This window comes from Ictidomys tridecemlineatus, chromosome 3 (genome assembly GCF_052094955.1).
Source record: "Ictidomys tridecemlineatus isolate mIctTri1 chromosome 3, mIctTri1.hap1, whole genome shotgun sequence".
Lineage (NCBI taxonomy): Eukaryota > Metazoa > Chordata > Mammalia > Rodentia > Sciuridae > Ictidomys > Ictidomys tridecemlineatus.
The window spans coordinates 174041058-174113146 of NC_135479.1; positions in this window are offsets into that span (position 1 = coordinate 174041058).

The window sequence follows — 72089 nt, forward strand, 5'->3', positions numbered from 1 at the left end:
GCAGACACAACATCTTTGTTGGTATGTGGTGCTGCTGAGGATGGAACCCGAGCCGCACGCATGCTAGGCGAGCGCCCTACCGCTTGAGCCACATCCCAGCCCTCTTCCTCCTTTCTTTCAGAGTAAAACCACTGCCTGCCATTTCAGCCCGGGTCCATTTATAATTCGATTCGTGATCAGACTTTTCACACTGAAGTCTGAGCACTGTGAGGGGGACTTGGTCTCTTCTGGCCGCTGTGGACCCCCAGCACTGAAGACTGCTGGCCACAGGAACCCCAATCCCTCTGCGGGCTGGGTACCCCATGGCTGGCCTGCTGGCTCGTGGTATGATGGTGTCACCCACAGTGGCAGCGGCGCAGGCTGCTCTCAGCTGGTCTTCTCTCCCTGAGGAATATTGGCCTTCCTAGGGTGGCCGCCTCCCTTCTCTATCAGAACCCCAGTGGGCCTGGTGGGTACACCTGATACTTCCTGAGCTGTGATGAGATTTTAGGTCTCAGGGCCACCTTGTCCCAGGGCTAATGGCTTCCCTCAGCCATGTTGTATGGTTTTGCACTCTTTATTTTTTGTGCCTCTTCCTGAGTCACTAACGTGAGTGGGGTGCACTCCCCAAGTCTATGTGATGGCCTGTAAGACTATCAGCATGAATACAGCCAAAATATATTTTAATAGGTGGAAATGAGAGTTAACATAAAAATAATAGCAAATGTGAAATAACTTGGAAAAGAAGAACTTACATCCAACAGAGTTTTATGTAGTCACTCGGAGTATTTTTTTTCCCACTAACTGACTAATTCGACCAATATTTCTTGAGCACAGACACGCCTCCTCCTTGATGAGGGAGGCAGTAGTGATGGAGGCTTATGTTCTGGAACCCAGGGCCTCTGCTGCAGTGGGGTGGGTGGGGATCGGCAGGAGAGAGGACCTTACAGGGTGTCACAGAGACCACTGGGAACCTGCCAGTGAGCAGGAAGAGGAGACTGTGTTCCACAGGGTTTTGGGGCACGGCCCATCAGGAAGACATTTAGCCTGCATCCTAAAGGATCAGAAAGTCCAGCCAAGGACAGAGCAGGGAGAAAGAGTGTCAGGCCAAGAGAAAACAACAAAACCTGGAGACAAGGGACAGCTGGAGAGTTCAAGGGGTCACTGGGTGACCCTCGCAGCCTGTGATGATAGGAAGTCACTGGGAGAACATGAAGGGATGGAAAAGGCAGGCCGTTGTGCAAGGACCCAGTTCAAGATTGATTGATTGTTGTGGAAAAAATGTCCTAAACTCTTCCTATAGATTTAAGTCACTTGATGTTCCCACAACCTTATGAAGTAAGCTACCCTAGAGGCAGGGAAAAAGTGAGAAACACACCCTACCCGGCAGAGCCATCTCGGGAATATGTCTGCCTGCTAACCCTGTGTAAACAGCGCACCACCTAGGCATACATTCAATGGAATATCACTTACCCATCTAAAGGAATGAAGTCCTGATACCTGCTTCATTATAGATGGACCTTGAAAATACCATGTTGAGGAGAAGAAGCCAGACATAGTTATAAAGGTTATATTCTTATACTTAAATAAAATCCTCAAATACCCACATCTACAGAGACAGAGCACAGGTTAGTGGTGGCAGGGCTTGGGGAGCAGGGCAGGGGCGTGGCTGCTGATGGGCACAGGGTTTTGGGAGAGCTGTGAAAACCATCTGTCATGAGTACTGCTCATTGTACAACTCTGTGCCTGCTAAACACCACTGACATGTGCACCTTAAGAGGGAAGACTTAGTGAATGATATCTCCATGTAGTTGATGCTACAAAAAAAACGGAACATGCCTAAAGTCTCAGAGGCAGAGCCATAGCTCCTGGATGTGGAGCAGGTCGTCCGGCTCATCTGTGCTCTTTGTCACTTCACGGTGCACCATTCATCCTTTATTCTGTGAGTAAAGAGGCGTGGCCTTTGTTTGAAGATCAAAGCAGCTGATACATGGGGGTTTTCCAAGTTAGTTTAAACCAAGGAGCTGGTTGGAGACTGATGGAGGGAAGTCACTGAGCTGATTTTATAGTTTCTTGAACAAACAAACATGATAAAAATGAATTATAAGGATGGGTTAACAGGACCACATTTCAAAATGCATGTGTATGTGTATGTTTCATGTACCTGCCCATGTTACATGCTTCATGGCTGACAGTCTTTAAGGTACATGGCTTGCATTTGAGAGAGGATATGCAAATGTTTGGTGAGGATAAGTAGCCTAGATGCTGCTTATGATGAAGAAGAAGGGCAGTTGGATGGGAGGAGCCTGGAGTTGTTCTCTGCCTCTTCCTTTAGTGACTCTCTGATGCTGGACAAATCTACTCTCCACAGCCTCCTCTCAAAACTGGGATGCTAGCAGTTTCTAGTTACACCTAGTTGCTCAAAGTTTAGTGGCCAAGAATGACCCTATGCTCTCCATCTTGGTTCTTTGCTGCCTGGGCTCAGCTTCCCAGATTCTCAGATATTTCTCACGCAGCTGAAGTTGAATGGTGGCTGAGACTGCCACTGTCACAAGGCCTGACAGGGGGACATTCACTGTGTCTCCCAGACACGGCTAGTAATGGGGACCCAGGTACTACACATGCTTAGTTCCCTAGATCTAAAATCATACACTATTTGATTTGGAGAAAATTAACTTTTTGTAGCCTCATTTGGTGAAATGAGTAGTCAAAGTAATGGGTTAATCAGTAGTAAGGGTAATAAGAGCAGCGTTTCCTGGGGTTTTCTGGAGTGTAATTGGATGAGCGGTGTTCAGTTGATGGGGTCAGGCCCAACCACGCTGAACATGCCATACGGTTAGCTGTTTCTGTATATACTATGATGACAGATCACAGATGCACTCCTAGCTGTGCTCCACTTGGGAGCCGAGACAGAGGCTTTGATGTGTAGTATACAGGTGGCTCTGTGGAGGCCCAGCGTGGGACACATTACCTTTACTCCTCTGTTGTCATAAGGGCAGATTAAAAGAGAAGACCTAGCTGAGAAGCAACCACAGGCTGGAATTTTATTGACTATGCACCAATTCTGTGCATGTCCCTGAGTCCATCTATTCAAGGCAGAGTAAAAGGAGCAGCAGATTTCTCCTTATTTGCACATCTCTGACCTTGAGCAGTCTCTTTTGAAGGCTGCAGGTTCTTTGTCTTCTTGAAGCATTTAAATGTGTCTCCTTTATATCAATAATAAGTGCATTAATGGAGGTAGTCAGGGCAGACAGGGGCCAGGCTGAATGACAGGCATCCTGGCCTTCTCAAAGGGCTACCACTCTATAAAAATACAGTGTAATTTGTCAAATGTCAAGTAGATTAATATGTCAGACCTGGGAATATTTGCCTTGTAACATTGTCGCATTTAGATAATTGAATATTGCAATAGCTCAGCATCTTGCTTAAAATTAAAATATCAAGATTTACATCATTCTTAGCCACAGAACCATTTTTTCCCCCAACAGATTTAAAATCCTCACAATAAAGAGAAGGTCTCATCTGGCTCTTGTACACAGAATTTTTGAAGCATACCAGTTCCTGGTAACAGATGTATTTAGCCAGAATAATCTGCACATTACCTAGCAAAGATGAATAGTTATTTAATGGAGCTTGAAATTATTTCAATCCATAAAGCTCAGTGTGGATCACCAGTTTCACCTGCCTGTGGCCCCGTCAGTGCTGACACCTAAAACCTGGCTTCGGAGACGTCTCAGGAGTAAAGGGGCCCAGTCTGGGTGAGTCTTATGTCTTTAAAATGAAAAGGAAAATGCATTTTTGTGCACAATATCCTGATATTTTGAAGTTAATGATGCACCCTTTTTGATTTGGCCCTGAGCTGCTATTTTGCTGAGGACAAATAATAGCTTCATGTATATCTCCAAAATTGACATTGGGTTAAAAAGGGAGAGATCATTCCCTGGTCACCCATAGCACCTTCAGACCCTGGTGCAAGCTAAATTTATTAAACTAATAAATTTGACAAATTAAAAAGACAAATCAGTGACATTGTTAGTCAAGAAATATTTATTGGAGGCAAGAAATGAAAGGCACCATTTGTTTATAGCATGGGTCATTTACAGTCATTTGGAAGCTTTTGACTTCTTAGGAAATAAAAGGAGACAAGCATGTGTGATTTGCAGGTGGGATATCATAAAAAGAAGGACAGCACTGCTTTCAAAAATCACGCCACTGGAGAGAGCATCATTTCGAAGGGTGTTGTCAGTCTTTGAAATTTCAAGGTTAGAGAGAAGGGACCCAATGGGGCTTATTTTGGTTTCCATTAACTAAGATATTTACTAAGTTGATTTCAATAAACTCGTTTAGCTTATGCCCCAGGATGAGCACAGCATGGACTTAAATCTGCACAGAAATCATGTTGAAGGGACAACCAGAAAGTCAGACATCCTACATCCTCTGGAAGAGGAGGCAGCAGGTGGTGCAAGGTAGCAGGGACGCTCAGGTGTGGGATTCGAGTGTCCATCTGTCTGGGATGAGTTCCGGGAGGGGTTCCGGGGTTTGGCTGGCCTCTCTCTCTTGCCAGCCCCCTCCCCTCTGTCTTTCAGGAAAATCCATGTTCTGACATCTGACCACTTATTGCCAGCTGTCTGGTCTGGGGCTAGACCCCTCCCCAAGTGTCCATTATCTCAAGAACAGTGGGGGGGGTCACTGTACCACCCTGCACTGTGCTTGTGAGCTTGGAGACAGCAGGTGGGTCCTGCCCAGGTGGGAACCAGAGCCCTGGGTGATTGTTAGGTGCAATGCAGGGAAATGGGAGGTGCAGGTTGGTTCCTCATCTTCCCACCTGAGGAACATCATGATTTTTGATATATGCACACTGCCTTATAATACTGACCTATTTTTCTTTCTTTTTTTAAAAATGATATGTCGATAAAGATATTTTAAAAGGCAGCTTGTTATCATTACTGGAAAGGTAAAAAGATTATCAGTTTCCAAAAGAGAAAAAAATATAAATGTGATGGAAATTTCCAATGTTGTCAAACTTAAAACAGCAAAGTAGCCCTGCCATATGTGTTTAGAGAAATGCCCACCTGAAACCAAGCCCCTCCAGAGGAGCAGAGCGGTGGGCATCACTTGCTCATGGATGGAAGGAGGAGGAGTCCTGCTGGGTGAGGCTGGGCGTGGAGCGTCCTGTCTCCAGGACAGAGGCAGATCATCCCTGCTTGAGTTAGGGACAGTGGTGACAATGAGTAGAGGTGATAAAACTGTCCTGCCTTTTACCTTGTGTCATTCTTGGCTGTCTTGTGAGGTGGCAGAGACAGAAGCTGGGCAAAGACGAGGGTCCGAGTGGCTCCTTGGAGGAAGGAAACACAAGTGTTGTCTTCCCTGGCTGTGGCCACCCTGGAGCACAGACCAAGTGGGAAGGGAGCCTGTGGGGTCTCCCCACCCTCTCCTACCTGCCCCACCTGCAAGGAGACATCTTGGAGGAGTCTTCCTCATCTTCTCCCATGTCCAGCCCCTTCCTCTACCCTGGGAAACTGGGCACCTCTTTGTGCAACCCCAGAGTGGAGTCGGTAGCAGCAGGACTCCCCAAGAGGAGTCACCAGGCCCCAGGGAGAGGAGAAACTCTTTGGGGACTTGGCTGAGTTCCCTGTGGAGCCAGAAGGCGGCACGTCACCTACAGGCATGAAGACAGAGCAGAACGTGGAGGGGGGTCTGCACTGCTGGGCTCCTCCTACCAGCAAGACCCATCACTGGACAAGACAGGCTCCCCTGGTGCCCCAGGGGGTGATGCCAGTTAGGAGAGGAGGCCCCTCCTCTTCTCTGCACTTGGCCTAGCTTGGAATGGACTGGTCCACAGTCTCTGCTCCCACAAGGTCCTTGGGGAGAGGGAGAACAAAACAAAATTTGAATGGTGGTATATGGGGGTTGAAAAGAAAGTGACCACAACACTCAGAGCGACCAAGAGATCTTTATTGCAGCAGTGCAACAGAGGAGAAAAGAGAAGAAGAAAAAGAAGAAGGAGGAGGAGGAGGAGGAGGAGGAGGAGGAGGAAGAGGAGGAGGAGGAGGAGGAGGAGGAGGGAGAGAAGGAGGAGGAGGAGGAAAAGGAGGAGAAGGAGGAGGAGGAGGAGAAGAAGGAGGAAAAGAAAGAGAGAGGAAAGAAGAGAGAGGAGAGATGGAGAGGGAGAGAGCAAGAGAGAGAGAGAGCGAGAGAGCACACTCACAAGAGAGACAGAGAGAGAGAGAGAGAGAGAGAGAGAGAGAGAGAGAGAGAGAGAGAGAGAGAGAGGGCCCTACAGGAGGGAGTTTTTATAGCCCAAATCTAATGAGGTCTCTGGGTCTGCAAGCTGCTTGTTGGCACAAGGGGGGTAAAGAGTTCAGCCTTGAGCAGGAGGGTGAAGCACTCAGTCTTGAGCGGGAGCTTGGGCGTTTGGGCTTGCAGCAAACAGGTGATAAAGAACAAGACAGAGGGTTTGAGAAGCCAAGTCATGCTGAAGCATGTTTGGCATGTCCTGCAGACAACTTACTCAGCCTGTCCTGCACCTAACAGGGGTATGTTTATTTTAAGTGTCTTAAAATTATTTTCAATATATTAAAACTTTTTCTTTCATGGATTTCAGCTTAGGATGGAGTGAAATTTAAGATTCAATTAACTGAATAAAAAAAACATAAGCTACAGATGCAATTGGAAAGCAAGAGTCTCAATTCTCTCTGTTGAAAGAAGAGGAAGAGAACAGTCTCTGGTTTTCTTAAAGCATTTACTTTACAGGACTCCTAATTTTAGTTCTTTTTTTTAAATCTAATTCTTTGATTATATGCAAATGGTAAAAATCTAAATAGGGGTCTGGATAGCTTTGTGACTGAGAAATGTTCATTCAAGGATGCTGGGACCCTGTCCTTGACATGTTGTCATCTAAGATAAGTGGGCAGGGGACCTTCTGTAGGCTCCTCACTCTGAGTCGTGTCATAAGGTAGGAGAAGGTAGTTAGCTAACAGGTGACCCCCCATCGCCAGGTGCCTCTGGAGTGGACAATGCAGGCCCTCTGGGCCACCGAGGTCTTCGCTGGCCGACTGCTATTACTCATCTCAAGAATATTACATAATGGGTTTTATCTACTTGGGGGTGAGATTTCTCGAGGTTTCACAATCTCTTAGCAGATTGTCTACATTGTGTGTTACATTTTGGTTTAATCTTACTCAAGACTGAAATCAGTAATAAGGCTTTTTTCTTTCTCTACTTTCTTGGTGAGAGTTTGCAGGTTGGCAAGAGATCTTGTTTTTAATTCTATTTCCCCAAAGCTGGTAACACACGGCTCCCAGGGGGACCCTGGAGGTTAGTGGCAGGTGATCAGTGTTTAGAAAATATGGAGCTAGAGCAATTCATTGTATCCCAGTGGGACTCTGAACGCTGGGGCAGCTGGTGACTTACTACACAGCCTGTGGCACCTTGGTCAGGAGTTGGCAGTGGGAGGTGTCTTACCACGCATTCCCTCACCCCGCAGGTCCCGCCATCCTCTCCTCCCTAGGAGCTAAGGATGCTGCCGCGTGTCCACTGTCTTTTCATACCTTCTGGAACTCAAGGAGAAATCCAGGTGTCCATCAGAAGCCTACCCCTCACCAACCTCCCCTGCAGAATCGGTGGGACCAGTGATCAATTGTGCTGTGCCCTTTGCTTCCCAGACATGTTAAGGAATGACTTTGTCTCAGAACATTGAGGTCCCCTCACCCAAGGGCCCCTCAGCTCTGAGAAATGCACAGGCAGGGCTTCCTGTGCTCCAGGCAGCAGTGACCTTCACCTCCTCACTGTGTCCCCCGTAGGCCCCCAGAGAACCTGTGGAGGGTGCTCTCTTCACAGTGAGGCCCAATGGGCACAGACTCCTGGGTCAGGCACATACAGGCAGCTCTCTGTAATGGTCTCACCAGGGAACGAGAAACTCCTCTCCACAGAGCAATCACACCATTAGAGAAACAGCAGTGCAGAGTGGCCACTTGGAGGCCCCATCAGGAAGTGACAGGAAGCACCTCATCCTCACACGACATGTCCTAAATGTAGACCCAATTTTTCTATAAAAAATTCTAAAAAGGTATGGGATGGCTAAAGGTCGGGATCGATGGCAGGGCAGGATGGGAAAGCACTTAGGCATGCTGCTCCTGGGGACATTGATCTGTACCCAGCTCCAGCGAGTTTTTCTCAGCAGACATTTACATTTAGATTCTCTCAAGGATTGGTGCAAAACCCCTTCTGCTCCCAGACCCTCTGCTCCTTTTAACCCTACAGGAACCAACAGGTAAAATCTCAACCTCTAAGGCCGAGGCAAAACAGACACGAGGGCTTCTTAGCCATTTCAGTGTTTCATTGCAAAGTGACTTGGTCATCTGGAGGCTTCTCTTGAATTTGCCAAATGAGAGCTCTCCCATTAGACCCAACTGAACATTTCCTATTCTCTGCATTCACTTGGAAAGCAGGCAATATTGTCCATGCCCAGGAGATCAGTGTTTAAGGTCAGGGAAGGACCCATATTCTGAAAGCTCATATCCTTTTGTAAATGAACTTGCTCATATTTCATAAACAGTATTTCCTGACTTGGCCCTAATAATGTGGTTGTATTTACATCCGCTTAAGGGATGACAAAGAAAAGGTTAAAATAATTCTGGATTTGTTAATTCTAAATCAATATCATATAGAAAAAGGCAATTCTCAGAAGAAGAGTTAAAAATCAATAAGCACATGAAAAATCATTTATCATTGACCAGAAATCAATTAAACTAAATAGGAGAATAATGAAAAGATTTTTCTGTCCATCATGGCAGGTTAGTTAGCCTGGGATAAGTCTAGGTAATTTGTCCTCCCACTGAAGAAAAAAAGAATGAAGCAGGAAACAGACAGACGTGTTGATGAAGAATTCCAGAGGAATTAGCTGGAATGTTGGAGCAGGGGAGGTGCAGGGAGAAAGGAGTGGGGTTCAGCAAAGGTCTCAGGGGAGCTAGCCGGCCCCTCCCACTGCATTCTGGGTCTCCCAAGGTGGCGCCTTAGGAGTGGAGGTGACCTAGAGTGGATGGCTGTCCCAGAGACTGTGTCCTCCTTGGAAATCACCCGGCCAACACCTCCACAGGTGCCTGGCTGAGGTGCAAATGGGATTCCTTCATGGAAGAAGGTAATGTTCTTCTACCACTTTATTAACACTCAAGCAGAGACACAGCCCGCACAATAAAAAGATACGTAGCTCATGAGGAAACAAACCACTGTAGCTGAAAACCAACCCACACGGACTCGAGAGAAATAGCTACAGTCAGCGTGCCTCCCCCAATGGCATTTGGCCAGATACCAACTTTAACCCAACTAAGAGCTTATGTTCAGTGAGACAAAAGGAGGAATCGGGAGTTGGAGACATGGAAACTATGCAAAAGGAACAAATGGCAATTTCAGAATTAAAAACAAAAAGCACATTCCCAACTCGGTGGATTGGATTAAGGGCAGATAAATCATTGAAGACAAAATTAGTGGACTAGAAGATGCAAGAGGGAAAAAATACAGACTAAAGCCCCAAGAGACAGCAGCATTGCAAACACAGGAGGTGAAGTGGAAACCAGAAAGGAGACAGCCCAACGTTCGAGGGCTTGTATTTCAAGGTGTGGGGGAAAAATTAGTTGGGTCAGAAACAAGATTTAAAGAGAGAATAGCTGAGCATTTCCCCAAATTATTAAAACACATCAAGAAAATTAAATAAGTCATATGAATCTAAGAAATAATATGCTTAGAAACCCAAATGTCCCGCATGTGATAATGTCACTTCTGATCATCACCATGGCCATGGAGCAAAAATAAGGTGAAGGAGTTACTTTTGAAAAAAACATAAGAAAATATTAGTGTTTACAGCCTTCCTATAGAAACTTTTATTTCTACCTGTTTCCTCCTCAAAGTGAAGCTGAGATCTGACTATTGACAATCGTAATAATATTTGTAATAAATATTCCTGGGTATTTAGAACAATTTGAGGAAAATAGTGGAAGAAAGGAAGATAGGAAGTTCAGGAAGACAGGAAGTACAGGAAGACAGGAAGTACTGCCACAACTCACCACTCACTGCTCACTTTTGGTGTTATTGTAGGTATGTTTCTTTACACTGGCAGATACAGGTCTTCTCCTCCAGAACCCTGGATATCTCCTCCTGTCCTGTGGCCCCTGGGCAGGACTTGACTGTGTCATGTACCATCTCGCCTCCTCGGGACATTCTGAGCTTAGTGCCAGTGGATTTTTTCTATGACTGACAGGCCTGTAAGCATCTTGGTGCCAGTTAGGAGTCTCCATCCTGAAACACTTGTCTTTGGGTTTCATTTTCTTTTTTACTTTGTCCTAAAATTAGCAAGAGGAGTAATGTTTCAAAGGCTGCTTGATTTTATTATCCTCCCTGGAACAACCCAAAGCTCTGCTCTCCTGAGATGTGGAATTTAGAACTACTTCTACTACAGGCCAGGGAATCCAAAGAGGATTTTGTTCTTGGTCATTTCACATCAAACTGAGGTTGAGCTACTGGTCACTGGGGACGGCGTCTCTACGTGGGCATCAGCAAGTTCCCAGCAAAATTGACCACTGCAGTGGGTGAGTCCAGGGCCCGCCACTCAAGCCACATGGGAAAATAAAAGTGTCACTGAGAGGAAGCCAGAGTCTGAGCACAGATTTTGGAGTCGATCACAGGATCCTGCATTGATTCAAGTTGAAATGTATTTATACCTCGGTTTTTTTGTCTGTAAAACTGACTCTGTTCATAGTGCCAACCTCATGGGGCTCTGGGGTAAATGAGCTACAATGTGCAAAGGACCAGGACTTTCACTGCCCCAGGAAGCCCCATGGCCAGAGTGGCAGAAGGCTATTATTTCCTGCTGGTATTTTGTGTCTTTTACCCTCTGTTAGACTCCCAGGAATGCATGCAGACTGCAGGTAGCTTTTGTAAAGTGATTAACTGTGAGAAAAAACTTCCTGTCTTTACTCTAAAAGTGGGGAGTCCTTGGTGGTGTAGGGAAGTATTTCATTATTCCTGCTAATTTGGGAGGCTGTATCAGTCAGGATCTTGGAGAAAACAAATATCACATTCAAAGGGAGTCATTGAAATAAGTTAGTTTAAGAAGTATTTGCCTAGGTGTGGATGTGCAATGGGCCTCCAGTAGCTAAGCCTCACCAGAAGTCAGAGGGGATGGGATCCCAGGGTGGCAGTGCAGAGAGGTCACCTCCTGAGTATGGAGTAGGGGAGGCTGGGGAGGGTGGAGGTGGGGAGAGCAATGATCAGATCCAGGAGACATTCAGCTTCAAGTTCAGCTAATAGAACCACAATCAATACAAAGGAATAGAAAGAGCTTTGCCAAACAGTGGCGTATGGCTTTTCTAAAAACTGCTCAGTGGACAAATGCAACCTGTACCTTTGGTCCCCATTTTACAGGTGGCCAGATTCCTGGAGTGCACCTAAAATAGAACACAGCCACGATGCCATCAAGACCAACCTGAACAACAGCAGGACAGTCGTTATTAGCATTTCTTCAGTGCTTTATGACTTACAAATTGCTGTTGTATAGCGAATCACAACTGAACCTCATGCTAATAATTATTAATTTATACAAAATGGAAGCATGGGAATTTACTTGGCCAGGGTCAAGATGATTATGCAATTTTTTAAAAACATGAGGTGCAATTCCCATAACCTAAAATCAACCATTTTGAAGTAAAAAATCTAGTGGTATTAAGGACACCCCCCAACGTTGTGTAAACACCACTTCTAGCTAATCCTGAAATATTTTTATCCTCCAAAAGCAAGTGCTGTACCCATTTTGCAGTTGGTCCCCCTTCATCCCCAGCCCCCTCAAACCCCTTTGCTGTGTCTCTGTAGGTTCACCCAATCTGGTTGTCTCCTCTTTATGTGGTCATGTGGATGTGTCCTTTTGTGACTGGCTCCTTTCACTGAGCATTATGTTTTATGTATCAGCGTTTCATTTCCTTCTGTGGCTGAATGATATTCCAGGGTCTACCATACCACGTGTCCCTGATGCATTGGTCGGTGGAAGGTTAGGGTTGTTTCTCTCTGTGGGCCGTTGAGAATCGTGCTACCATGAATCCATCTTGCTGTTTTAACCTGTGGCCTATTTTGAAAATTCTGGAGACAATCAGACAACTTGGCCTTTGAGTACAAGAGGAAGATCTTACTCATTGTCTCCTCTCCTCCTCCTATGAGCAATGTGCCTGGAGGGCCAGGGTGGGGACAGCCCCTGTCCTAGACCCTGGAGACACAGCAGGAAAGAAACAAATCCCATCCCCCCTGCACTGTCCCTAGTCCGGTGGTGAATGGGGAAAACCCACAAGGGCACATCAGATGGGGTGGTGTTGGGCGGGCAGTGGACCGCCCCCATGGTGGAAAGGGTGGCCAGGAGGTACTGAGAAGGCACAGGAAAGAGGGTGTCTCTGCAGAGCTATGGAAGTGAGGGAGCCTTTCAAAGGAAGAGTGTTTCAGGCTGAGCCATACCCAGGCTCAAGACCCAGCACCACCAGCTTTGAGCCTCTCTGAGCTTCAGATTTTGTATATTGAGACCAAATATCATGTCTCTCACAGGGTTGTGTAAGGACCAAACATTAACTTTAACTGTCAAAGCAATAATCTTGGCATATCTTTACCTACTTAGCTAATGAGACTTTATTAATATTATGTTTGCTTAGTTTCTACAACTATTTGTCCCCTGCACATTCTTAAAGTACAGCGAGTGACCCCACGCTTAATGTCTGAAGGCTTGATACTCTGGGATAACATGAGATATTGCCTTAGGTCTCACCCTTCCAGACAGACCATTTGTTCTCAGAATATATAATGAGATGGAAATTTGTTAAGTAATCAACCAATTCTAATACCTGGTAGAAATAAAATCTCTGGCTGGAAAATTCTAGAAGTGTTTATGGGGTGGGGGGGGAAGCAAGCATAATTTAATCAATAATTTTCACAATCCCCAAGTGCATGTCTTCCTCACAATTGTCTTTAGTGTGGAATCAATCAAATCAAAGAGTGGTGAGAAGAAACCTCTTCTGCCCGTGAACCTCAATCAATCTCCTGTTTTCATGTGCTTCCTCTCCCCAAAAATAAGAACAAACAATCTTTCTCTGTGCCCATCTATCTTGTTGTATATTGGGTTTTGATACTACAAATCACTTCCAATTTTGAAAAAATGGTTCCACAGTTTGCTTATTACTTGCCATTCTAAAAATTGAAGACCCATTATTTTCTATTTAAGAGTTTCAGAATATATTAATGGCAGGGGACCATCATCTTTTAATAGAATATAATCATCACTTAAATACAGCCTTTGGTTTTCAGAATTGGAATGAAAATGATCTCATTCTTCATAACTTCTTCCTTTTATGAAATGCTGTAGATTGGTGGCAAAATTACATATTATCCTATAATTGTTATTCAGATAAGATAGATTGGAGGACTCATCAGCCAAAACAGAAACTGTGTGACTCATTTTCTGTTTCCAAATCCACAACCACTTTGGGATAAATTAACCAAAGTCCATAAGTTATGTAGTCAGTGATTTAGTTATTGACTAAGCCTCTGAATGAAAAAAAACACCAACCCTCCAACTTACTTAGCTTAAGTAACAGGATACATTTGAGATCCCTAAATGCTTGCTTGGACAAAAAGAGCTCAGGGGATTTAGCTTTAAGGGTAAATCCTTTTCTTTCTTCTGTACTAACATTGAGGATAATTTAAGATATTCTTAACAATGAATGGAGGACAAATGAAAATAAGAGCACAAATCGCAGAGATGCATGGCAGGAGAATAAGACGGGGTGGCCGAAGCCCTTGAACTCCAGATAGTTTTTATAGTCAGATGCACCATCTTTCAGTCCACTACCAATTAAGACTGAGCATTCTCACCAAAGACCCCATGCCTGAACACATCCGGCCACCAAGAAGCACTGACAAGAGGCGTGGATGGTGTTCCTTTCAGCAAATAGCTGTTGAATACCCACGTGGGCCAGGAACTATCGAGAACATTAAATTTGAGATGCGAAGATGAACTCTTCACAGAGAGTGCCCTCGGAAGCACAAAGTAAAAGTTAAGCCAAGAAAATCTGAGTTAGAGCTGAAGATGATGCCAGTTAAGCCAGGGACGGTAAAGTCCTTCTGAATCTGACAGACCTGCCCTTGAGTCTCACTCAGATCAGCTCCTCAGGGGCAGGGAGGCTCAGTTCCTTCCTCCACAGGGGGCCTGGGGCTCTCCCTCTGTGCAATTGTCCACCTCTCCTTCTGGTTCTCAGCTTGGCTTCATGTGTTTGGAAAGCAACATCCTCAGAGGCCCTCACACTTACACTTGACGACCCCCATCCTGTGTTCCTGCCTCCCTGGCTCCTTGAGAAGGCTCCCAACTTCTTTCTGCTTCTCGGCAGCATTCTGTTTCCAGGCGTTGGGCTTCACCCCTGTGCAGTTGAAGCACCTGGCAAGGCTTTGAGAACAAAATTGGAGTGTAGCATTCACTCTCTGCACCTCCTTTTCCTTCTGGATTGTGGTCCCCCGAGTCCTGGATTTTCTTGGCAGCTACAAATCCAATTTTTGCCTTTCCATCCATGTGAGATTGTTGAAAGCTCTGCTGGATGCTTAGGGTATTTAATTCAAAATACTCTTGAAACACATGCCTCAGAGAACCAAAGCCAATTTGGCAGATGCTTCTCCAGGCAGGGACACCAGGAGAATAAGTACCATCAAAGGATCACCAGTTTCAGGTAATCTGAAGTGGCATCAGCATTGGGTCAAGATCCTTGCACTTATTGAACTATTTTTGTCCACATGGCCGGCCACTGCTTTCTTTCAATCTTGAACCTTTTTGCCAGATTCTGCCTTAAAGGGAGAAGCTGGGATGTGGGTGTCTGGATCATGGGAAGCTGGCTTCCCACGTCGGGTAGACATTTATCTACCAGGTGGCTGGGAATTCTCCATTTGGTACCCTGAATGCTGAGATGAATGTGAACAAAGAAGCTTGGGAATATTCTCCCTGCAAAAAATTAGGGGGTGTGAATAAAAGATGAATTTAGGAAAGAATCTAGTCCAATTATCACCTATTGTGTGATGTTGAGTCATTCCAAATTACCCACGAGCTGCTCTCTGCTTCTGAATTATTATTTCCCGGGACACACATGCTTCTCTCTGCAACATAGGCAGCTTTCATCCAGTTTTCAGGGCAGCACTTGGCTTTGGTTGGTCTGACCACTTCCCAAGTGCCCATGCAGAATAGAAACCCTCAAGAGGGGCATTTGCACGACCAGGGCTACCTGCCATTGGGTTTCCTCCGCATCACTTTCTGTTCTGGGCTATTTGGTACAATATTTCTGGGTATAAGGATGTGATAATCAGGCACGAAACCTCACAGTTTGGAGAAAGGACCCAAGCAAGCTATCTCCAGCAGGAATGTCTTGCTTTACAAGCCACCATAACTCTGGGTCCCTCATCCCTCCACTTTTTTGGTTTGCAGAAGTCTGATGCTTACACCTAACTGCCACTTCAGTCTCCAATAGCTGGTCTTTTGCTGTCTAAAGTAGTTATGGAAGTTACTAGAATAGCTGGACATCGCAGAAGTGGCCAGCCATGGGCAAAGATGAGTGAGGGCGAAGGCTTGGAGGAGAAGTGGCCACTTATAGGTGAGCAGGTGGCTGAGTGATGACATCACCTGATGGTGATGACATTGTCTACATTCAGCTCTTGCCTGTCAGTGAGGAGGCAATGGGGGGCTGTGCACCACTCGCCCTGGGGTCTGTCCTTGAGACTCCAGATAGTGTGACCTCTACAGAATTACTGAGTTATTTAATGAGAGGATTTGCACATGCAAAGCTCAGGGTCAGCACACCCCATACTGGCCTTTCTCTTAGTGAGGTGCAAGCTAGGGGCACCCCTAGGTTTGCAATTCTTTCTCTCTCTGCTTGGAGAGCTCCTCCTTCAGGCCCCACATAGCTCTCTCCAGGGAGCAATAGCACTGTGGGCCTGCTGGCTTTGTTGACAGAATCTTTTGCTTGTCTTCTGTCCCTGGAATGCACCTGGTTGAGGTCAGGGTATCTGCAGTGCTGCTGCTTTAGGGGCTTCTCAAGGTACTTTGGGAATGAGTGAGCAAATGAAGGTGAGCTCATATTCATGGGCATGGGGAGCAGGTGGCAGGTGGTGAGGGTTCTAGGAAGCAGGAAGAGAAGAAAATGTATCCTAGACCTTTTTACAGAGCCAGCCTTTCTCCCCCATGCATCTCTGGGACAGACATGTTTCAGTCTGCACCTTTTATCTTTTTGATATTTGGGTTAGTATCCACCCCTAGCTCTAGTCCATGGGCCATTGTGACATCTGAGGGCTTTCGAAAAATTAATAAACCTTCCTGTCTACAGTAGTTTCAGGTTCACAGAGAAACTGAGGGGAAAGTACAGAGAGCCCACATGTGCCCCTGTGTGCACCTACACCACCTGAGCTATGACCAACACCCCCGCCAAAGGGGGTGTTTGCTTCCCTGGAAGAACCTGCATGAGGTGTCCTTGTCACCACATCCCACGGTCTTGTGGGGATAGTTAATCACTTGAATTCCCTCTGTGTGAAATCAGGGCCTGGGAGAAGCATCAGGAGAGGAGGCTTGGGATGAGACTCCTTGTTCATGTGTCTAGTTTAATGAAGATTTAGGGAAGGACTGACAGACACCAAATAGTGACGTCTGCATTCCCAATTCCAGACCTTGGAATTCAGATGCATTTCACGTAGAGAGTTAGTCGTGTGGAAGAGCCTCATTGATGCCCAGGGAAAGAAAAGAAAGTGCCAGAAACAGGAGGTGAGTCTCAAGGCTGAATGTGTCCTTGTCTTGCTTTTCAATTCCATATGCTCGAGCACCCTCAACTTCAAAAGCCCTGAGCACTTACAACTTTCTCCTTAAATGGATCTTAAGCTACTTGATCTCAACTGATAATGAACTCATTCATCAAAGCCAAAGCAGTTTTAGAATCATTTGTATTTACCCACATTGAGATTCATTCATCAGGCTATCAGAGCTTTAGGGAACCTGCCCGTCCGGAGCACAGGAAGCAGCTCGGGCTGGGGATGGCAGCAATTTCCAAACTGTCCACGTGGAAGAAATGAGAGCAAATGGGACCATTTTCTTTAAGTTTTCACAGCCAACCTGACTGGCACACCAGGAACACTCAGCACAGCAGTTAGTTGAATTGGTTAATTGCATTTTGTGGAATCATCTCCATAGTCTTTCAGGAGCAGAGACTACATTGAAATAATCCCTGTTTGCAAGAGTTTTTATTAATTAAAAAAGTCTGATAGGTCATCAGTTTTCCTTTCTCCCTCTCTCCCTCCCTCCCTTCCTTCCTTCCTCCTTTCCTCCCTTCTTCTTTTTTCTTTACTTGCAGTACCAGGCATTGATCTCAGGGCTTTGCACAGGCTAGAAAATCACTGTACCATGGAGATACACTCCTAGCCCTTCAATTTTTTGGGAAAAAATAATATCTCAAGAAACATGGAGCTTGCTGACATGACTTCGGCAGCTCCCTGTCATCCAGGAGAATCCAGAAATCCCATTCTCAGAGGCTCTGGTGGCCACATTCCCAGCAGCATGCGCAAGGAACAACTGCAGTCCTGTCTTCCCTGCTGTTGGGACACAAGGCCATTTCAAGAACTGCCACTCCTCCAGAAACTAATGACAGGGTCTCCTATGGCAGAAGGGATCTATGGCCACCAGCTGCAGGGGAGAACGAGACCATAAGCAACAAGACTTCCCACCACCTGAGCTGGGCCTATCGATGCTGCATAGAAAATTTGGTGTGTGAAGCTAATAGAGAATTAGGGGCAGCAGTGGAAGCCAGATAGAGTGTGATTGATGTCTGCAGTACTCTAAAGCTTTTGTGAAAGAAGAGGGAATTCACTTCCTCCGGGCACCATCACTGGGAAGGTGACCTGCAAAGCGGATTTCACGACTTTCTGTGTGAGTTGTGGGTGCAGACCTCATATTAGTTTCTGAATGCTGCTGTAACAAATCACCACTAATGTGGTGACTGAAACTTTATCACATGTAACTTTATCACTGAGGTCAGAAGTCTGGCATGGGTCTCTGGGCTAAAATCGAGGTGTCTACAGGGCTGTGTCCTTTTCTGGCCTTGTAGGAGAGCCTGCTCCTGCCTGCCTTCCTGGCCCCAGCCCCTTCCATCTTCAGAGCCAGCTCCAGCTCCAGCCTTCTCTGGGTCTCCCTCTTCTGTTTGCTTCTTGTCAGGACCCTTCCAGGAAAGCTGAGACCACTGGAATAATCCAGAATAACCCCGATAACCTCCCAGCTCCAGGTCAGCTGGTCAGCACCTTCAGCCATTCTCCAACCTGGGTGCCCTTTGCTGGATAAGGAGAAGGGAGCATGATCACAGTTTCTGGGACTAGGCGTGGACATCTTTGGGGACCTGGGTCACTGGGGTGCATGGAGAGAGAGAGGGGAAGAATGGTTTTCCCAGAATGTTGTCATGTACAATGAGATTGCTCTCAGCAGGACAAACATGGAACTAAATTCTGTGGCTGAAAGCTGTCGGGGTGCATGATGTGTGGAACTATTTTTGATGTGAGAAACCCAAACTCAACTAGATCAGTTCATTTATTTCCCAAAATACTAGCACTGGGGATGGATTCCCTGCTAGTAACCTGCTTTAGGAAAATTAAATTGACATTACAAATAAATCATGGGCAGTGATTTGCGTTACAAAGAGCTTCACCTGGGGACTTCAATGAATTCAGCTGATTTAATTGCATATAAATCAGCCCAGGGCCAATTGTTCCTTGGTCCTGGCTCTGTCCTGGGGACTAAGGACATAAGGATGTGCAGAACCTGACTTGGCTGCTTATTATTGTTTTATTACATTGCCACTGCCCCAAAATCATGAAGGAGAAAATAAACCATCTCATCTGTGTTAAGTACCACTGGGGAGGCATAGAATTCCCCGATGGTGTAGGATGCAAGAATGTGTCCCTGTCCCCAGATCAGGGATGCCTCTGTGGGCATGTGCCCACTGAAAAGTCCAGGGAAGAAGTAGTGGAAGTTAAGGAAGTGCAGAGAAAACAACAGTGTCCAGACAGAGGGCCCACATGTACAAAGGCCCTGTGGCTGAAAGACCACAGTGGATACCAAGAATGGAAAGAAGGTGTATGTAATTGGGGCCACAGAGCAAGCTGGGGCAGGGCAACTGAGGACCAGAAGTCCAGGCTCTGCATGGTAAACATTGTTGTCATTAAAAGAACAAATGTGAGACATTGAAGCTGCTCAGGTGTGTAGAGAATGTGATCTGATTTGCAGCTAAGAATCGTTTTAGTTTGATTATAGAAGCTGATTAGAAGGGGATTCCACGCAGTGGCCAGTGGAGTGCAGGCAGAGTCAGCCACGGGGCAAGAGAAGTCTGAGCAGCAGTTGGCAGCAGAAGGAGGCTGTGCTGAGCTATGGCCCCTGCGGCCATGCCCTGTGTGTTTCATTTATGTCTCAGAGAAGTACTGTGGAGTAGGTACTACTTCCCCAAAATCATGAAGGAGAAAATAAACCATCTCATTTGTGATAAGTACCACTGGGGAGCTATACAATTCCACTGTTGTGCCCATTTGGGAGATGAAACTGGAGCAGAGGAGGAATTACGCTTACCACCACTTAGCCAGGCTGAGCCCAAGCCTCCTGCCCTGGGCCAGGGCCCAGGTGCCAGGGTTAGTGATGTGCCTGTAATGTTTGTTTGATAGAATGCAGAGTCAATGATGGGCTAGGAAAATCAACGGGCTCCAGTCAGGCATGTAAGTCTGAAAACCAGGCACATGTAAAGCTTTGGAGTCAAAATGGGAAATGACCATGTCTTCCATGTCCAGACAGGGGAGGGGACTGTGGCCCAGTTTCACAGATCAAAGGAGAAGAAGGGCCTGCTTCCATTGCCACCCTGAAATCCTGTGATCCTTAAATTCTCAGATACTCTGAGTTTTTTTTTTTTTTTTTTTTTTTTGGCGGGGGGGATGCCAGAAATCTAGGATTTGGAGCTCTCCCTAGTTTTTCAGGTTGGCAACTCCTTAGACAGGGTTTAATAGCGTGTTCAGTTCACCTCAAGGCTGGATGAAGCAAAGGGCTCAGAACCAGACCTCAGGGACCAACAGAGTCTATAGATGGCAGGTGAAAGCCCCCAGACTTGCTTCACCTGGGACTTCAGGGAACTCCTGCAGAGGGGTCTGCCGGCTGCTCTTGGGCCTGGTGCGGGCAGTGGCTGTTGACATCTTCAGCAATCCTCCTCGGTCCAGCCACAGAAACCAGATCTTGCAGCTTCAGATGTGGCCTTCACATCTGAGCTGGAGGCATGGAAGAATGAACTTGGCTAATTGATCCTAAGCCGCAGCCGCCAAGCCTCCTGGTATATTAGTGGCTTTATCAGTCTAAGACAGATGACTGTCTTTCCGCCCTTCACTAATGTCTCTGCTTTGGGAGGAATTTAAACCTCAGCTTTGAGTCACAAATTTAGAAGGGAAACCAATGATGGGGAGAGTAAGTAGAAACCTTTCTCCTGAGAAAGGCTGCAGGCAGGAGCCATTAGTGATGGATAGGCCCAGCTCCCTTTAAGCTAATGGGAGTCAGAGATGTAAATAGAGCTCGAAGTCTGTGCTCAGAGGCAAGGCTAAGTGATTGGATCACTCTAAGGCTCCACGTATGTGCGGACTTGTGACTCTAAATAGACTCAGAAAGTCTGCTTGGCAATTTTAATGGAAAGAAAAATTAAGCTCCATGTACAGATACATGGTCTTTGGTAGGCAGGAAGAAAGGGTGTTTTCTTGACCTCCAGGTGAGATTCAGGTCTGCCAGCTGAACTCTCACCTGTTGGGAGAAACAGTGAGCCCAGTTCCACTGCAGGGGTTGGAGCCAGAGCACAGGGGCGGTTCAGTGGATCAAACCCTGGACCAATTTCTGCAAGAGGAGTGTCCATCACTGCAATGGACCTCACTGTTCCAAGTGGGCAACCTGCTTTATCCTCACAGGCAATGGAATTCTTGATTTGGAGGGGACACATTGGTGGCCATGCTGAGGACAAGCAGACAGATTTCCTCCCGTGAGTGTCACAGAGGCAGGTGTTTGCTCTGTGCATCAGGCACAGAAATAAGCACTTGGAGAAGCTCAAACATACTTTGTTGTTCTTTATCACAAGTGGAAAAACTTTTCCTACAGGGCCAGCTAGTGCGTATTGCATCTTTGGGGGCTTTTCCATCTCAGTTGTAATTCCTGAACTCTGCCATTAAGGATTAAAAATAGTGGATACAGGGGCATGTCCATGTTTCAATAAAACTTTATTTTCACAAGCAGGCAGCCAGTTGGATTTGGGTTGTAGGTAGCAGATTTCTGTCTCCTATTTTACATTATGAAATTTAGAGCAGTTTGTTCTGTAGCAGTAGAGAACATTATAGAATGAATTTTCAAAGAAATAAAGTATCTGCTATTTGGATGCAAACCCCACAAGGGCAGGTACTAGGTCTCACTTAAAAACAAATGTCTGTCCCTTTCGGGCCACCTGAATGGGGGTGGAACGCTCAGTATGTAGATTATTTTTGTACACATTCACGTAATTTGTATTAAGTCTCAAGACCGAGCACTTCTAAGTGTCTTGGTGTTTAGAAATCAATGAGAGGCAGCTTGGAGGTGGTGAACGTGGTCAGGAATGACTTCTGTTTCCAAGACACATGGAAACAAAACAGGTCTTCTGTTTCCATGTATCTTGGATGAATAGCACCCTCTGGGTGGGCCAGGGTCTCACAGTGGGACAGAGCTGGGAGAACCGCTTGTCTTTCCCAGAGCAGAGGACAGGGCACCCTGCAGCAGTTCAGGCTGATTACACACACACACACACACACACACACACACACACACACACCTTCAACCACACATCACATCTCTACTGTCCTTCAGGCCTTTTGATCACATTGAAGAGAGAGTCTGTTTGGTGCTAGGAAGTTTGTAGCACTTTTTGGAGACAGAGCCAAACTCAGGCATCAGGAGTAAAGGGTGGCTGGGATTAGGAACTGTTCCTTTCTAGTAGTTATTTATTTTCTATAGTTACCTCCCCTTGTGCAAGTGAGACTGGGTTTCTATTTGTAGTGCACTGTCATGTTTCTGTTTCAAAAGATGAATTTGAATATAAACATATGTACTTTTGTTCTTTGTGTGTGTTTTTTGGTACTGGGGATTAAAACCAAGGTTGCTTTACCACTAAATAATATTCCTAGCCCTTTTTTTATTTAGAGACAGGGTCTTGCTAAGTTGCTGAGGCTTAACTTAAACTTGTGGTCCTCCTGCCTCAGCCTCCTGAGTCTTGGGACTATAGGCGTCTCCACTGCACCCAGCCAAAAGCTTGCATTTAAATTCCTCCCTCTTCCTCCACCCTCCTGCTCTCACTCCAGTGGTCTTCTCTTGTGAGAAATGACTCGGGGTGAATTCTGTGATCATCACCCTGTAGTTAGGGTGGCTGTGTGTTTCTGAAGCCAACCCTGGGCGGATCCTTGGTGACTCTGAATCTCTACCTCCAGGGACCTGCTGGATCCCAGGCTCTGCTCTTCTGAGGCCTCTGAGCAGACCCTCCCTCCCAGGTCCCGTGTGTGACCTCATGGCCTGGAAAGGGAGACATGTCTGAGCTGAAGTCTTACTCCTCTCAGTTAGGAAGGAAAAACCTCAAAGATGGCAGGGGATCTGAGGGACTTGTTGGGGACAGATTGGCCAGACTAGAAAGTAGTCCCTCTTCATGGCTCAGGGCAAAGACTGGGGATCTGCTGCCTGAGAATCGTGAAGAGGCTGGTGTTCCCAGAAGAGACCAGATCACCCCTCACCAAAAAGAGGGTGCCAGAACCCTTCTGCACAGCTCCTTTAACCCCCTCCATCTGACAGGCCTTAGGAGTTAGGGGAGTGGCTGTGTTCAGAACATCCCAAGGTTAGGTTTGAACCTTTCCCTCCAGGTGAGGAACAGGGCTTCATCATAAAGGGCTTCCAGTTACAGCTACTGAAATGACTCATTAATGTTCTTCCACACTGCTTCCATAAATACAGGGTATTTTTTAAAAACAGCTAAAATACTTGCAGCAGGGATATTGAAAAGTTTGGAAAGGTTAAATGGTAAGAACTATGAAAAAAAATCATCAGGTAACAATTTTTATCTTGCTCAAATATTAATATTTCTTTAGCATATTCACTCATGAAAGTGACAGCCAAATTTTAATGACCCCCTTCCACATGCAGAGAATTTTTCCTTTTGAGTTTTCTATTTCCAGGTGAAAAATGAAAGGATTGTCTAGCCTAGTTCTCTATTTCAGGTTGAATTTGCCATTCGAAGTTTGGGACTTTTCACAAGGAAGCCATTATGCTGGATAGCAGGTGAGCAGAAGTTTCTAAAATGAGGGAAAGACAAAGAGGATTCTGATGTACAATGACACAGTGCTGTACTCAGAAATAGGGTCCTGGGGACGTGGTTGTGGGTGCAGGGCTCTGGCCAGGAGACTCCGAGGGGAAGTGGGTGAACAGGGGAGTTGTGTGCTGTCTACACAGGCCATCAGGGCTAAACCCTGGGTAGGTTTCTAAGAAGAAATGAGTTTTTAAACTCAGTCTCTAAGAACCAGTTAGTAATCAGAGATATCAAAGAAAAAGAGGATAGGATGTGAGTGGGAGTTAAATAAAAAACAGAAATAGTATTAGAATCCCATTTTCCAATTTATCTTTTTTCTGAGAATTCAATCTAACAGCTGGAATGAGGGCCAGATTGAAGCCTAAGAGAAAAGATAAGATAAAGGATTAGATGTTATCCATGGCTCTGAAAAAGAACTCTGTAGCACATGATGGTATTTTTTCTGGCTGTTCCCCACCTTTTTACTTAAAGGTCTTCCTCCCCTTCTGATCTTCGTCCAGGAGACATGAGGTCAGGGAACTAGGTTTGACTCCTGGCCGCATGGCCAGCAAGCTGGGACGACCAGGGAGCCTCTCGGATGCTTTCCTGTAAATGAGAAGCTCACCAATTCACCCATGATTGAATAATTTAGAATAAAGCAATACGATCTCAGCTCAAATCTTTCTTAGCAATAAGGAACTTTCCCTGGCCCAGTAACAGGAAGTCAGCCTGCAGCCTGAGGCAGCCTGATGGATTATGAAGCTCAGTGGTGTCCTCGAGGGCCACACCGTCCCCTTTTCAGTTCCATTATCTTGGGCATTTCCTTTATCCTCAGGCATATAGCGGGGCCAAAGCAGAGTCCAGCATTACAACCAGACACGAGCCCCCCAGGAACAAGGGACACCATTCATTTCTGGGACCTTCCATGGAATTAATTTTTTTTTCCACTGAGTTCTTCCCAGAAGAACTTCCTTCTCTTTGGAAAGCAAAGTTACCTATCCATGAACCCTCAATGCCAATGAGAACTAATTACCATCACACCAATTAGCCCTGTTATGATGAGGACAGGCTCACCCCGCCTCTCACGGTCTGTGTAAGAGAAGTAGGTATCTCAGCAGGATTTGGATTCTACTTCGAGCAGAGGACAGAAGAGGTTGCAGGGCAGGTGATCCACAATGGCCATTAAGAAGTTCTCACTCATGGTTGTCACTGTCAATTTCTTTTCACCTGGGTACAAGGGTGACTGTTGCAGGTTTGGGAACCTTTCCTCAGACACATGGTTAATCCTAAGAGACCCTGAGTCTCCTGGGCCAGTTCAGTCTGTTTGGTTTTATTGCACCTGTTGTGATTCAGCAATCCTAAGGAGAGCTCAAATGTAGGGTGACTTAGCATTGGAGCCAAAGAAGACCTAGGAGAAGGCTTCCTTTGTATTCTGATCTACAGAGGTACAAGCAGTAGGGAGAGAGAGGGCTGGGTGCGAGGTCAGTGCTTTTGTAAAAAAAAAAAACAAAAAAAACCTTAATCCAAACTCTTCATCAGCTGCTGAGAATTTCCCCAGGAGTGTGGCTGAGAAGCAGTTCAGGATGGTCCCTCTTTTAATGTTTGTGACCTGGCTTCATGGTCAAGGCTGAAGGCTGCTGTGAAGGTCAGCCTATCTGGGTGCTCAGTCTCTGGACTGGTCATTGCTTTGGAAGGAAATGATGAGTCAGAATAAGGGCAAAATTCTGGACCCTGACTCTGCTTGCAGCCCAGGAGGAGTAAGAGGGGTGATGTTTTCCTTCCCTCCTGGACCAACCAAAAAACCACCCAAAATGTATAAAATGATGGTCTTCCTGCTATTGGAGGCCAGGCAGCAAAGAACAGTGGTTTATGAAGACACAAGTAGCAGAGGAGACAGACCTGGGCTCACTCCAACTCTTGGCTTTCAGAAGGATCCCACACTTCAATGCAGAGAGGAGAGCCGGATGGAGTCCTGGGACCCAGCAGGGAGAGAGGCCATCAGAGGACTCTGGACATCTGCAGAGAATATACAAAGAAGTCCCTGCTGAGGGTTGGTGGGCTCCTGTGTGAGGAAGGGGCACCTCCCCTCTCATTTTATGAGGCCAGTGTCCATCTAATTCCAGAAGATTCCAAGGACAGAGCATTGCAGGACAAATGTGCCTTGTAGACACAAAATTACAGAAGATGCAAATATATATCAAAATCCAACATCTAATCTTAATTTTTAAAAGTGTCAGAAAACTAAGAACTTCCCCAGTGGGATGCATGGTAAGTGTGCCTGTCCCCAGCTGATACCAGGCACAACAGGGCAAAGCCAAGTGCTTTCCCACCAGGACCAAGGACAAAGCAAGGCTGTTCAGTTTCATAACTCCTCTTCCATTTTGAGGTTTTAGCCAGTATAATAAAGAGAATAAATAAAAAAATTCCAGATTGGAAATCGTCTTTATCTACAGGCGCGATTCTTCTTGTAGAAAGTTATAGGAAATCTAAAAAGAGTCATGGAACCAATAAGTGAGGTGAACAAGATAGCTGTGTATATGGTGGGCACATGCAGGCCACCGTCTGTCTAGACAGTATCCTTCCTGAGGCTCCTTGATGCTTATGTGAATCTTCCTAAGTTGAGAAAAATTCTGAATGTAAAGACTAGGACAAAAACATGTGTCTCCTTCTCCTTCAGCTGAACAGGAACTTGAGATAATGGTTCTTCCTGAACAAGGTCCTATGTGCAAACTTAAAATGAAGTTTTCTTTTCATGGAAACAAAAAAAGTCATGTTCCTTGTCACCAGGTTTAGGGGTTCTGTGTTTAGGATTGGGGTCCCCGATGGCTTCATGGCTGTGGCATGCTTGGTGCCTTGGAAAGTTTCTGTACAAAGGCACAGGATGCCCAGTTGCTATGGTGATGCCCTCCATGCTAGAGTCTTATCAGCCTTGACCTTAATGGTACGCACATAACCCCTGGGCATAAAGGAACTTGCTTGCTTGATAACTACCACGTTTCCCCATGCTCTGGAGCTCCTGGAGCTGCCCACCTAACAGGAACTTCAGACAATGGACCTTCCTGAGAACTGGACAAAGCTCCTGACATTGCATATTGTAACTGCAGAATAAGCAACATTCCTGATGCACTAACACTAATGTGGTTATGGTACTAATGACCTAATGGAATGTATTTTATAAATAAACGTGACCCCCTGGACAAAGAGCCATTCTGCACCTTGTCTGTCTCTCTGTCTACTTATTATTATTTTTCTTTACACCAGAGGCGTGGCTGCAGTAAGCACCTCTCAGCAGGCGCTGCTCTTGCAAGCAGAGCCTGCTTCCATGGGTCTCTTCCACTGAGCCCCAGGAGGAGCAGAGAGGTGACTGCCCGTGTGTTCCTTCTAGGCCTTTGCAGAGGCTGGGATAGAGCAGAACTCAGTTGAAGTTTCTCCTGTGCACATGGAGGAAATAGAGGCACCTAGAAAGGAAGAGCTGGTAACTACTTAACCTACTGGCACAGTTATTTGTGGTGACATTAATTAATTGCTATTGAGAGTTTCCCTGCAATTTGAGTCAATTTAAAAATGGAAAATAACGCCAGTAGCAATCATCTGGAATGTGTTTGGAGACAGATGACGCAAGAGAGATCAAATGTGCATGCAAGACTCCAGGCAGTGAAATGGGTCACCGCATGGCGGAGACGGTCCCACCCAGTCAGTGAGTTCACAAGCAATAGGTTAATTACCATGTTTATTAACCTCTTACGAGAATCTGAGGCTAAGAGGAAAGATTTTTCAAAGTCACTCATTTGGGAATCACAAGGCTGAAATGGGAACAGAGATTAGCCTGACAGCCAGGTTCAAGGTCTTCCCCCCTTAGGGTGACGGGCGCCCTGCCTTGGTCTCTTCTCTCTCTCTGTCCATCACTTTGAATAAGGAGTGCCACTTGCTTCTTCAGGCCTTCCGGGTGGTCCTTGGGGTGGCAGCTCTTCAACAATCTTCTAGATGAGACCTGTCCAAGCTCTGCAATGTGACAAAGTAGCCTGCCTGCACCACCCACCGCCCCTGGCTAAAATTCATTACTACTATCAACTTGGATCATATCCCTAAATATCCTCATTTTTTAAAGAAACATATTACACCAGGCATTTTCTAGTGAAATCTCTGAGAATAATTAAGAATTGTCAAATGAAAGTGGAAATTTTATTTGTGCATCTTCATCTTCTCAACACTTTTTTGCTGTCATGTCATGCTGTCCTTGTGACCTCATTTCCTCTGGTCCAGGGAGACTGAGCCCTACAGATGTGGGTACTCCATGTCACTCTGGGAATCTAGCCTGTAGCAGGACTGTGTGCTGTGAAGAGGACCAGTAATGACACCAAGGACAGCAGCAGTGGCATTGACTAAGCATGACTTTAAGTCCTGGTTGTCACCTCCAGATAACTGTGACACTCTGTGTTGTAGAAACTGGTATTAATTTAACATTGAGGTTATGAAGTGGTGAATAAGTTCAATAACTCATCCAAGGTCACATGACAGGAAGAAAGGCATGACCCTGACTTTGGACCTGAGTGACATTCAGTGTGTATGCTTCTTGTGGTTCCTGTAGCACCACAGGGAGGCTGACCAGTGACTTTTTTGCTCAGTGTGTGGGTGGGTGCCAGGGGGGCTGTTTGCAAAGGGTGTGGGATGGGTAGCCTTTGCTGAGATCTGAGTCTGGATTTTTTTTCCACTAATAACTTAGGAAATGTTTAGTGGGAAACTATAAACTACTGTTCCCTTCTCTCACATCCTTCTTATAAACCTCGGCCATGAATTATAATGGCATGATTTATTTAATAGTTAAATGACTTAATTTAGGAATTATTTAATTATTTATTTAAAGACAGAAACCACAAGCTCAGCCATGAGGTTAATAAGAAGCTGTGGGAAAATGGGGAGACTGTCCCCATTGTTTGCGGGGACATGTTTTTGGGGTTCACGGGTGTATCCCCCACTTCTGTGATTCACTAGGTGGTCTCGGGAGGAGTGGACTCCCAGGCCAGCTGTTGGGGCCTTTTCAGGAAGGCGAGGGTGTAGGCTGGGTTTTCACTGTCATAGAGAGAGAAGGAAAATATATTTCCACACAAGCTACGATAAAACTAGGCTACAGCGAGGCCTGCTCACTACCTTATCAGTGTAAAACCAACTGGCTCCCTCAGGCTGTCTACAAAGATCGGCCAAGAATTTATCTGAATATCAAACCATGATGGTCTTAACGAATCCAAGGTTGGCTGGCAGGAAACCTTGTGGCCATGTGCATAGGTTTGTGAGAGAAAAGACTATAGCCATAGAAAAATGTGTTTGATAAAGCCCAGGAGGGTTACCAGAGCCTACTGTGGATCTCACCGACCTGATCCAGAAGCGTCACTTGCTGTGTGAGTTACCTGACTTCCATTGGATCAGCAGGCAGGGCCTCCTTGGCCCTAGACTTTTCTCTCTGTGGGTCTGTGACCATCTTTCTGGGGCCTGCAGAGAGAGGCATCTCCAAAAGACAGTGCAAATCAGAGTTTTCCTGCTCCCCACTCCAGAGATTTCCACCCAAAAAGGAAAACAAAAAAGTTCTGTCCGTCATCTGAAAGTGTCCTAGTCACCCTCTGCTCAGGAGGTTCCACCAGAGGGCAAAGGATTAGGGAGGAATCTTCCAGCCAGGCTCCCGGGGAGATATGCTCACATGAGAAACCTCCCTGATGAGCGCTTTGTACAACAGGACGTGCTGAGAAAAACACAACCATGACAGGTGACTCTGTCAATCCAGGGACATTGAGCACCATGTGGTATTTCCCTCGCTGTTTAAATTTGTAGCATGCTCATCAGAGAATTCCACAGACAACCCTTGGCCTCCCAGGGCTGTTGTGGGTCATGAGCAATCTTTGATGACCTTCCCTGTCCAATTTGTGATGCTTCTGCTGCTGAGTTCTGTGGGCAGAGCTGGTGCAGGTTGGTGTGTTAGAACACTGGCCAAGAGACACAGGGACACAGGGCTCCCAGAGAATCTCATGACGGTTCTTTGGGAGCTGTTGTCCATCACCCCAAGCTATTTATCAAGGCTGATCTTTCCAATAAAATCACAAAGGGAAAAAGCCCGAACAAAGACCTCTGTGGTTTCTATTCTGAGGGGCTTCTGGGTTCACCGTCATCCTGCCCTCTGCCCCCATAGCTTTGAGAATAAGAAATTTTTCCAGCAGCATCAACAGAGGATATGTGTCAGCAGGCCTCGAGGAGTGTTCCATCTTGGTTTGTGGTCACAGATACAATTCATGGGGTGAATCTTGGTGCAAAGCTCATTTTAATGAAATGCTTTGCAAGTCATAACTGACGAGACGTGATCAGCATTGCTGCTTAACAAATGATTATAAATTTACCAAGCCATGATTACATTTATATAAATAAATGAATAAAAAGGAATAAATATAATTAGGATTGGGAAGGGCAAGAATGGCTGAATGAAATGTTCATCTTTTATTAATTGCATGCATTTTGCATAAGGAGATTATTTTTCCTGGTTTGGACTAGCATCACAGAATTATTGTACATAATTGCGAGAACATTTGGTCTATGACAATTTAATGGTATGTTGAAAAACCCTCAGTTTGCAAGCTGTTCCAATCAGCCGCCTTCTCTTGGTTGTTGTCCTAATTGCAAATCAGCTCTGAGGGCCATTGACACAGGCCGGTCGTCTTCATGCAGCTGCTACATGTGCCCAGCTCCAGGTAATAATCTCTCTGTCAGTCTCCATGGGGAAGCTCAGGGGAGGAGACTGACGGCTTCTGGCTTGGCCTTTGGCCCCAGGACCTCCTCGTCCCACAGCCAGGTTCCCACCTCCTCAAACCCCTGATACAAAGCACCACAAATGGGTGTTTTCAATGTCCATGATTGATCGCCTCAACATTCTAGGAGGTTGGCAGTGGAGTCCAAGCCTGGGTTGGTTTCTCCTCAAGGCTCCAAGGGAGACTCCTCCAGGGCTCTTCCCTGGCTTGGGCCATCTTTGGTTTCCTTGTCTCATGGAAATGTCACCCCAATCTCTGCTTTCTTTTCTCATATGGCATTGTGTGTGTGTGTGTGTGTGTGTGTGTGTGTGTGCAAACATCCCCTTCTTATAGGGCCCCAGTCACACTCAGTTGGAGCCCACCCTGCTGACCTCATCTTAACTATCCACGTGGGCAGTGGGTTGACATCCACACATGGCTGCACCTTAAGCTCTGGGGTCAGGACCCCACCCTGTGAATTTGGGGCACACAACCTCAGCCACTGAAGGCCGGTCCCCTGTGGCAGCTTCTCAGAGGCCCAGGGGGCTTGAAGGTGGGTGACAGCTGAGCACTCAAGTCGAGCTTGCTGACTGCACTGAATAAGACCCCACAGGGAAGCCCGCAGTCCCCACAGAGTGATGGGCAGATGCTGCAAGGACACCCACCCAGGGAAAGGAGCTCTGCTTTGGCTCTTGGCCTGCCAGCGTCGACCGGGGGTTTGGGAACACACACACACAACGTCACTGTCACCTGAAGATGATGTCAGAGCTGGGATGTGTCCTACAAGGCAAGGAATGACAGAGAGGGTCAGGAGAAGGAGGAGGCCAGGGGGGAGGAGGAAGGGGAGGAGGGGGAGGAGGGGAGGAGGAGGAGGAGGCAGGACTGCTCACTGTGAGCTGCTCAGGGAGGACATGCAATCCCAAGGTGTCCCCAGCGTTGCCTGAATGAAATCCTGTCATAAAACCTCAGAGGGAAAAGGTGGTATTTTGAAGTTGCTATAGTCTCTTAATCATGCTTTAAATATGTATGTGCAATTAAATTAATAAATTAGTTGGATGTTTTGTTTACAGTCAAAAACTACTTTAAGAATGCTCATTAGAAAAACATTTTCTCCAGAATAACTTTCCAAACTGTTTTCCATAGGATATGTATAGAGCTTCTGAAAAAAAGAAAAGCCCACGTTCAAATACACCAAAAAATAATCCAAAAATAATCCAAAAGCAGATGTTGGATTAAATGATATTGAATCCATTTTAAAATACACTTTTCAAAGCCAACTGTCTTGAATTCATAGAAAAATTAAGAGGTAGTGCAGAGTGCACGTATGTGAGCCTCAGCTGGCCTCCCTGGCTGGTCTCCCTGTCTGGCCTCCCCAGCAGCAAACTCCTGCAGCAGTACTGCACACTTGTCACAACTAAGAAGCCACCTCTGATGTGCTGCTGTGAACCAATGCCACCATTGATTACTTTCCTTCATGTTTATCCAAAGTCCTTCTGACCCAGGTGACATTTGGCTATCAGGGCTCCCCAGCTTCTCGGAGGTTTTGGCTGTCCCTCAGGTCTCCCTGTTTGGAAACCCATTACTCTGATTTTTAGAAGCTCTTATAATTGGAAGTCCAATGTGACAGCAACCTGTAGGGCTAAGTGGCCGAGTGCCTTTAGATGTTGGAAAGTCTATGCAGAAACTCTTATTTAAGTTTTAGTCTAGTCTCTCCGTGGGTGAATTTGAGGCTCAAGTAAAAGGTGAATCTACAAGATGCTTCATTACTCATCTTTTGATCCCTCCAACTCATGAAGCTCTTGGGATGTTCAGACCTGGCTAATGATCCCTGGTGTCCTCAGAGCCAGAGCCCCTGAGGCTGTCACGGGACAATGGGGCCACTTCCTGCCCAGGTGCCAATCAAAACCCTACTCCATGCCCCTCTGTGTCAGCTGCCCCCTGGCAGCTGGTTGCTTCTGTTGGAAAACTTGGGCCTTAAATTTGTCCCTTTCCTTGGTAACTGCCTCCCTGTTGCTCTGCTTGGGCAAACCTAATACAATTTCCCAGAACATCTGTAACGTTAATTCAGTCCTGTCATTCTATATTTTGAACCAAAAAAAAAAAAAAAGAAATGAAAAAATCTATACTAATCTTTAATTTATAACAAAGCACTGGTGCATGAATTTCATTACAAATGGGACCAAAAGAAAGACTTTGTTTTTATCCCAAGATGTATTTGGCAAAACCCATTTACTATCACATTTGCTCAGTGAAATGAATTAAACTAGCTGTTCTGTTCACTGCTGGGGGTATTGAATACGGGCTCAGCTTTCTCAACCTGCTACATTTTCCTGATCCTTAGTGAGAAAAATTCTGTGTCAAAAACAAATACTTAATTCAGGTAGTTCCTACCCTGAAGAACAGGTGGATTAAAATTATTTTACTGAGCAATTTCCTGCAATTTACATACCATAATAGTCCTGTCCACACACCCGAGTGAAGGCAGAGTAATGGGAATTGTAATTATTACTATGAAACATTAGAAATCTTATTAAGAGAAATTCACCCTCTCAGCTGATTGTTCGTGAACCAGTCACCCTGTGTGTGAAGAAGTCATTTTGAACGGGGAACAGCAGCAGACGAGGCCCAGGTATTTGAACAGATAAATTACACATTGTCACTCAGGACAGTGGATTTCTAGCCAGCCACCTCTCCCCACCTGTGTCCACCATCCCTGGGACATAAGCGTCTGTAGTTGTCCTCTGAAACTTGCTGGAGGGGAATGTGGTATGAAGTGCAGGAGCCCAGAGTGCCCGGTGTTGCTGGAGGGTGGGCAGCACTCTTGGGAGATCCCATGGCTGATAAGCACCATTTCTGACCCAAACTGTAGGAAGTCAGTGGTGGCTTGACTCAGCCTGTGGCAAGATTTCTGTCCCCAGGTTCCCACGTCCAGGCTTGCAGGATGAAACAGGGGACAAATGGCAGGTGCACTGTGGGACATAATTATGCTAAGATTATGCCAAGTCTCTGGATAAGAAGCAAGGTCGGCTGAATTGGGGGCAAAATCACACAGAGGGAATCACCTGCTGCCTAGGGGACATGCAGGGGACCTGGGCACACTGATAGAGTTGGCAGCCCCACACCCTGGGCTGTATGACATTCAGGAAGGACCTGTCAGGCTTCTCTTTGTGTGGGCATTATGAAGGTGCATCCAGAGCATTCCAGAGCTCAGAATCTGCAGGTGTGAGCAGAGGAGAGCAAGCCCAGCTTTTCTGTTTGAAGGAATTTATGGCTTGATTTTTATAACATGGAATTTTTGTAAGACTTAGTATTCAGCTGGGGATTACATTCTGAGTGAGTGCTGGGGTGGATGTGTCTGAATACGTGTTCAGCATGGCTGTGTGCACAAGCGTGTGTTCCTGTGTGCACACTGAATATGTGGACCTCTGTGCATGCTTGTGAACATGTGTACCCATGTGGATCTCTGTGCATGCTTGTGAACATGTGTACACACATAAATGTGATGTATGTGTGTGCCCATGTGTACCCATGGACACTTGGGTGTGCGGAGGTGCGTGGTTCGTGTGCGTTTGACTTTGCACAGTGAGTGTACTAGTGTGGTACATGGTACCTTTCTTCTGACTATGGGTGTGTGTGTGTGTGTGTGTGTGTGTGTGTGTGCACACACGTGGCCCAGTGGTTATGGATGACGATCTACCAACCTGACTTGTGTAAAATCCCAGCTCTGCCCCTTACCTGTAGGACTGATGGCAGCCATTTCAAATGTCAATGCTTGGTTCACTCGATGTGCAGAGGGAGGTCATAACTGAATCATTTCATGGGGACACCGAAACATCTACTGAGTGAATGGAGCTGATTTATATAAACACTTGGCACAGCCTCAGGTGCAGGATGTACCCTTGGTAAATGCTGGGTGTTCCTATGCTGCTGTGGTCCCCATGGTGTACTCCAAGTCCTCCTGGAAATGAGCTTCTTTATCTGCACACGGGTGATGATGACAGTGCATGCTTTAAGGGCAGCTTGGGAGCACCAGTGAGCTAATTCCTTCAAAGTGCCAGGGAGATGGTGGAAGACAGACAGTTTAGAGTGAGAGGAGCTGGAGCCCGAGGCCCAGGTTACTTCCACTTTATCCCCTTAGCACTCTGAGCATGGGCAACTCTGCACCCCTCTGAGCCTCAGACTCCTAATTTTTATGTGGGTAAAAGGAGCACCCATTTCAAGGAGTTATAGTGAGGTGGAGTGTGTGCTAAGGACCACACAGAATTTCACTGAGGTGTGTGATTCTAGGTTCTAGGACCCTCTGGGCTGCTGCTGACAGGGATCGATCGCACTCTTTCCTCCTCTCCCTTCCCTGGGGTCTTGGTCCTCCTGTCTCTTCTGCCAACTGTGCAAGTTCTTACCCAAGGTCTCCTTCTCCTAGACTGGCCCTGTTGCTGGGCCTTGGGTGAGTGTTAGCCAGCTCATCAGCAGCCAGGGAGGATCAGAGCTGCTTTGGTTTGTAAAAGCAGCTCCGTCCATTCAGCGTCCTGCCTGTGACATGGTAGATGTAGGACATTCAAGTAAGAGGTTTATTGTTTGTGAAAGATCACAGTTGGGTGTTGCCTAGAAAATGAGTTTCCATGACAGTGAGCACCCGGCACCCTGGGTCAGGCAGCCCAGAGCCTTCTGCAATGAAGTGTGAGCTCCCGAGACAGACTGAGTGCCAACCCTGCCCTGTGCCACTGCTTACTAGCTGGGCTCCTCGTAATCCCCTGTTCCCTGGCATAGGGAATGCACATGTGGGAGCAATTACGTCACCTCACACAGTTACTGAGACTCAGAGCACTGATAACAATTAAGCACCAAGTTCAGAGCCTGGTCTGGTAAGAGCTCACGGAAACAAAGCAACGGTGACAGAGAGGCTGAGAATTCAGTGGGCATGTTGGGCACAGGCTGCTGGTTGTAACAAGTGGCCACAATTGGACTGAGGTAGCATTTAATCACACAGAGGAGGTTCTGTCTCAGCCAAGATACAGCAACAGGGAAAGAGTTCATTCACCCCTCCCCAGAAATAACCCGAGGCAGGCAAACTATCTGAAAAGGCTGTTTGTAAGACCTGAGTCACAGGCAGAGAAGGACATGGGACCTGACAGATGAGAACAAGGTGAGTCTTGCAAGTGCCCCACTGACCAGGCAGAGAGTGTCTGGGACATTTCTCCGGGAGGGGACCCAGACTCCCCGAGCTGAGGAGACCGAACTGGGGGTCTGTGCAGGCCAAGGTGCTGGAGTTTGTCAGGCAGAGTATGAGAGGGACACACAGCAGCTCACAGGGAACTCCAAAGACCTCAGAGCATGTGGGGAGGGGCCCACTTAAGGGTGGAGACAGAAGCAATTAGTGCCAGCACTCGATGGGAATAGTGCCTGTTAGGGTCTGTCCCTGCAATGTCCCCCAGAGCTCCTGTGTTGAAGCCTGGTCTTTAGTGCACCAGTGGTCAGGGTGGGGCTTTGGAGGAATTGTATCATGAGGGCTCTGGCCTGGCCATAGCCACTGGGGGATCCATAGCTTGGGGACACTGGGAGGTGGAGGAGACTTTTTGGTGAACACTGGCTACATTTTTTTCTGGCCCCCCTTCTCTCTCTCTGGCCTTGAGGTGAGCTACTCTGCTCTCCTGCAGGCTCTCTGTCCTGAGGGTCTGCCTTAACTCAGGCTCAGAAACAACAGAGCCAAGTGACCATGGAGTGAAACCTCAGAGGCAATGAACCAAAATAACTTTTTTTTCCTTTAAACAGGTTTATGTCAGGTATTCTGTCATAGTGATGAAAAGTTGACTAACACAGTCATCGCTCCCAACACTGGAAACCATGTCAGCACTGGAGTATTGGATAAGGTTCTCGGAAGATGTAATCCCATCAGTAGAAATTAATTTGTCATAGACTGAGTGAAGCTTCGGTCCTGCCTTGCAAATCTTAAGAACAAGACCCAAGAGGATCAAAATGTGTCTGAGTAACTCAAGTGCATCTCAGTACAGAACTCTGGAAGATTTGTAGGAGTACAGAAATAATCAGCCAAGAGAACACAATTTTGGGGTCTATCATCCAATCATAAATTACCAGATGTAGAAAGAAGCAGAAAAATGCAACCCATGGTGAGAAGAAAAAAAATTTCATCAACTGAGATTTACTAAAAACAGATACAAATATTAGAATCGGCAGAAAAGTCTAGAATAAAGCAAGTGTTATAACTGATTTCAATGTTCAAAATAAACAAAGCAGAGACCCCAATTCCCACATCCAAATTCTGGAACTAAATACTATAATGTGAGATGAAAACTACCCTGGATAGAAATAATAGCCTATTAGACATCACAGGGGGAAAACCATAAACTTAAAGAAATAGCAGTTGAATCTATCCAAAAAAAAAAATGGAAGAAAGAACTTTAGAAAGAAAAACAGAGCCTCTCTGAGCTGCAGGAGAACTTCCTGGAGGGAGGAAGAAGGGAGCAGGACTATGCTTTTAAAGGAAAGGCCTTGGCCAGGGAACTGCAAGTCCTGGATCTCCCCTGTGCCCTTCTCACCTGGTCTCCTGTCAATGCTCCCTCCTGTCCCTGGAAACCTCTGGGAGCAGAACCTGGGATTGGGGCCTCTGCCAGGCTGTGCAGGAGACATTGTTGAGAACCACATCTGGAGCACCAACCCCACCAGGCTCCCCAGCTCTGCCTGAGCCTGATTCCTTAGAAATTGCTCCTCCCCTTCCTCTCTGGCCTGCTTTGAGCCCTTACCCTGGGCCAGGCACTGAGGTGATCAGTGCTTACAGCTACATTTTTACCTATGAGCTTGGTTTTCTTTCTAGCTGCATTTTCAGATGCAGAACTGATGGGAAGCCTCTTGCCCTAGAGCTGCTTTTGCTGGGGAGGCAGCCTGATGGGACTTCCTGTGGTCCATCAGGATCACAGGCTCTTGTTTACTCCAGCCACTGGGGTAGGGTGCTGGCTCCAGGAGTCCTACCAGGTTTCAGTGATTTGGCCCAGAGCAGGAAGGAAGAGGGAAGGTGGGGACTGCAGTTAGGTGGTGTCTGTCTACGGATGTCTGTCCTGTCTTCCTGTCCCCTGTTTCCCTGAGAGCCCCTGCCAAAGCTGGAAGGAGGAGGCTGCCCGAATGAAGGGCAAAGGCCTGCATTTTCCTTCTTGCCAAGGTGTTCCAAAGCACCCCTTCCTATCCCAGCTCCCCTGTGGGACCCCTTCCTGGTCACTGGGTTTACTTCAATGATGGGATGAACCGCAATGTCTCAGATGTGAATTTACACGTTATTGTGAGCACACCAGTGGGACGTGCCAGGCGGCCGCTGTGCCAGCAAACCTTACCTGGGCCTGTCACCAGCCCCGGGTCTCAGTCCCACAACCCACCCACCCCCTCTGCAGTCCTAAGCCTCACTTTTGTCTCTGGGTGGCCGGAGCCTATGAAGGGACAGAGGGCTGGGTGGGGGGGGGCTGCTTCCTCCCTGAAGGATACCTGGGTCCTTTCGAGGGCTCCTCCGAGGACTAACACTCGGGTTCCTGCAAAGGTGTGTCTCTTTATCCTCCCCCCTCCGCAGTGAGGTTGGAGAACTCCTGGTCCCTAAGGTGGCCCAGGGGTGACGGCCACTCTGAGCCAGGATGGAGTAGCTTAGCTGTGGCTGGGCAGGAGCGCTGGCCCTGGGTGCTCAACTGCTCAATCTGGGTAAAACAAAGCCCAGAGGTGGTGGCAGCCCTGACCCTATCTGCCTGCCACCCACAGCTCAACCGGGGCTCCTGTCCTGAGCCACAGCCTGGCTTCTCAGGCAAGCTGCCCTCAGAGGGCTGCGGGTGCCCCTCCCTCTGCCCCCCTCTGCCCTGCTCTCCTTCCATGTCCCACAAGAGCTCTCTGACCCTCTTCCTGCCCCCATGGGCCATCACTGGTGACACCACCTGCACCTGAGTGTTAGTCCTGCTGAGAGACTGAGTCCTCCATCCGCATCCAGCACTGCCTGCTACAAGTCATGTCCATGTCCAGATAGGACACCTGCCCCTAGATACTTCAAAGACAAAGACCTTATTACAATGATGGGGACCGCCACCGAGCAGACTTGGAGACTAGGGAGACAGACTTGGGGGGAAGATCAGAGTGAACCAGCTCCCAAGGTCAAGATGCAGCTGCTACAGCCTCTGGCCAGCCTCACATGCAGAGCAGGACAGAGCGGGCCGTGGTATGGCTGGAGCTCACAGAAACCAGCAGCACCAGGGTTTCCAGAGTTTATCCTTCGCTGGGCCCCTCTTGAGACCCTTCGAGGGACAGCAGAGCAGCCTTCAACTCAGAGAATCACCATGAGACAGGGCATAGGATCCAGCGCCTAGGGCCTATGTGCAGAGGACTTTCCTGCCAACTAGGAGATCGCTGGTCACTTGGAGAGCCTCCAAGAGAACTGGGGACCAAAAACAGGGCAGAGACTCCCATTCTTCCCGTCCCCATAACCTGGTACTGTGTGTGAGGGACAAGAGGGGCCCCGGAAGCTGGCCCACCACATCAACTTCTAGACCTTCCAGGTAGGAGCTACCTTCTGTCAACGCCTGGTAAACCCCAAGTGCCACTTTACGTATTTAACTCATCTCAAGTTAGTTCTCTCAGGAGTTAAAACCTTTCTCTTCTTGATTCAGTGGATAAGGACACCACGTGACAAGGTTAGGATCTTGTTCAGGTGGCAGAACCGTGAGCCGAAGGAGGGTGCACCCAGGCGCTGGCTGCTGGGCTGCAGCCCTACCCTGGACGTGGCAAGCTGGCCACGGCGGTGCTGTACAGGGCACGCTGACCGACCCTGCATCTCCCACCTCTGCCCACTCCCTCCACCCTCTGTTTACATCTTCTTCTTGTCCTGATGTCTATAGTGAGTCCCCCAAGCCCAGGTTGCCCTTTCTCTCACTGAACTTGAAGGCTCTCAGAAGACTTCAGTGTTCCCTTTGGGCTACGGTTTGGATTCCCTATCTCAAAGACGCTAGGTGGCGGTCATTTGTAGAAGACAGGATGGAGGCACCAGTCCATTTCCCTCTGACAAGTAGCACCTCTCACGAGTTCTGTCTTGTCAGCTCACCTCTGAGCCCCACTGGGGACTCTCTCAGAAACCTCCCCTCTCTCTGATCTGAGGGTCCCGCTGCATGGAATTGCTAGGATAGTGGAGGGGACAGTTCTCTCTCTGATATTTCTTGCCTTTTTATTAGTCAGGGTCTGCTGGCCACTTGAACAAACAAACCTGAATCACAGTGGCTTTAGATTTATTTCTTCTTGATATTACAGCCTAAACTGTGGAGGGCGTGGGATGGAGGGTTGTGCTCCATGCAGTCATATCCCACCCAGGTCTCTCTGCATCATGGCCCTTGGCTGACACTCCTGAGGTCACTCTGGAGTCCTGCAGAATCTACTGGGGCCTCCCATCATCTTTACTGTCTAGAACCCAGCCCCATGGTCCCTCCCTAGCCACCAGGAATGCTGGGAAATGTAGTTCTGCCCTGTGGCCTGCAGAATGAAAGGCTCTTGATGGATGCATTGTTCCTGCTGACTCCCACACCAGAGACTTTCTCTCACTCCTTGCAGTCACTAGAGTCCCCTGGTCTCAATTGAGCGTCTTCTTCCAGGGCTGGCTCATGTTATGTGTAACAATGTCTCCTTAGAGCAAAGATTAGCAAATGCTGAGGGCCAGCACTTGTTTCCCTGTGGCCACTGTCACAGCCGGAGCAGGCAAGCACTGTGTGCCACAGACACCAGGTTCTGGGGTTCCCTCCACCCCCAGGTATTTCTTCCCAGGGGACCGGCTCCCCTCACTGTTGGCAGGGCCTACAATTAGTTGGTGCAGAAATAGCCCGAGGAGGGGGCATCAGGCCTCTGCTCTTAGTCCTCTTTACCTCCAGGGGACCCTGCACAGCCTGAGATATTCAGTCTCTGGCTCTTCACAGAAAAGTGTCTGGGGACCTCCACCCTGGAGGGAAGAGGCCTGCCTTTGCAAACTGGAAAGTCTCACCTTTGCTGAATGATTTGCCACCTTGCAGCTTGTGCTGGAGGAAATGGGGACTGTCAGGACCTGGAACTCAAAGTGACTCCTGCAGGCCACAGCCTCAGGCTGTCATCCTCCCTAATGGTTTCAACTAAAAGGGGGAAAAGGAGCAAAAACATCAGGGGCTTCAGTTGATGTAGGAGAAGTTGGTGATTTTATTCCAGGTTGATTTGTTCAAGTTGGGGTGAGGACAGAGAGGCAGTGATCTTTACAAAATGAAAGCAGAACTTTATTTTCACCCACACATTTGGAAGCACAGACTCCAGTTACCATTCTCATAATGACCACAGTCGCTTCACCTTGATCAGGTCCTGACAATGGCATAGGCATAAGGAACAACTCAGCTTTGGCTTCCGTTAAGCTCGGTGTTTGAAGCCCCATGTCATCCATCCTCATCAGGAGAGCTGAGTCCAAGGAGCTTTGCAGTGGCATCAGATAGGACCCCACCCCGAGGACTGTCAGACTCTCTCTCTCTCTCTCTCTCTCTCTCTCTCTCTCTCTCTCTCGATCTCTGTCTCCCATCTGCTCTCCCTCTCCTCTTCTTTCCTTTTCCCATCTAAAACCCAGGTGCCCACAGGTTTAGTTCACCCTAGTCTTTCCTCTGTAGCCCTATAGCACAATGTCCCTTGGTGGCTCCTCTTGTGTTTTCTCCCCACCATCCCCTACTGCTGAGTATCCCTGTGTGTGATGTGGGCGTTGGGGACACCTTCAAATGGGATGTGGTTATGGTGTGTGCTTTAAATATAGAGGTGCCATGTTGTGTCTGGATCTTGCTCTCCTTGTCTTTTCCCGCAAGCATTTAGGGACAGCCCCACTCTGTTTTGCTAGCCCTAGTCTATTATCACTATTGGTTCCCAGGAATGGGCCCTGGTCCTTCCTGCACATCCTGTCCACACCTCCTAGGTGGCCACAGTCCACTTCCCCAGTCACCCCTCGGTCTGCTTTGTTAGTGTGAGCCATTGCCTGAAGGTGGGCTTCCACATAGACCATAGATGGTGGTTCTTCATCTTCGAAATCAAAATATTAAAGATTCCAAGATCCAAGAATTTTCCATAAAACATTAACTTCAACTCATAAATCTTTATAATCTATTTTCAAATCTAACATGTTTGAACATCCATTTTAAAAGAAATTTAAAAATCTTAACTATGTGGGAGTGAAGATAGTGGAGTAAGTTTGGGCAGCACACCTGGACCCCTCCAAAGCCCACAGAGGAAGGAATATAGAGAACAGCTCCTGGGGAGGGGTGGCTATTATGGGTTAGATCGGAGGTGTCCCCCGGAAGCTCATGTGTGAGACAACACAAGGTCGGTTGTGAACAAGTGGCCTTGAGAGCCTTAACCTAACGGTGCAATAATCCCCTTGTAGGGATTAACTGGGGGGTAGTGGAAGGCAGGTGGGGTGTGGCTGGAGGAGGAGGTCCCTGGGTCCCTATATCTTTAGCGTTTATACTTTGTCCATGGTAGGGGAGCCCTCTTTTCCCTGGTGCCCTGTCCCCACCTGCTTCCCTCTGTCATGCTCTTCCGGCATGATGTTCTGCCTCATCTCAGGTCCCGAGGAATGAAGGTGGGCAACCATGGGCCATCTGCAGATGGAGATCTCTGAATCCCAAATAAACGTTTTCTCCTCTAATTGTTCTTATCAAGTCTTTTGGTCTCAGTAACAACAACAACAAAACAGCTGACTAAAACAGGGGCAGTGTCTATATCTAAATCCTGGACAGCTTGAGACATAGGGGGGACTTGGAGTGTGCTGACCAGGGTAGAAAATGATGACAAACTTCCCTGACCTCAATTCCTGGCGAGGGTGGAGTCAGTGGGAGGGGCAGCAGAGAGAGAGAGGGAGGGGAAAAGCCCATAAGCCCTTCCTCAACAACAGTAAAAACAAAGCAAGAGAAAAATGGACAGAAAAGATGGTGAAGGGGGTCAAGCAGCTTCACCCAAACTGTGGGCAGAGGCTGTGCGGGACAGGGCGGCCACTTTGCACGGTTTATGCCCCGCTTCCCCAGAAGAAATGGAATCAACACAGCTTCTCCCCCTTCAGAGAGCAACAAGGGGAGCCAGAGAGCACACTTAAAATGGGGGGGGGTGTGTCTTGGTTTCCACTCAGAAGGAACTCAGAGAGGAAGCAGTGCTAGTTGAAAGGAAGCTTTAGTAAGAAAGTCCCTCTCCTCACAGGGACCTCTGTAAATAGCTGCAATGTCCACTTTCATCTTTCACATGTTACTTTTCATTTTGGATCAACAGATGTCTCTGTATTCCTCTATCCTGGGCCCTCAGCCTGTTTGTGTGTCCCCTCATGCTTTGAAGTATCAACTAAAACTTTTCTGCCTTCATTTCTCTTTCTCAGTCTCTCACCAGCTCCTCCGAGTCCTGCTCTTCCCTCTTGCATTACCCACTTGCGCCTCAAATCACCCCACCCATCTATCTCTTCTTTTCAACTTTGTTCGCATTATTCATCTTTATCTTTTGTTTTGTCTTTCTTTTTTTCCTTTGCCCAATTATCATTTTTCCTCCCCCCTTTTAACCTACATATAATGTAATAGTAATTTTACTATTTTTGATAAATACTTTCTCACTCTAATCCAGAATATTTTCAACAAGTTTTCCCCCTAAAGTTCATGACTCTGAGGCTTTGCTCTGAAATTATTGCAGTTAATAGTGTTTAGTGTCTTCTCTCAAAGTGAGGTTGATGCTGGTATTAGCTCCCTATATTTCCTGTGGTTTGCCCTGAGTCTAGGTGACTGTTTCCTCTCTGAGGGCAAATTAGGCAGCATGAGTGACACCATGCTGCAGTAACAACAATCCCAATTCCCAGTGGCCTAACAATACAATGAAAAAAAGTTTGGTGTTAGTTTCTCGCTGTACCCCGATTCCCTCTCAGGGGTGCCTGGGAGTCTGCTCTACAGCATCTGCACTTTAGGACCCTGGCTTCTGGAACAGCTGTCCTCTGAAATGTCACCATACAGAGAGAAAGGGAATGTGGAGATGGCTGGTTGGCATTTACAGAAGCCATCTGGAAGTGACCAGTAGGAGACCATAAAGTTGGGCATAAACAACCCCTTCCCAGAGCCCATGGCCTTACAATATGGGTCTGTAACTCATCCCATCAGCAGCAAGGGGGCTCTCCACTTTTTGGGTCTGGGATGGCCTTCTGATTGGCCTTGTCCACTGGTAGCACAGCAAATGTGATGGGACCTGGGGCTCCAAAGGGATTGTTGATGGGGTTCATTAGTTATTCTCTTCCAACAGCACACCCAGGTAGTCTGCTGGGTGCTGAAGAACTCTGACCACCAGCTCCACCCCAGGCCTGTGGTGAGGCTGACTCTAGGTGGATTGGCCAGGTGCTGTGGACACTTGAATGAGACCATGTCGGATCAGCAGAACCCAGCCCAGATCAGCTGAATGGCTGAGAGACACATGGATGCACAAGCAACAAAATTGTTAGTTGTTTTGAGGCCCTAAATTTTGGGATGTTTTGTTACGCAGCTGTCACCAACCACTATGTAAGATGTCATTACTACTCAACTTTCACTTCCCCATAGAAAACTGCACAGCCACACCCAACTTCAAGAAAGAGTGAATACAATGCTGGAAAATGCCCAGAGAATAGCTGGGTACACTGGTTGGACAGCAGAAATAACCAGCAGAGGTGAATACTCAAGTAATCAGAGGTCAGGGAGTCAGAAAACCAAAGAAAGGCAGATGTAGAAGAATATGTCACACACTTTGGTCCCTGAGTCCAAAACCCTGAACAATGCAGACAAAACTGCCATTGTCCCTTTATGACAAGAAGTAACTTCAATACTCTCCACCTATAGGGAAGGAGATAATGCTCTTTAAAAATAAGAGAGAACAAAGTCAGTCCACAAACCCTGACAGGTAAGAGTTGACATCACATGGCTGCACCTACTGCAAGTCAACCTGATTTCCCTTCTAGGTCTGCGTGGCCCAAGCCTAGCAGAAGGCTTCCTTTCTTCAGCCCTGCCCTGGCTCTCCATGATCCAGAATCTGACACTGTCCCCAAGGATACCTGGAGGGCTCTCTGGTCCCAGGTTCTTGCTGTGTTCTTATTTGACGTTTCTCTGAAGCTGCAGATTTGGGGAAACAGGCAGGAGAGGGGACTGTTTGTGAGATTTCCCATGGCCTCCATGCCTTTTATATTCTGGATGCCCCTGAGAATCTTGTGGGCAAGAGTCACTGACCACTGTGGCCCAAGGGCCTCCCATGCCCCCATGGACCAGCTGAACTCGAATCTCCCTGAGGGGACCTAGGAGAGCTGCCATTCCTTGCAGAATACCCCCAGCAATGCTGAAGTGCTATTTTGAGGCATGCCTAGGCATTTTCATACTTTGGAATCCTCTTTATTAAAAATATACAAAGTTATAAATGAAAAAAGTAGGAAAGTCAATATTTATTTGGAAGCTGAAAAGAAACCACATAAAATCACACATTTTGAGAAGCTAAGGAACACCACCACCATCTCGAGACTTAGAAAGACTGTAAGACATTTTTTATTAATTAGCTGCCTCATACGACTGTAAGATTTTAACTTCCCACACTCCCAATTCATTCTTGTCTGCATATTCTTTGATCCAAAGTTTATGGCATAGATTTTGTCATATAAATTTCTACAGCAAAAATAAATTCAGTTGTCTCTATTTTAGTAAAAGTGATTAAATTGCTTTATTTTTAACATAAAACTAATTTACTTATTGAAATGCATAAAAATGAATGCTTTGCTAACATTTTTGATAAATTCTAAAATATTATGAAATATCCACATTAGTCTCATGAAAGAGAAAAATATACACATATGTACAATATATCCATCTGTACACATATGTATAGTTTTCTACATTTATATATGTATGTTTGTAAGCATCATCTGTTTATTTACCTCTGAATGATGTCTAAATAGCAGTATGTGTTTTATATTTAAGTCTTCTTGGGCTGCTATAAGAAAATACCATACACTGGTTGACTTAAAAACCAGAAATGTTTCTTACAGTTCTGGAGGTCAGAAGTCCCTCATCAAAGTCTGACAGGGTTGGCTCCTGGCACATGCCTCCTTCCTCCTGTGTCCCCACCTGGTCTTTGCTTGGTATGTGTGCCATGGAGAGGCAGACATGGATTTGCTCACAGCTCTCCTTTGTCCCCCAAAGGCTCCTGTGTTGACCCTCTGGCCCCAGCATAGCAGTGGAGGCCTGAACTCATCAGTGGATGAAGCCATCGGGGATTCCTATTGGAGGGCATTACTGGGATGGTGGAAGCTGTTGGAGCTGGGACCTGGGTGGAGGGAGTAGGTGGGTGGGGCCTGCCCTGGCAGGGTTTTGCTTGTCCCTGACCCTACCTCCTTTCCTGCTGTTTTTTTTTCTCTCCTGGCCTCCATGAGCTGAGCTGCTTTCCTCCACTACACCCTTCTGCATTCTGTCCTTCCTCACCATGGGCTCAGAGCCGTGGAACCAGCCAACCCTGGACCAGAGTCCACCTTTCCTTCTTTCAGTTGCTTAACTCAGGTGTTTTGTTGTAATGATGAAAATCTGGCAGAGGCCCCCAGTGGCTTGGCGCTGGGTACGTTTCTGGGTTTTAGGTCTTTGTCCTGGGAAGCCAAAGGCCTTATCAGAGCTTGGCAATCTTCCTCTTTATCTCTTCCAAAGCGTCACTTCTGTTTTGGGAAATGTGTTTTGGCCCATCGAGGCCTCGTGGCCTTGTGAGGCCCTGCTGTGGGCTGAGGCAGGAGCCAGGCAGCACATGTCCCAGTTCCTGCTCTGCCACTTGCCACCTGTCCACGCCCGGGCAGCCTCCCTCACCTCTGGGCCTCATCGCTGTTTTGGGATGCGGGGAGGTTGCCAGTGAGTTCACGCTGGGGAAGAGCAGAGGGCGTGGCAGCCAGGGTGAGTGTGTTTGGGGGCTGTCCTCACCCCAAGGACCAGCCTCTGGTCACCCAAGTAAAGAGAGGGCATCTGCTTCCCGCACTGAGCTGGCTCCACTGGGTGGGAAGGGGAGGAGAAGGGGACTGCAAGGAGGCCTCCCTGAGAAACAGCAGCATCTCGGGTCGATTTAGCCATGGACAGGAGGAAACCCAGGGAGTGGTCAGCTTCACCTACACTTTACCTCGGCGCCAGTCCACTGGAGAATGGCCTGAGGGCTGTTTCCCAGGGGACCCCTCCCCCTTCGCTCCTCCCACACTCCCTCCTCCCTGTCCTCCCTCCGCCTTCCTGCCCTCCTCCCCCTCCCTCCCTCCCTTCCTTCTTCCAGCTGTCCTCCCCTCTTCCCTCCTCCCCTGTCCTTCCCGGTCCCCTCTCTGTCTCCCTCTTTCTTTCTCTGATGCTATTTTCTATTCATCAGCCGCAGAGCTGATATTCATGAATGCACAAGATGGATTCCTCCAAATGGCTTTTCCCTAAGAGATGATAGATTGCTTTTCTCCGTCAGTGCAAACCAGAAATTGCAACAGATGAGGCATGTCTGGATACCCTCACGCCAGAGCATTCTGGCTTGGGAAGCTTCGGCCTCTGGACAAACTTGGAGGCACACTTATGGTCCACAGCTGGAGGGGAGGCTGGGTCAGCTCTGCAGGTCTGAGGCAGGTGTGGGGCTCTCCCCTCAAAGCCTCCTGCTTGGTCCAGGTACCATGAGTTTGCTTTTGCAAGTCCTTCCCGAAGTATCCACCATCTGGTCCTTCAGGGATGAGTGACAGGTGGCTTCAGTGGATTCAGGGAAGACTAGCAAGAGAGGAAGGGGAAAACCTCAGCCTCACTGGAAAACCAACAAGACAGTACATTTTGCAGACTGTGGACTGAAAACATTTGCATCATTGTAGATATAAAGTCTGCTTTTGTCGGGTGGAATGAGATACTCCGTGTCCTCCACCATGAATTCAACAGGAGCAAAAGGGATTGTTCAAGCCTCACAATCAATTCATCAGTGTCCTCAGATCCCGGAAGTGTCTTCAGCATCTGCAGTATGTGGAGTTACCAGAGTGGCCACTTCCTGCTTCTCCAAAATCAACCAGTGGAGCTCCCAGCAAGACCCCTGTGCTTGCCAAAGAAACCCAGGTTTGCCATTAACTCCATCTTAGTGGTTCCTGTTCTCTCCTGTAGCTAAGACCCCATGCCAGGGCCAATACAGCCCCACAGGAGTGACAGTTACAGTCTGGTAGATTCACAGAAAGTTACTTCTGATTAATAGAAAGTGCAGTCCAGTGTGGGGGGTGGTGCATTGATCAGGGGGCTCTTCCTGAGCCACCTCCACCCTCAATGAGCAGGAACAGAGTGACAAGGCCATAGACCTGGCCTTGATGTGCTGTGTGTCCCAGCTGCTCACCTTGTTCAAGGAGATGCTCACAACTGCAAGGCAGGCTGCCAAGAGAGGTTCACTGTTTGCTCAGGAAGAGTGGGAAACAGGTTTGGCCCACCTAATAGCTCAATGGCCACCTCCAGCCTCTGCTTCTGCAGTCTTTATAAAAAACCAAGCATGATATCTGCTAGGTTAGCTAAGGGGTGGGTCTAGACTTTCAGAGAGCAGCCTCACTGCTGCCCAGGTCATGCTGAGAGTCAGGGGAAGGTCCTGGAGGAGGAGGAGACCTACAGTGCTAGGAATGTCAAGATCTGCAGTGGCCCTTCCTGGGCGGGGTGCAGAGGGGCTACCTGCACCCCCATCGTTATTGCGGTGACCTGCCATTACAAGAGCCATTACTGCAGTCTGTGTGGCGATGGTTTCTTTGCATTTTTGTGGTCTTGGCTGTTTATTTTGCTGTTTCACCTGCCAAAGTGGGAAGACAGGAGCAGTGTGCCTCATGGAGAGGACACAGAGAAGCTCCACCAAGATCCGAGTCAGAGTGAGATCGGCCAGTTCAGAGCTGATGAATCAGCAATGTGGATTCATAAGTTCTCCTGAAGTAGAAACATAGCAAAAGAGGCAGTGTGTTGATTCAGGGATGAAACCATTGTGATAAGAGGCTTGTGGAAAAGATCCCTGTATCTCCCCTAGAGAGAAAGAAAATGGTCCAGGAGTTGATGGGAAGGAGATCCTGCAGGGGTGGCGGGGTTAGAATAAGTAAGTTCAAGTCAAAGGTCAAGTAGGTGAGGCCCTGCATATGTTAATGAGCCTGATTTATCCATCTCACAATAGACACATATTTAATACCATGTTGTACACAATAAATGCATACAATTATTTTTTCTCAATGAAGAGTCTATTTTAAAAAATAAGGAAAACAAACACTAAATGATACAAAGAAGTGCAAAGAAAAGAAAAGAAAAATAGCTACCTCATAACAACAATCGACTTCTGCTTTGGGAAATAGTGGGCCAAATTATTCCTAGAGTCTCCACCTCTCTCTGCCCTTTTGTGGTTAGTGGCCCACATTTGAGGGTGGATTCATGTCCTGCCCAATGCACTGGCTGTTATTTCAGAGATGGCTAAACAAGAACTCTAATGACACAGCTATGAAACCTGCGATTTCCAGGCTTGCACGAGGTACGGACCTTGTTCTAGGCTGCTTGGGATATTTAAGGTGCTTGGTCTCTTGGCATTTTTACGACGCCGTGACTCATATTTATAGCTGTTTTACTGGACTAATTTTCCATGCTGCATCTCACTGGCCCGTCCCAGACACCCTGCAAGTTAGCTCCCTGCTCTGCCCCGGGGTGGCACATGGCACCTGTCCATCATTCTGAAGTCTCTGAGGACCATAAGCTTCCCAGGGCCTGGAAGTTTCTCTTCTAGCATAATGAGCAGGAGGAGAGGGAGCTCCCTTCCCTTTAACATTTCCAACTGTCCTAACAGCTATAAAGAGGCCCCATAAAATCAATGGGGTAAATGTTAAATGAGGCACCAGGTCTCCACCATGATAAATTAACAGGACCAAATTAATAGCCTCTCCTTCCTGTAAAGGTCTGTCAGATCTCCCTGTGACGTGGGCTGCCTGGAGCAGGGCCTCGTTGTCAGTCAGGGAAGAACAAGGGATTGCGGCATTTGGTTCTAAGCCTATCTCTGGATTTGAGACTGGTGAGACCACATGTACCTCAACAACCCCAACCCCAGTGAGCTTATTTATTATATTTTATTTCTATTGGTATAGGGGTGGGACCCAGGGGTGCTTTACCACTGTGCTACATACCCAGGCCTTTATTTATTTTTTTAAAAATATTTGATACAGCCTCACTAAGGCTGAGGCTGGTCTGGAACTTCCCATCTCTCTGCCTCAGCCTCCCGTTTTTCTGAGATGACAGTGTGGTATGTACCCTTGCACCCAGCTGAGTTAATTTGTTTTTAAACCTCACTTGGGGCTGAACTTGGAAAACAGCTCTGTGCAAATCAAACAGGTCTGGCTTCTTCTGTGGAAGAGCTTGCACCTGCTTCTCTTGGTCTCAAATTCTTATAATGGAGCAGGGTAACTGGTGACATTATTCTTCTAGGAGGGGCATGTGAAGTCTGAACTGAGAATATTCTGAACCCAGGGTGACCAAGCCTCCAAATGAGCTTGGGACTGGGTTTTTTCCCAGTATTTTCTGGCATTTGGAGGTATAATTGGGAAAGACCCAGACCAACTGGGAGGAGCTGGGCACCTTGCGGATGGGACCTTTTCCATGAGTGTCTGTTAGAGGGCCCCCACCCCATCACAACAGGAGAGAGGAGGGTGAGGGGAGGCAGAACATGTCCAATCTTATTCCAAACTTAGGTCTCCTTTCAGGCAACATCCTAGAAGAGGCAAAGGAGGAACGACTCCCCTTCCTCCTCACTCTGGCCCCCAAAGTCCACCTTCACCTGCTTAATTCAGTCCCTTGTTAGCTGATTTCTTTACACCGTCATTTATTGAGTAGAGTCCCCAAGGTATGAGTCTACGTGGCCTGTGTGTCAGAAAGAGTTCGCTCCATCTCCTTCCTATCTGTCTATCTATCTATCTATCTATCTATCTATCTATCTATCTATCTATCTATCTATCATCTGCCTTCCCATCTCCTATTCTATCTCTGTCTTCATTCTGTGTTTGAAGTGCACATTTTCAGACTCCCTAATCAACTTAACACAGATGTGCCTCCAGCTGAGCTGGTCACGTCCGGATAAGCCCGTCATCATTGGGAAACGTCATCCATGTTAACAGGGGCTTTAATGCACCCAACCCCGGAGTGTCAGAGCTTGGCAGCCCAGCTCAGGGTAGAGTGTGGGTTGTGTGCTGCTGGGGTGGGTGGCCGACTGGGAGCAGTGGCTTGCCACCACGGCCCGGCAGAGCAAAAGCACTAGCTCAGGAAGAGATCAAAATTCAAAATGCAAAGCATAGTTTCCCCCCAACACCAGTTGCTCTCCCACAGTCATAAGTTGAACACTCATCCAGTGGATGCCACCTGGGCTTATTTCTAGGCATGTTCAGCCTGATGTCTCCAGAGGAGCCTCACTGATTCTGACTAACCTCTGGGCACACATGGGAACTCTATCGATATGTCATTCTGTCTGTGCCTTTCTGTTGGCGGTGACTCTGGGCCCATGGGACCATACAGGACAGTGTCATGGGCAGAAGCAGTCCTCAGCTCTCCTTTGTTGGGTGCTGTGTGCACTTAGGTCTCCTTTACATCTCACCTCCTTGGTCTTCCCTGGAGCTGATGTTCAGCCGATCCTGGGAAGCTAGCACCCTGCCTGGAATTCTCATGGGGCCATATTTTCTCTGCCCTCTAGAGCCAGGTGGCCTGAGGAGCTCATGGCAGCCAGAAAGGAAAAAGGACCCAGGTCTCTTCTCAAACACCGGGAGCCTCGCCGCCGTCATCACTCAGAACCAAGTCGGGAGGGCAGGACGGGCAGACCAACTGGCACCTGTACGCCTCCCAGGGCACCCTGCAACCTCCAGACCACGACTTATTAACCCAGGGGAGCTGGAAGGGCTTCTTCTGTTAGGACGCCTACTTTGTTTGCCTATTATTCAGGTCAGAACTAAAATCCCGAGGTTTAAGGAGCCCAGGATCCTGTGATTACAAACCTTTAAGAGCTGTGCCTTCCGTAGTGGACTATTAATGATCTGGACACACCTTAGGGTTTGAAGACTGAAATGCCCAAGCTTCTAGGGTTTCAGGAGAGTTCAGGGATGAGGACGAGTGGGAAAACACAGAACTAGTGTGACTGCCCACCCCCATCCCAGCGCGCAGAGACTGCAAGTTTGTGGGTGGTGAAATGAGCCTCCCCCGACCTTCTCAGTCCAAGCAGCCAGTTGTTTCTGCTCCGCTGTCTTCATGTGGTCCCCGCCAGAGCAGGAGGGATGTAGAAGATTAACAAATGTAACCTTAAAATGTTTACTTGAAGAAAATACATTTAAATGCATTTTCTGCTAAAGTCAAATCAATTCATTAAAACTTAAGAAACTAGCAGTGCAAAATCTGTGCCTCCCGCACACCAGAGGCGCCTGTGCACTCTAACGGGACAGTGTGCAGGACATACCAATGAGCCAGCACCAGGTGTTCACCTGGACATGAAAGGAGGGCGGGGCTCACTCATTGGAAAGAAGAAAGACCAGAATTCCCCCCATCTCCTTAGGAGACAAGTGGGCTGCACTCAGGGGCCATGTCTGTGGTGGTACCACAAGCCCAGCCCACCAGGGCCATCTCCTATATGTCTGTCTTGTGAGAGGCTCTGGTGTGAATCCTGGAGCCCAGCAGACAGGGCCCCAGGAGGGAGACTGTTACCTTGTCTTGTACCATCCACACGTCTCTCATTCACTGGGTCTCGTGCTGTCCCAGAGATGTCCTCAGAGCCCTGTGCCATATGCTTGCTAATCCCCTGCCCTTAAAGTAAGGGGGAATTGGCCCCTGGGACAGGAACCCCTTCACTGTGGTGGGCTAAGCCTTTTCACATAAGTTGACTCAGACAATCCAAAGGAAGCCCCTTTGTAGAGAAAAGTGGGAATGATCCCCAAGGCTTTGAGGGGTGTGGGGACAGGTCTCAGGAGTGAAATCCACGCCTGTGTGCTCAGCCTCAAGGCCAACTGAATGGGAGTGCCCTGGGGATCGCTGGAGGAAGCCTCTGTTTCATAAAGATTCCTCAGGGAGTCGTTTGGCAGCTGAGAGGCAAGATTAAGCACAGCAGCCCTCTGCTCAGCTTTGCAGCAGGGCAGGGTAGGGCAGGACCAGACTCTGACCCCTGCACGGGTGTCCCCTGGTATCTCTTCCAGCCCTCGTGCCCTGTGGTGTGGACACTGGCCTTGGGTCTCTCCAGGGAGCAAGATCTGATCTCACACTGCAGTATTTTTGAACCACAGCTGAAGGAGTCCACTGTGTCCATTTCCTTTCCAGATTCAAGTATTTGTTTTAAAATTTAAATTTATAAGTGTTTACACTTTCTGCTGTTTTCCCATTAAAATAGCATCATGATAAACAACTGTAAGTCAGAGAGTGAATGATCTCATTGCCCAGCCCTCTCTCCAAAGTGCTTGTAGTCAGTGCACACGGTTTTAGTGGTGAGTGTGTCTGTGGAAGTGCAAGTGTGCATGTGTGTGCATGTGTATGTATGTGTGCATATGTGTGTGCACATAGGTGTGTGCATGTATGTGCATGCAGGTGTGTAGGTGTGTGTGTGCATGCAGGTGTGTCTGTGTGTGTAGTTGTGTGTGCATGCAGGTATGTGTGTGCATGCAAGTATGTCTGTATGTATGTGCAGGTGTGTGTGCATGCAGGTATGTGTGTGCATGCAAGTGTGTCTGTGTGTGTGCAGTTGTGTGTGCATGCAGGTATGTCTGTATGTGTGTGCAGGTGTGTCTGCATGCAGGTATGTGTGTGTGTGTGCACATATGTGCGCGCTGGGCAGGCGTGTCTCTCTCTGCATGCTCCTTCACGTGGGTGCATCCTCAGCTTCCCGAGCTGCTGTACCAGACCTGCTGCATTTACCCCAGGATTGCTGCGCCCCCCACGTGTGGTTGTTCCGAAGGCTGAGCACACCCCTGGCCACCAGCGTCTGTGGTGTGGCAGTCTCCCCTGCTCTCCACAGTAGCCCAGTAGGCATACTTCCACATTTCCCCTTTTCATTGTTTGCACAGATGTTTTTTGTGGGATTATCTAGAAGTCTAATTGTGAGGTCAGAGAAAATGACAGTTTAGAATATGTGCATATATTTTGAAATATGTTTATATAGCTGTGTAAATGTGAATGCATGATACATATACATACCTACCAGAAGAACAGGTTCCTAAACAACCCAACGTTTATGTGTGTGTGTGTGTGTGTGTGTGTGTGTGTGTGTGTGTGTGTGTGAGAGATGACCACTGCCATTCTTACCTCCAGGTAATTAGGTATTCTGAGTCCCATCCCCAGTACCTTCGTGTACACTCTGGTCAGAAATCACTAGTTCAGGTCCTTGCTACTGTTTTGACTGCATGGTGACCAATTCCCTTGGTCTCTGTGAGGTTCATGTGTCCCCCACACCCAACATCTGCAGTGCCTGGCACCTTCTCATACCTCTGTCCACGGGTGTCCTCCCTTCCCCGTGTGATGGGCCCCTGTGCATTTCCCTCTCTCTGTCCACCTGCCCACATGGCCCCCGCCTCCTGCTCTTCCTCTTAATCTCCCAGAGTGACCCATGTCCCCAAGCATGCACCCATCTCTGCAGCAGATCTTCTTTGACTGGACTTTTAGGATGCACCAGGCTCAGGGCACTGCAGGCAGGGTGTGTACAGGGCAGGCACGTACCTCTGTACCACAAACTGCCATTGACCCTTCCAGTGGCTTCCAGTGAGAGAGCTGCTTGGTTAGGGCAGCTTGTGCTGGACTTCTATCACCAGAAGAACCTGCCACCACGTTAGTCCTGCCTCCTGTCCTCTAGCCAACACTCGTGTGGTGTGTGGCTTTGTGTTTCATAATGGACGACTGAAACAGGGCAGAGCTGCTGCCAAGGCCTTCCCTGCACAGCCCGCATCCTCCCCAGTGATGGGCAGCTTCGGGGCCTCAGCCATTCTGGTGTTAATCAGCGTCCACCATGCCCTTCCCACACAGCATGGCCACGCAGGTGTGCCACGCTCTGCCCAGGCCGGGGTGCTTCTGCAGCACAGACACGGCCTTCCTGAGGGTCCTGTGGGAGGCAGGTTCTCCCAGGCTAGATGGAGACCTGGCAGCAGAGCCACAGGGTGGAGCCAAACCAACCCCACGAGGAGGCGATCAGATGGCATCGAGGTGCTCCTGGGAAACAGGCTGAGAATGGCCAGGCACAGGCTGAAAGGAAGCTTGGTCTGCCGTAAAAATACCTTCCAACCTTCCCTGGTGGAAGGACACACGGGAGGTGGCTGAGAGCTAGTTGGACGCGAACTGGGTGGACCTCCACTTACTAGGGATGAGTCAGGAAGGCCACCTGACCTGAGGCCACTTCCCTGGCACAGACCCGACTTTCTCATCTCAAGAGTCTCTGGCCCAGGAGTTACGAAAGAAAGCTCGACTCACAGCCTTTGAAGCCCGGCCACGGTGGCACTGGACCAGATCAGATGGCACAACCTCATTAGTATTCTGACTCACACACTTTGGTTTTAAAAAATACATGGCCTTGGACGTTACCCAGGTAATTTTATTTTGAATCACACATTTTAGCCAAACTTTTTTAAATGATTTATTTAGAATGAAAAAGACAGCAATCAGGCCATTTACCTCTTCTGATTTTCCCACTCAGCCATACCTTAAATGATTCCAACATTTTTAATCCACCACAGACATAAATAAAAGGTTGCATCTAGCATTTAGGTCACGTTGAGATTTTCTGTCTCAATAACAGTGGTAGTTGTCTAAGAAATTCTTCCAGGCAATTATAAATATGTCAAAATAAAGTAAAAGCATGACGTTGGAGACTGCGCCCATGGTAATCATTGAAAAGCAGCCGTAAGTGTCCTGTACCTGTGATTAAACACCCCTTTGCCACGCACACTCCCACGGATGAGCTAAAGCTGACTTGGCCCTGGTCCCATTTTGAGAAACTCATTATGAAGAAAGGCATTTTTTTCCTAAGCAAAGTTTTCAAGGAGATCGGAAATGAAAAGTAGCAGTAATGTTTTTATATTATAAGTTTGGCTTCCAGGGAAAGATGAGAGAGGGAAATCCCTCCTAGCCTCAGGATGTGCCATTCCAGTCTGTGGAATGCTGGGATTTTAGGTAGAATATTTATGGAGGTCAGAAGAACTGAGAAAATTTAAACTGGCATTAAAAAGAAAAATTTTCTATACAGAATAGATAGGAGCCTCCATATACAGGAGGCTCAACTTTCAAAGGTCTGCATTCCTGGTGGCTTGTGAGTTCTTGGTGTGCCATGTGGGGAGTGGCCCGTCCAGGGGGTTCCAATGGAACTGGACCACTTTGGAGGAAGATAGACACGTTGTGGTTAGGGTGACCACCTCTCTGAAGCTACCCAGAACCGAGGATCCTATGACAAAGTCAAGAAAGTTCTAGACCAGATAGGGTGGTCAGGAGGCCCATCTCAACCCTTGGGCAGAGCACCTCCTCAGGCCAGAGCACCAAGCACAGGCAGGTTACCCTCAGGCCTCCCCACCTGGGAGCACCCGGGAGAAATTGCCAGGATCGACTAGGAGCCCGGGGATATCCTCACTCTGGACTGACCGAGCTCCAGGGATCTGGAGAGTTCATGGCCCTGGGAGGAAGAGCCCCTAAACAGAGCCAGATTTGATTTACTGCCAAACCAGATGGATGCAGCAAAGTTATACCAGATGACATTAAGATAAATAAAGAAATATGACATGAACAGCCCTTTAGTACACGGTACACTTATTGTTAAAATAAGTGCTGAATTAGTTTAAGTGGGGAGAGGAGAAATACACATCTCTGCAAAGACTACTTAGAGGGTGAAATGGAGGGCATGTGCCTGGTCCTTCCCAGTTCCTGCTCCCTGTGTCAAATGGCCCTGGGACCAACACAAGTAATTTAGAAGCTTGTTCCAGAAAATTCCCACTCCTGAAAGATTAAACTGTGAACCAGCCAAATGGCTTTCTTATCAGGACCAAGAGCTTGCTCAGTGGGACTTGCTACAAGATCTTCCATCACTGTGCCTCCCATCTAAAGCCTGAGGGGAGGAACAGGCTTCTCTCTGGACCCCAGGATCGCCGATCTGCACACCCTTGGTTCTCAGTGAGATCCGAGCTGGAATAGCAAGGAGCTTTCCTCTGATGACCTTTCTCATGCCTCAGCAGGGCCAGGCTCCAGAGAAAGGATTTCTGCATTCTGAAGCCTAAATTCCCATCCATCCAGCCCTTGTATCAGACCTAAGCTCTTTGGAGACACACAGAGACACATAGAAAACTGCAGTCCCCAGGAGAAGTGCCCACACATGTCACTGGGTAGCCTCTTTTCTTGGACCAGTGATGGGAAGATTGGGGCTAAAGCAAAGGGTGTCAAATGGTACCTTCAGATCATAAACTGGTGAAGTGCTGTGACGTGGACATCCACATTCAACCTGAAAGGACTCTTTGTTTAGCAGCCCCAGAGAGGCCTCAGGGGCTCTGAGAGTCTCAGAGGGTCACTGAGCCTCATAAGTGAGACACCTTTCCTCAAAAGGCCCAGGAAAGGCCAGTGGAAACCTGGAGGCAAGGCCATGCAATAAGGATCTGCATAGATTTTGCTTCTGTGGACCAGGGTCAGGCCCCGTTGGGCTTCCTAAGTTCCCGGCCTGCACAGCAGGTGTGTGGACAGCTCAAGAGCCTGCCTTGGGCCCAATCCCCAGGAACACCCTGCCCTGCAAGGCCCACCTCCCAGGCAGCCCAGGTGCAAATCCTGTAAGCACTGGCCTGATGGCCCTTCCTGAAGCTCCTTATAGAGATGTCCTTCCTCACTGCAGAAGTCCAGGGTACTCAGCTCTGCTTGGTCAGTTCATCTTTCTGCCAGTCCTCGTGGTGATTGGACAGCAGGGAGGCAGTATTCCTGGGGTTCACAGCAACCCACAGGTGCTCTCAGAGATTGGTGTTAGGGAAGGAGGAGGAACAGCTGTCTCCTGGCATCTCTGATACCTGGACACCAGCAGCAGTGAGCGTGGACATCTAGAAATCAGGAGAAATAGTAAAGCCATGCAGTGGGAAATCAGCATCAGGTATTTTTTTTTTTTTCATTTGGTGAAATTGGGGGCAGAAAGAATCTCACTGGGTTCAGCTGCTTCATAGAGATATTTCTCATGAATAACTGGCTTTATTTTTATTTTGAAGCTACAAAAATTAACCCCTGTTTTTAGAATAAAAGGACAAGGACATTTATAAAGGCGAATTTACTAGGAATTACATAAGAATGTGGAAGTCATTTTTCTCTGGGTAGACCGGCTTTGAATTCTTTTCTATTTGTATGCAAATGTCAGATTCCAGAGGAGATTGCTTACTTATTTATTTCTTTATTTTTACAATACTGAAATCATATTTACTTCACAAAGTTTAGACGAGCAGAATCCCGATTTGAGAACAAGGCTGCTGTTCCAAGATTCGGTTTAGAAAATTCATTTCTGCATCCAAATGTGCTCTTTTAGTCTACACAGAGCCCACATTACTCATCTTAATTTTTCTATGTATATAAATTACTCTGTTTTTTTTTTTTTTTTTTTTTGCACGAGGATATGATGATTTATTGATTTTTTAAAGTCAGCGTTGAATTTTCAAAGAAGCACCAGCCCAGCCGCCTAGTGGTGCAGAAGCTCAGCTGGCCCTCTGGCTCTGCAGCCCTGCCCCGCCTCTGCCTCCTCCCCTCCCACTGGCTTTCCCTAGCTGGTCTCTTCCTTGACAGCCCCTTTATCTGATCACCTCCATTCTTACTATATTTTCTATCCTTTCTGGTACAACAGCTTGCCATTTCAACGATTGCTAATGTTATTCTTAATTATCTGCTGCCTAATGAGAAATTACAAAACAATTTGGTCCCCGCAGCAACATGAGTGACCAGAGGATAATTGCCATTTGGGGACAGTGTTCTTAACATCTAACTTCCTTGCTGCAGAGAAGAGCTTCTGTGACAAGAGCTGTTCAGAAGGAAGCAGGTTACTGCAGGGGAGCGATGAGGCCATGAGCATTTGACAGCTAGTTCAATTCTGCTTTCAAATTTAGAAAGGCCAGGAAAATCTGAGCGGGGGCGGAGGCTTCAGCTCAGGATCCCAGTTCACCCTGGATAGTCGACTGCGTCTGGGCATCATTCAGAGCTCCCGGCAGCTGCGCCAACATGCCACACCTCAGAGGAGAGGTGGTCTCGGAAGGCAATTGCTTGACCCTCTGGTTTTCAGGACTGTTATTAACACTGCACAAAATTTGCTTTGTTCTCCTTCATTTTTTTTTCTGGCATGTTGCTCATTAGCTGGGATTCTTCCCTCCAGGTGATAAGTGAGAGGTGAATCCAGTTGGAATGGATGAACATTAGCCAGACACCTGCTTAGTGACTTGCCTGCAAATGCCCTGGCTGGTGCGCTGCCCATTTTAATTTAATCAATACCTGAACTCACCTCTCACACACCGAGGCAGGAGGAGAGCCCTGATGGGAGTGACAGAGACCCTGGATTTCAGAGATCATCTGAGGGCCTGCTCCAACCCCCAGGCATTGGACACCTTCTTTGGGCCCACCTACAGCTGCCAGTGTAAAGAGCAACCCACAGGTGACATTGCATGCTGTTGCTGTTTATTTTGATTGTTGACATCATAGTCAGTGGTTTTTAACATCAGAACCACCTGGAAACCTTGAGGAACAAAAACTGCTGGGATCGCCCGGTTTCCAATGTGGTGAGACTGGGACCCGAGATGATGCACTGGACAGGTCCCCATGGAGACTGTGGGTCCAGAGGCTACAGGAAACCACTGCTGTGTGCTATGAGGCATGTTCCTGTCAGTCATGAAGAATTCCCCCTGGCAGATGCAGGGAGCTCAAGTTGTCACCCGGCACACAACCCACATATCCTGGCTGCACTTATCTGCACAGATTCTTGCAGCCCTGACGAGCACAACGCATCAGCAAGAGACACAGGGGAGCCCGGTGGCAGGGAGAAGGCACCAGGCTGGTTTATCTTGTAGGTCTTCAGTTGAAGAGAAAGCAGAGGACACCACAGGGTGGCCTTTTGTGCATAGGGAAGAAGCATGAGTGGGGTGAGGCCTTCCACGATCATGTCCTGTCTGCAGTGTGGCTGGACCTGGTCATGAGTGGATGGGGGTCCTGGGACACCCACAGTCCTCCTTCTGAAGTTCAGGATTCACCCCACGAGGAGCAGGGGGGAGCTCTTATTTTGTCAGGTAGAAAGTGGACGAGCTTGGGGGTCCTTTGGGTCAGTAGTAAGTGGCTATTTAAGACCCTTTTTTGTAGTTTGTTTGCATACTGAGTCTCACACCACAGGTGCACAGAACTGGGCTGATGGAACCAAGGCGACCCCCCCACCCAGGCTTACCTGGCCCTCATCTGGCCCTGTGCACAACCTGCCCTGGTGGGAGTTGTCCTCCCGTGGTGGATGCCCACATGGGACCACCCCCTTATACAATGCTTGTGTCACACACCTGTGTGTCCACCAGCCACAGGGATGCTGCAGGGAGACAGTGCCTTGGCCACAGAATGCTATTTTATTCTGCATTTTTCCTTCTCTAATCTACTTTAGGTGCCCATGTTTACAGGTGCACATCTGATTTATTCTTGGGTGGCTGTTGATGAATATAGACCCACCATCCATTTTCCAAACCCTGTGGGTCCAGCTAAAGTTCAGGATTTAAAAGTTGCTCAGGGGCTGGGGATGTGGCTCAAGCGGTAGCGCGCTCGCCTGGCATGCGTGCGGCCCGGGTTCCATCCTCAGCACCACATACCAACAAAGATGTTGTGTCCGCCGAGAACTAAAAAATAAATATTAAAAATTCTCTCTCTCTCTCTCTTTCTCTCTCTCTCTCTCTCTCTCTCTCTCTCTCTCTCTCTCTCTCTCTCTCTCTCTCTCCTCTCTCACTCTCTTTAAAAAATAAATAAATAAAAGTTGCTCAGAGTTTACGAGAAACACATTTATCAACCACGCCATCAGGCGCCCGTGGAGGTCCGGGGCAGCACTGAATAATCAATCGCTGTAATGAGGGGGCAGCAAGTCATTCGGTAATTTACACTCAGTGGCACAAATAAAACAAGAGCCTCATGCCAATGCAGCTCAGGTTTAGCTGCCTAATGAGATTTGGGATAAAAACACAGCCCCCAAGCACAGCCCTTTGGTCATCAGAGATTTTTTAATTTCAGGGGAAAGGGAAGAGATTATGGACCTGAATCTCACATTTTATTATCCAGTTTCCTGTGGGTAGACATGTTTGTTGGCCAGTGGACAAATAATGCCTCAGTGGACATTCTTATATCTGTGCCTGTATGGTCTCCCTGGGAAGGGGCTTTGTGCTCTTGGGGAAATCTCACATAGAATATGTTCCAGTGGCCATTTCAACTCAACACCAATGCTACGAAGAGGTCAGTAACTTAGGGTTTGATGTTTGCTTCACAGTCGCCTAATAGAACATTCCGGAATGAGGAATTCTTTTCTTATTCATCCTCTCTAATGTGTAACTGCTGAGAACATACAGCTATTCAGAAATTGAAATAAGGCTTGATCGATGAAGGAATTAAATATTTAATTGTGTTTAATTTCAATTAATTAAAATTTAATTAGCCAAGTGTGGGTCTAAAACGTTTTCTGTATGAAGAATGTGAAAAAAGCCAACGTCAACAGCAAATTTAAAATTATTCTGAAAACAAGGAAAAGTGTTTATCTCTAAACTTGAAAAAGAGCAAAAATTGGTTCCTCGATGTATAACTTGGTGGGTGGTGGAGCTGAATTTTATCCCATTTAGGAAAAATTCTAGTGCACTTAAAATAACCACTTGACATCTTAAATGAATCCAGAGATGTGCAAGTCACCAAGTCAATTACACCTCAGTGTCAATGAATTCACAGTTTCTGTCTGGCAGCACACGCTCTTTTAAGGCACCCTTGAGGGAAACACCTTCATGGTGTAGTTTCAGGCACAATAACATAGTGGTTTCTGTGAATGGTCAGGGGATCTGTTCAGGAGACCCAGAGGTCACCAACTACCCAGGATGCTCGATTCCTTTATTAAAGCACAGCATCTGCACAAAACCCAAGCAGACCCTCCCGTAAACCTCAAGTCATCTCTAAATGGCATACATATGTGTGTGTGTGTGTGTGTGTGTGTGTACAAATAATGTTTGTGTGCATATAACATGTATGCATGCACACACACACACAAAACACACACACACAACCACACACATACCTAATTCAATGTAAATGCCCTGTCAGTGATTACTGGACTTTAGGGAAAAATGACAAGAAAAATAAAGTCTGCGGTATTTAGAATGGATACTTTTCCCCAAACATTTTCAATTCCTGGTTGGTAGACTCCATGAGTGTGGAGCCCTGGATCAGAGGGACCATCGTATTTTTATCTGAACAGGAGCCACCAAAATAGCTGAGTTTTCAGAAGCCACGGAGCAATGTGGAGTTAGGTGTTGCTGAAGGCACTCTCCCTGACACTGCACTGCACACGTGGTCACAACCGCTGATGGGGAGGAGGGAGACCTCCGAAGGAGACTGCCCAGCTATAACCTGAAGCATTGGCAGAACGGGCCATGCAGGAATAGTGGGAATGGGGTCCAAAGGAGCGAACAGCAGCTTGCAGGGTGCAGGGGGTCCCCACATTCTGGAGAAGAGAAGTCCTAAGAGCAGCCGGACTCAGGTACTGCCTCCCCTGCTCTGGCCAGGACTCCTGAGCTTCCGAGAGGAGACAGCTTGGCTGGAAAGACCCTGGAGGGCTTACTTGAGGGAGCAGAGCCCAACTGTACACAGGCCCCTCGGTGTGTAACCGGGTGGCTAAGACTAAGGTAAGAGGTGACACCTGTGAGGGGCATTTTTAAAACTGCTCCAGGCTCATTCTTGCCATCATTTGGATCTTAAATGTCCCACAGAGGCCCGTGTGTCACAGCCATAGTCCATAGTCTTGGTGCTATTGGGAGATGGTAAAAACTTTGGGATGTGGGGTCTAGCGGGAGGTCCTAGATTGTTAGGGACACACACCAGAAGTGGGTATTGGACTTTGCCTGCTCTCCCTCCTCTCTTGTTCCATGGCCATGAGGGGAGTGGTTTTACTGCCTTCATGGTGTCCCTCCTCACCACATTTTCAAAGACAGTGGGGTCTGTTGATCATGAGCTGAAGCCTCTAAAGCTGAACCAAAACAAACCTTTTTTTCTTTACAAGTTGATTATCTGAGGTAGTTGTTGCAGTAACAGAAAGCTGTCTGATACATTTTGGTCATGTGGAGAGATAACCAACCCGAGGGCACCTTCTTGTCCAAGGAAAACTTCTTTTAGATTTTCACTTTTAATTATATAAATGTTCATTGCCTCAAAAGTGTCAAACAGCAAGACCTGATGGTGATAACCATCCATTCAGTTAAAACTCTGGGCTCCTGCTATCAGCCAGTTGCTGTGGAGAAGGCTACAAAAAAAAAAAAAAAAATAGAAGGTTCCTATGAAGACAGTACTGTATTCTACTGGATTAGCAAGAGACCTTACCTGTTCCTCCACCATGTACAAGATGGCTGCTGGAAAGAGGCCATTATTTTGTAAAATGGATTTAATGCCCCCTGGAAGGGAAAGTGGATCCCCTGGGTCCTGACCCTTCAGATTTGGAGTTCAGAGCAGACAGATAAAGAAGGACCAGAAGGTCAAGGTCAAGGAAGAGGCAAGAACAATTAATTTCATAAAATAAATGAATCTGTGAAAAGATTAGGTCGAGGATGACAACCAAGCTCAACCCCAGGCCACAGGGAGGTTGCTTTCCCATGGCTGGTGCAGGGGACCAGGGGGTGCCTAGCTCAAGCAATATCTAGACATGAACCCAAAGCAGTCTAACCTCATGCCCAGCAGGGGTCCTGCAACCACAGAGCATTGCAGCTGCAGATCTACATGGGCCACACTTGGTCAGTGACCCTGGGGGTCAGCATGGAGCAATGGCAGCAGGAGACTGATGGGAGGCCCTTTCTTTTCTTCTTAGCATTTAAAGGGAAACGGATTACTTTTGGACTCTATTAAACAAAGTTGTTGAGCAATTCGATGTAGGAGGAAGAGGCAAGAGAAAGACCCTGGAACTCCCCCTAATGAGGTTGGGGCCATATGGCAACATTGTAATGAAATAACAAAGGTCACTTATGTAGTACTTATTTCATTTTGCCACACAAACAGCACCCTAACATTAGTCAGGTGCCCAAAGAAGATACCACTGTCCCTAAGCTGCAAATATGAATTGCATTTGGTCTCACCTTTTGGGATAATTGCGATGGTGTCTACCGTTCTTGGTCTTGGGGAGTCTATGCACCTGATTCTGTCAATGATCTATGAGAGAATTGTCGGCAGCTTCGAGGGAGTTCCACGAAAAGGGAGAGAGGTCAGAGGTGGGTGGAGGTCCCTCTGACTTCCCTCCTTTTTCTGCTCTCCTGGAAAGATGTGAGGCTTGAAGCCGTTGAGCCATTTCCAGTCGGTAGGAAACCATCTAAGGAAATCAGGAATATGTGATCGAGGTCTCCCACTGTAGCGTGGAGCCGCGGGCAGCCCAGGACTGCTGGGGCTTCCCGTTTTGCTTTGAGGTGATTATGTGTCTTCACCCATGGGCACACTTTAGTTTTCTTACTATAATACAGAGGCATACAGTTTCCACAGACCAGGTTTCCCAGGTACACATCCTCAAAGCAGCATGTGTGACAGGGTGGTTACATCACAATTTCCCTTAAGAAACTTACTTTCAAATAAGCACTTTCAGATCCCTATCCTTAGCTCTCAAGTAAGTTCCATTATGGGGAAGAAACAGCCTAGAACTCCTCTCCTTCCCAGTTTCCCACACACAGGGCCTGCCCCCAAACATACGTTTTAAAAATGATCTAAACTGCGGTTTCATTCTTCTAGGAATATTAAAGAAAATCGTTAGCGAGTACAAATTCTGGCTGAATCCTCAACACAGGCACAGAGATCTTCAGAGGCCCGTAGGAAAACGATTCTGGGAGTGGTAGTCCTTCTCAACCCTTTTCTACAAGGCCCTGTGCAGATTCCTCCAAACCTTCAGTGTTTAAAAAACAAATGGTCAATACCTGATGCAGCAATCACTCATGTTTGATTGATTGTGTGTCTTTGAAGGTGAAAAAGTACAAATAGCTTGAAAAGAAGAAATACATAGAGGAGCGATCGATCTGATTTACCTATTGCAGCGGCAAGCCAGGCGCTGAGCAGCTGTGTGGCGGGTGCCCCCGCATCCTCTGAGAGCAAATGCCCAGGACCCTGGCCCTGCTGTGGCCATGTCCTTCTGACCAGCTACCAGATCACCACAGAGCGAGAGCATCTGACTAGCAGAATGCCATATATTCCCTGGGTCACAGGTCCACAGGTCCCTCATCATCTATGTGTGGGTGCCCAGGGGGCAGGTGCAATCATCAGACTCAGCAAATGATCATTTGGCTTCCCTTTTTCAGATGATCCAAGATATCACCAAGAGAGAAGGCAAGGGAGGGACGGTGGACACCACGTACCCAACACACAACTTGCCACACCACACCGTGCTGGCTCTACTACTTGCTCTCCCCATGTGAACTTTGTATCCCTGTCTTCACATACAGGGGCTGAGTCACGATGCTTGCTGGAGTGCCCCGGGCAGTGAGAGATGAGCAGAGTTGAGGGTGTACACAGGAAGGCACAATTTAGACCCCAAATGGCCACACTCCTCAACTTGTGATCTAAACTCACATCAAGGCACTCGTTCTGAGTATCTGTGGATAACAGTGGATTTCTATGGTATTGACACCCAACATCCACTCACCTTGTCCCTGGAAACAATGCCTTGCATGTCCTCCAGAGACCAGCAAGTGACCCAGGCCAAGAGAATCAAAGCTTCTTATTCCATCATCATGGTGCCCACTCCAGGGATGGGCATGGCACCCCAGAGTCAGGAAGGCCCAGCTCTGTGGTCTTTTGTGGGAGAAAAGCACCCAGCAAAACCACAGGAGCTATGTTCACACTCTGACTCACACTCCGGCGACCCTTGCACCCCCTCAGCACACTTCTGGTTTCAGTTCCAGCTTTAGGGGCAGGTTGGGTACCTTGATACTCACATGATCCTCATCTTATGTCTGGTGGCTGCTAGGATTATTCCTCCTTCACAGGCGGGGGAATACCCTCAGCTCCTGCTTACTGCAGAGCTCAGGTGTGTGAGTGAGAATGCCCCACATGTGACCCTTCCCCACATAGGAGGGTGGAGCAGTCTCACAAGGATCCGGTCTCTTGTCCTGCCTCCTGTGATGATCGGAGGCCCTGCGGGTGGCAAGCCCCCACTGCCCACAGCAGAGACCTTCCCTCTGGCCTGGCCCACCTCCCAAGCTAAATTACCTCTGCCTAGGTCTTTATCCCAGGCCCAAGTTTCCCTTCACCAAGACAGATGCTATCTTTAGAATGCTGGGAAGCAGAGGATAGATGGGGGGAAGTGTTTTGCAGACAAAAAGCTTTATTTATTTATTTTTCTGATCTCCTTGAACTTTGCTGTAGCCCTGAGTGGGTAATAAACCAAAAACAGTTTTATCAGCAAGTTAAACTGTTTTTTTCTTTTTTTCCCCATTTTGAAGGGGTCAAAGTGTGCAGAATGGGTAAGGACAGCAGGATTATCTTTTGTTCTTTGGAAGAATTTCCTGAGGCTGTGGCTGGTGAGTTTTGCCTTGAGCAGAGCCTGGGAGAAATTGCTAAGTAGGTACCCTGCCTCTGGACTCTTTGGGTTTGAGGAGTTAAACTTCGCAGGCTTTCCTGACCACACAAATAGACACACAAAATGGTTTGAGGATGTTGAGTGAGAATGCAGATGACAGGATCCAATGGAGAAGACTGGTCCCTAAGGCTGGAGGTGGGCTCTGGAGGGTCAAGACTTTAACAAGTGCCCTGTGAGGTTCATGGAGTCTCCCAGGTTTCGACTCCTCTGACATAAAGCAGAATATCAGGGTGGGGCGTGGACTCAATCCCACACTTTGAAGGTGTGGAAACATGGCCAGATTGAAGCAAAATTTGCAGCACAGAGAATCAAACCATTCCAGACTATTGTGATGGGGAGAGAGACCAGAACTCAGCCTGAGCTCAATTTCACTGGAAGAAAGAGTAGCATAGGACCGAGTCCTACACCATGGCTCCTTCCGATGCTGAATATTCTCTGGTCCTCATGGGAAGGGCAGATTTATAGCCTGAGGCTCTTTCCCTCCTGTAGAGGCCAGTTTTCCTTGAGGGTCCCCTCTCACGGGGGACAACTCTCAGGTCCCCAGCAAGATACGCCTAGGCTGTAAAGTGAAAGTGTCTTCTACAATGATCCGCCTCTCAAAGGAGCAGAGGAAAAGCGGACTCTGGTGAGTTTTCAAACTCAAAAGCTTGGAGACCAGGGTGGAGAGGAATCTCAGGGCTTGGTCACCTGTGTTCTGCGAGATCCAATGAGGGCACTGGGGCCTGTAGGCAGGGTAGGTGGCCGCTTTACCACCCACAGCCAGTTGCCCTGGCAGCAGGCCTCTCCCTATGCTTATGGTTAAGATGTGACAAGGAGAGAAAGTAATTTTCAGAGGTGACCAGATTCGGGGGCCGCAGCAGCTCTAGGTCCATGAGCGCCTCTCCCGGTACCATTTGGGAGGTGGTTTCAAATTTGAGGGTCTCACTGGCTTCATGGGGCTGCCATGGGATCACCAGTGAGGGCAAGCAGGTGCTTTGACCCCACAAACCTTCCCTCAGTTTGCCAGTGTGACCTGTGAGCAGAAGCTTGGTCTCCCCACCATGACCTCTTGGGGGGATGATTGAATATGGAGTGCGGCCACTCCTGATGGCACCACATAGAATCACAGAAAAGCACCTAATGATTCTGTGGAGTGTCCACTGTTTGATTTGCATCTCAGCAGAGCCAGAGGGAATTTCACTGCCTGCGCTTCAGTACAAGGAATAAAGAAAGAGAAGCCGTTGGTGACCACAGCAGATGGAGTTGGAACAGGCTCCTCCATAAATATCAGCCTTTGTGATGAAGGTCGGAGGTCTACAGCACACAACTGATTTCCAGGGGCCCAGGACCTGCTCACATCAAACACGTGGGGCTCAGTTATCTGTGGTTTGAAGGACCAACACCTAGCTTGGTATAACCCGGGAATTAAGGACTTTTGCATTCTAATAGTTGAAATTGAAAGAAAATTTTATTTTGACAACATTTGAAAATAATATGATATTGAATTTAAGTTGACCACAAAATTTTATTGGAATTAGGGGATGCCCATTCCTTTACATGGGGTCTGTGGCTGTTTCGTGTTCCAGCAGCAGCACTGGGCAGGTGTGAAAGGGGACATAAAATGATGACTACGTGACTTTTATGTTTGCCAACTTCAGAAGTAAGAAAGCAGCTTTGGAAATATCATTTTCTTTCATTTTGAGGATTTCTCCCTCTTTCATTGATGCATTGATTGAATCAATAGATGATGAAGGGCCCTCCTTTGTCCCTGATGCTGCTTTCAGCCCCTGAGTGCGTGACTCTGGCCCTGAGAGGGTGACCATCTGCAGGCACATAGTGGGTCACCAAGGGCACAGGCTTTGCTGAAATCCTCCCCTGGGCACATGTGCATCCACACAGCCACACCACCTGCTTTGGCCCATCACCAGGTCCTTCTCACAAGGCCAGCATCTTCCTGCCACTTCGAGAATGTGGAACGTGAACAAGAGAGTTCCTGCCCCTGCAGAATGGGCCCTCAGCTGGACGAAATGGAGCTAAGGGGATCAGAGAGCATTAAATAGCCAGCTGCTGACAGAGTCAGGGACTCCTGAGCCATGAGGGTCCCTGAGCTACAGCCCTACAGGGTAGGAAGTGCTTGGGGCTTCCTGAGGGTGTGATGAACTGTTGCTTCACTCTGCTCCGTGGGCACAGGGGGCAGGCCCTCCTGCCTTCTTGGCTTGGGTCATTTTATTCTCATTGACGCGAGAGTTTTCTCCCCACCAACCCAGTCTGCAACTGTCCCTCCCTTAGGCCTTTATAACACTGTAGACATTTTCCTGGACACAAGTACACCTGATCAGAAGTGGCTCTCTGCTACCCTTTCCCTGTGACTGACTCTGTTCTCTGAGAGAGGGGAGGACATTTGTTTATCTCTGCATCTCCAGGACGTAGCCCAGCATCTGCAGCTGAACAGGTCATAAGTGCTGTGGAATGAACATGGGAAGAGCTGTCGAGGGGTAGAGACTGTGGCCTATTTAGCATCTGGACCAGGGGGACTTGAGCAGGCATTCCAATGTAAAAGGGAGTCAACTTTTCTGCTCCCCACTGGGAAGATGGCACTGGGCACAGCTGCGGCCAGATGTTCTAATCTTACAAGAGGAGTAGAAATTTTTCTTCATATATTGTTGTTTTAATTTACATTGACAATTATTTTGTTTTTTTTAAGAACACGGCAGGCTACCAGTCACGTGAGCACTTCTATGAGGGGCACCTGGTCAAGGAGCAATCTCTGCTTTAAAAGGCGATCAGGCTGTGGGGGCCTGCGGGGGCCTGGGTGGCATGCTGAAGGTCTCAGCTAACCCTTGGATCCTCCAACATCCTTCCTAATATGGACAATGTATCAAAAGCTGGCTCTCTCCACACTCTGTTGCAGTCACCTTGTCTCTTGGTTGATTTCACTGAAGAAGTTTGGAATGATAGTAGCTTGGTTTTCTGTTCTTTTCTGCAGCCCAGAGTGATCCTATGAGGTTCATCTGGTGCTGAGGTTGACAACAGAGTGGGCTACTTCTCAGGGGCTGTTGTGGTTTTCTGGTGTGGACCACACTTCTTTTAGTTTGCTGAACATTCTCTCTTGGAACATGATCATTTTTAAATGTCCTTGGTCCATGAGGATAAAGCCTGGGTCCCTGCTGGCTCCCTGCTGGACTGCCTGGCTGTGGACTTCTTATTACATGAGAAAAACTGTTGGTTTACACCAAGATCATGTGAGTTTTGTAGCCAAATGCATCCCTGGCTGATCCATTAGTGTTCCCCTATCTCTGAAATCTGAGCTCTAATATCTCTCCTGGGTCTCTATCAATCCCAGGCTTTTCTTAAACAAACCAACAAGAAACACTAATGTGTTTTTTAGTTTTGAAAGCAAACAGATCCATTCATCATTCCTGTTGTGCTCAGACAAACCTGTCATTTCTGAAGTGTTTCATCTCTGAAATCCACTGGAAGACAGCTTGTCATCTTGCATGGTCACTTAGTGAAGAGCTTCTGTGGGTGAGAATGCCTGGAGAGCTCGCCTGTCCTGGAGCTGATGATAATATAGAGGGTGGGGTCAGTAAGGTCGAGTCCCAACAGTCCTTGTGCGGTCCCTGTCCATGCAGGTGCGTGGGGAGAAGAGACTCTGTGTGGCCCCACATCAGCACCATCTCTGCATCTGGGGACTCCAACAAGGGGCCAATACAGAGGTCCATTTAGAGAATACAGAAAGCACGACCATGTCACCTTGCTGTTCATTGCCTTTGGTGGCTTCTAGTAGCTTTTGAGCCATAAAGTCACCAAATGCACAGTCAAGTGTCCTTTGCTTGTCACACAATGTTGACTTTCATGTGGGAGTAACACAGTCCTCTGTGCCCTGCTCCTGGCTGCCTTATATATCCGTGATACCTGCCTCTCCTCCAGGAACCTGCCAGGACCATTCCCTGTTCACCTGTGTGAGCATGATTGCCAAGGGCATGGCTGGCCATTCGACCCAGGTGCTCTTTGAGGCTGGGATCTCAGTATCCCCCACAGAAGGGACGTGACAAGCTAAGACATGGGTGGGCCCTGCTGGGACAATGGTCCTACGGGTACATGATGGACATGTGGAAGAGTGAAGCTATTACTATTTATTAATAGCAATACCTCGGGGAAGTGGCGGGTACTAAGGTAGTTTGCATTTAGATTTGAGCCTAAGTAAGTTGACTTTTAGCAAAAGGCAGGGGACCTAAGAACTTAAGTGCTAATGTCATTTCAGGGGGACACACTGGGGAGCAGCAGCCGAGGGGCTGTTGACCGTCCAGTGAACCATGTAAGCCAATCCAGCCACTGTGTGCTTTGCATTCCAGTGGCACTTTTTCAGTGGTCCTTCCCTGATCTGGTTCCAGACAACTGAGCAAGACTTGCAAAAATGTCACATAGGAAGTCCCCAGCCAGCCAGTGGGAATGCAGCTCTGGAAGAGCCTGACATATTTCTTAAATAAGGGAAATGCTAATGGTCCTGTTGACTGGTGACAATCGACTCCTGCCATTTGTCTTCCTGAGTGAGTGGAAAGGGGATCTCATTTTAAGCCATCCATCTGCAGAGATATTAATGTTCCAGTTGTGCTGAATTTCTAAAGGCCAGGATATGCATTTGGTTTAACGGTGTGTCACCAACCAAAGAAAACAAGGCCATAAAATTAAAAAAAGATGCTGCTTCTCCCCACGTTGGGAATAAAAGCATCAGGAAGGAAGAAGGAGGCGGATAGAATCAGGATCACGTCCCACTGTATCCTCCTCGTCTTGATGGAACAGGTTTGCAGCCATAACACACTGAGCACGGGCCCTTTCTTCTAGAGGATTTAGAAATCTTCTGATATAAGCCAAATCATAGCAAAAATCCTTCGTAAAAGCAAACCCAGCATTTACTACAGGCCTGATACTGCTACTGTGTGTCCACTCACTAACCCGCTAACCTTCACCATCACCCTCTGGGTTAGAAGACACTCCATTCTCAAATTACAGATGGGAAATGGAGAGCCAGGTAGACGGCATAACTTGCCCAACATCACCCAGCTGGTGGGTGTTTAGAACCTCAAGCTGGGGAATTTCCCCTACTTAGTAGCAGAAAGTCCACTATCTTTAGGATAGCACTAAATTTTTCAGTGTAATGGTCCCCTCCAGCTCTGTTACCCATATATCCAAATAAAACATATGCATCCATTCTAGGTATACAAATATTGCTTATTAACTGGCTTCCCTTTCTTCAGAAGTACCATTAAAATACGGCAATGTTGTAAAGGAATGGAGGCCACAGCAGCCCAATCACAGCCCAGTGTGTGGTGGGGAGGAAAAGCAGGCTTCACACTTCACTTCTGGGTGTGACTCATACAGAGTGGGAAAGGTGGAAGGTCATTGCAGATGATCCCCAGAGCAGGGCATGTCATAAATCTGTAGAAAAGAATGATCATAGAACCCCTCAGCCAGACCCATTCCTCTCCAGGACCATGTCCTTTCTTCTGCTCCTCGGAAAAGAACTGAAGCCATGGAGCAGGGGGTCATGCGGAGGTTCCTGGTCTTGCCTGGCCAGTTTCTGCTCTGCCCTCCTTCCCATCAGCACCTCACTTATTCCTCAGGGAGCCTCAGGAGAGCCCTTTAGGATCAGGTACCAAAGGGCCCTTCCCTACCCTGGCCATATTCCTGGGACCCGAGCCTGGCCAATCAGAGGCTCTTCTGGGGACACAGAGCCAAGAGATGCCAGGGGAGGAGGCCTGGGGCTGAATCTCTCCAACGGGGGCTCCCCGAGTGGTCTGTCCATGGGGGCCCTCCCATAAAGGTGTCTGAAGCTCCCAAACCCAGGTCCTGATCTCTCTGAAATCTGTTTCTTCAGACTGCCCCCAGTCCTTCCTCATGTCCTTGCAGTTAGTGGAGGTCAGCAGGACTTGTTTCCTGAGGTGAGAGCATCATGAGACCAGTTTCTACCTGGGTCCAGTCTTTTCTCATGATACTTAGTACATTTATTGAGCACCTGTGGTGTTCTTGGATGCCCTCTAGGTTCTGGGGGGCTGAGGTCACCTTGGCTGGGACTTGCCTTCAGGGAGATCTAGGCAGGTAGGTGAGGTCATGCTCTCCCATGAGCTCGGTTGCAAATGGAGTGTGGGTAGGTTTTGGGAAACATGCCAGA